The sequence below is a fragment of the Lynx canadensis genome, chromosome A2, assembly GCF_007474595.2.
Source record: "Lynx canadensis isolate LIC74 chromosome A2, mLynCan4.pri.v2, whole genome shotgun sequence".
Lineage (NCBI taxonomy): Eukaryota > Metazoa > Chordata > Mammalia > Carnivora > Felidae > Lynx > Lynx canadensis.
The window spans coordinates 8447656-8518290 of NC_044304.2; the positions used below are offsets into that span (position 1 = coordinate 8447656).

At 47.5% G+C, this 70635-nt stretch overlaps 2 protein-coding genes across 4 annotated transcripts in view; both read right to left on the reverse strand.

The window, feature by feature from the left end:
- Positions 1–1071: 1071 nt before the first annotated feature.
- Positions 1072–5199, reverse strand: ACP5 (acid phosphatase 5, tartrate resistant). 2 transcript variants are annotated; one of them, XM_030301013.1, is made up of 6 exons: positions 4627–5199; positions 3396–3483; positions 2906–3166; positions 2569–2696; positions 2086–2431; positions 1072–1684 (listed from the first exon to the last, which is right to left on the reverse strand). In XM_030301013.1, the coding sequence occupies exons 3-6, from the start codon at positions 3164–3166 to the stop codon at positions 1412–1414; spliced, it is 1008 nt and encodes a 335-aa protein (XP_030156873.1). In that variant the 5' UTR covers positions 3396–3483; positions 4627–5199; the 3' UTR covers positions 1072–1411. The 2 variants fall into 2 exon arrangements, with proteins under 2 accessions (XP_030156873.1, XP_030156882.1); XM_030301022.1 differs by lacking the exon at positions 4627–5199 and adding an exon at positions 4402–4556.
- Positions 5200–59270: 54071 nt separating this feature from the next.
- LOC115504251 (zinc finger protein 709-like) overlaps positions 59271–70635 on the reverse strand; it is a 14682-nt gene continuing 3317 nt past the window's right edge. Inside the window, exons 2-6 of one of the 2 annotated variants that reach the window (XM_030301102.1) lie at positions 64522–64647; positions 63799–63925; positions 63313–63373; positions 60695–62274; positions 59271–59882 (exon numbers count right to left, since the gene is read on the reverse strand). In XM_030301102.1, the coding sequence (XP_030156962.1) occupies positions 60708–62274; positions 63313–63373; positions 63799–63925; positions 64522–64524 (1758 nt within the window). In that variant the 5' untranslated portion in view covers positions 64525–64647 and the 3' untranslated portion in view covers positions 59271–59882; positions 60695–60707. Of the gene's footprint in view, positions 62275–63312; positions 63374–63798; positions 63926–64521; positions 64648–70635 lie in introns of both variants that reach the window. The other variant, XM_030301095.1, reaches the window with a different exon arrangement.

The window sequence follows — 70635 nt, forward strand, 5'->3', positions numbered from 1 at the left end:
CGGTCGACGGCTGGTTCGGAGACAGCGGGTAGGCATACGGCAGGACCTCTGTAGCTGTGGCAAGAGCCAGAAATTCCCCTGAGATCTGATGGGCAGATCTCCAGGTACAACAGACAGAAACAGCAGTGCGAAGTGAACCCACGGGCTATGTGAAATGCTTCAGTCTCGATTGTGGGGGTGGGTTTGTGGCTATGTGCCTTTGTCCACAGTTGACAGATTGCACACTCGCAATGTGTCCATCACACGTCCATAGAGCTGGTTTGAAAACAACAAAAAAAGCCGGGTGCAGATCAGTGGGCGAGGGGAGAACAAAACTTCACGTTTGCTTTTTATTTGAGTAGAGGAATCCTGGAAGGCAACAAAGCATTTATAAGAAAGTTGTTTCCTTCTGGAGAGGGAGACCGAAGTACAGGGAGGGAGAGAGATGTTTGACTTTTCCATAGACTTTAGATTTTTGATGTATGTGACTGCATTACCAGTTCCACATCGGGGTGAACAAAAAGGAATCTTCTGTCACGAACAGCCGAGTTGTGGTTAGCAGAAAGAGCGTGCGCAGAACTGTGTGTGTATCGTGTTGTTTTGTATAAAAGAAAAAGGGGGGGGGATGTTTTTATTACAGAGGTATCCATTTTGGCCGGAAAGAAACAGTGATGGGGGGCTGCCTGGGGAGGTGGGCGCAGAGGAGGAAGCCTTGATTCGTCTGGTAACCCTTTTGGTTTGGTCTGTTTGTTTATTTATTTACTTATCTGGAGAGAGAGAGAGAGAGAGTGAGCAAGCAGGGGAAGGGAAAGAGAATTCTAAGCAGGTTCCGCGCTGCCAGTGCTGAGCCTGATGCGGGGCTCGAACCCACGAACCGTGAGATCGTGACCTGAGCCGAAATCAAGAGTCTGGGATGCTCAACCGACCGAGCCACCCGGCCGCCCCCTTTCGGTTCGGTCTTTACTTCAAATTGCCTCCACGCGTGAGGCCCGCTGAGCGACGAAGGGGCAGCACGGCCCCGACACGCTCAGACCCACGGGTGATGTAACACGCCAGCGAGGGGAGGAGAGAGACGCCCGTGGCACGCGTGCAGCCTCTGCAACTATTTTTTTTATTGAATATTCGGCAGTGACAGGTGCTTGGTTCAGGAGAAAGCTTTCCCTCCCTGCCCCCCCCCCCCCCCACCGCCTGGAGCTCAGGTTGGACGAGCTCGGCCACGGGGCGCGGCACGCCGGCTGGTCCACGTGCCCACGTTGCTTTCACAGGCGCGGGCCTCCTTGCCACAAGGGCCACCTGGCGCCACCGCTCCTCGTCTGTGGTTCTCCTTCTGCTCCGCCGCAGCTCCACGGGCCCGTGAGGAAGCCTGCCCACGGGCACGCGGCCCAGCGGGGCCCAGCCACCCGCCGGCAGGGAGGCCCCCCCCCCCCCCGCCTCAGGCCCTGGAGTGGCGCACGCGTGGGTGCTCGGGCCTGGCTCGCCTCGGCAGTCTGGTCTTGAAGAGGGACTTGCCCGAGGCTTCGATGTAAGTGACGCTCATCTCTTTGGGGCTGATCTCCACGTAGGCAAAGCCCCCCAGCGAGTCCTCGGCCCCATAGTGGAAGCGCAGGTAGCCGTTGGGGACCTTGCGCATATGCTTCCTCGAGGGGTCCATGAAGTTTCCGGCCCCGCTCAGCACGTAGCCCACGCCGTTCTCGTCCTGGAGGTACTGTGCACGGAGGGCGCAGGGTCAGGGTCAGCGGCCCCAGCCCCTCGATGAGGCTGACCGCGGGCTTTGTGCCCCCCCCCCCCCCCGTCTCGAATCCAGGGTCGGGTCTGTCCCCGACCACAGTGTCACCTCGGGCGAGGAGCAGAAACCCTCTGGGCCTCAGTTTCCTCCCCTGTAGCAATGGACCGATCCTGCTTCACAGCTAGAGAAGCGAATGAGCAGCTAGGAGCTGGTAGCTGGTATGACGGCTTTGGGGAAACTTTGGGCTCTTTTCTGGTTAGACAGCATACAGCTTGAGGGACGTTCGGGAGACCGCCGGGCGGCAGGCCGATCCCGGTGCGCCGTGTGGCCCGCCGGCCGGGCCGGGGGCCCCTTCCTCACCTCCCCCGCAGACCCCTCACCTGCAGGTTGTGGTCATGGCCGCACAGGTAGGCGGTGACCTTGTGTGTGGCCAGCAGCGGCATCAGCTGCTTGACCAGGCAGCGGGTGGGCCCGTGCTCGGCGATGGACCACACGGGGTAGTGGCCGGCCACCAGCACATAGTCCTCCTTGGCCGCCGCCAGCTGCTTCTTGAGCCACGACAGCTGCGTGCGGGCCAGCGCCACGTCACGGGGCCTCTCGGGCTGCTGGCTGAGGAAGTCGTCCGAGTTGCCGCACAGCGTCACCGTGTCCAGCATGAAGATGGCCACGGACACATTGGACCGTGGGACTCTGAAGCGCAGCCGGTAGTAAGGGCTGGGGAAGTTCCTGCGGAGGAGACAGAGGCACGGGGCGCCACCTCTTGAGCAGACGAGGCCCGGGTTCGAGCCCCGGCTTCGGCTCTCGGTCCCCCTGGGCGAGGCGGGGGCGGGGGGGGGGTGCGGCATGGCTGGGGGCCGGCTCACCAGCGCTGAGAGATCCTGGAGTAGGCGATCTGCGCGGAGACGTTCCCCAGGTGGTCGTGGTTGCCAGCCAGCACGTACCAGGGCACGTTGCGGAGGGAGGAGGCCGAGAACACATCCTCGAAGGTCTCCTGTGGCACACAGAAGGGACGCCCCACCCCCACCCCCAGGGTCAAGCAGCTACCCCGAGGCTCCCGCCAAGCGAGGGGCCGAGGCCGAGGGAGACACGGAGCGCCCCAGGTGCGCGCAAGCGTCAGCTTCCCTCTGCCCTCCCCAGAGTCCCAAAGGTCGAGCGGCTTTTCCACGTGGGGCCCCCCACCCCCACTCCGGGGTCACACACCCGAAACCTCTTGTCGTTGGCATCCTGCACGCCAGTGAAGTAGAAATTGTCCCCCAGGGACAGGATGAAGTCTGTGCCTAGGATCTGCACGGTCCTGGCAATCTCCTTGGCAGTGGCCATTTCCCGGGCTGTGTAGAACGGGGCGTTGGGGACTCCTCCCCAGTCACCCACAGCCACAAAGCGCAGGACTGGGTTGGCCCCGTCAGCCAGGGGGAGCACCAGCGAGGCTTGCAAGATGAGCAATATAGTCTGTGTGTCCATCTGGGAGGGAGAGACGGCGCCTGAGGGCCGGGGGCTGAGGCCTGGGCAGCAGGCCCGGGAGACCCCTGCAGGGCTGGCCCCGGGGAAAGCCTTGGGTGGGGCCCTAGTTCCCAGGACCTCAGGGCAGCAGGGCTGGGAGGGTCAGAGGGTAGGCGGGGCCCGGCCTGGGCCGGGGAAGGGTGGCCGTGCGGGCCCATTCGGCCTCCCTCGTCCCACACCCCGCACTCACCCTGGGGGAGGCACAAGCCAGTCAGCCGGGGGCTCAGAGAGGCAGGTGAGCTCCTGGGCAGAACTGGCGGTCACTGAGCCTTTATTCCCTGGGGCGGACGGAAATGGATCATTAGTGAGGATGATGCAGTTTCTCCGCAGACTGTTCCAGAAGCCCTCCCCTTGGGTCATGTGAGCTTTGGAGTTCCCCAGTGCTGGACACGGGATTCGGGGTCGGGGGCTGGCCCCCGTGCAGCCGCGCCTGCCCTCACGGCCTCTGAGCGTGCCCACACGAGCTCGCTTGTGTCGTGGGCCCCGGGGCACCCGGTGAGGTGCGTGAGCTGGGTCTGGGGCTGAATGTGTGCGTCCGACACCTCCTGTGCGTCCCTGTGCTCCAGGGACGCGCTTGCTGCCTGTGCACGGGTGTGTCTGAGCTGTTTCCTGTGTGTAGCCAAGCGTGCCTGCCTGGGTCACATGTCTGCTGTGTGCCTGGGAGTCCTTTGTCCCCGTAGATGTGCGCACTGAGCCTGCAAGGCCCCGGGTGGCGTGTCTGTGACATTCGCCCGGGCTCTAAAGTGGAACTTCGCGGGACGCCCATCTGTGTCCCCGTTCTGGGCCTGAGTCAGGTTGCGTGTGTTTGGGTTGCGTGTCTCACGTGAGGTGTGTGCCTGGTGGGTGATGTGTGTTTGACAACCTATGGGTTTGAGTCCCAGGGTCACCTCCCTCCCCCAAACGCCAGGGTCTCCCTTTTCCAGGAAGTCCTGCCCACACCTTCCCCTCCTCCCCACCCCCATTCCCCACAGGAGGAACCCAGGCGGGGAGGCAGCTGGTGACACACCTTGTGACCGCTGATTTTTGACCCTCACACCCTCAGCGGCTGCCCGCAGCCCCCCCCCCCCGGGTGGCCGCTGCCCCTGAGAGCAGGCAGGCGCTCGGCCAGTGGGACCCTTGCCCTTGGGGCCCGTCTGACCTGCCCCTCACCTCCCTGCCTTCCTCCACCCGCCCTGATTCGTCCCCTGCGCACTCACGACGGGTCCCTCCAGTCAGTTGCGAGGGCGCACGGGGGGGGGGGGGGCTCATCCAGCGCGGAGGTCACCTGCTCAGCGAGGTGAGGTGACCTGCCCCCGGTCACCCAGTGCGGGCTAGCCGGTTGTGCCTCCCGCCCCCGCAGTTCGGACAAACAGGAAGTGGGTCACCGGGGCAAGCGGAGCCCCCTCCCGCGGGGCCGTGGCGGAGGTCGCGGCCGGTCTCACCTGCCGGCAGCGGGGCAGGCGGCGTCGCGGGGCCCGGACGGCTGGAGTGCGGGGCGCTCGCGGGCTGCCGGGCTTTGAGGAGGCGGCGGCCCTCTCCGCCCGGCCCGCGGGCCCCGGGCCGGCCCAGGTGATCCCCGGCGGGGAGGGCGGGCGCCTCGGCCTCCTGGGCTCGGGTGTCCTCCCGGGCCTGGCCCGCCGCCCCCGGAATCCTGCTGGGCCACCGAGCGCCGCCACGCCTCCTCCGGGGCGCAGGCAGCACGTCTGTAAAATGGGTTAGAGCACCCCGGGGGACGGCCCAGGCCCGCCGATTGGGCTGCAGCCCAGGCCGCCGGGGCCGGGGCCGGGGCTCAGAGACCGAAGTTCCTCCCTCTGCCTCCCCGCCGCGCGGGCCGAGTCGCCCCCTTCCTCCCCACCTGGGGCGCCCACGGCCCCCGATCACTGGGTCGGGCCTCACCCTGGGCTGGGCCACCCTCTAGTGAGGAAGTTTGTCGTCTTCAGCGAGGAGGGCAGGGGCCCCGGGGTGGCTCACTGGGTTAAGCATCCCGCTCTTGATTTCCGCCCAGGTCAGGATCCCAGGGTCCTTCCGTGGAGCCCCGCTTGGGCTCCACGCTGAGCGTGGGGGGCCTGCTTAAGATGCCCTCTCTCTCCCCCCTCTCTCTCTCTCTCTGCCCCCCTCCCCCGCTCTCTTTTTCAGAATAAATAAAATGGGCGTGAGGGCGGTAAAGTCAAATCTTCCCTTAAAGATTAATTCCAAATAGGGTAAATTGAAATGCTCGGTCCCGCAGCTAGAACTCAACCCTTCCCGCTTCCTTTTCCACGTGGGTTGTACTCAGAAGAGGTAGTGACTTTCCTTCAAAGAATAAAGTGTGGCAAAGCGAAAGACAGGAACCTTACCGCGGAGACACCTGACAGACACCATCTTAACCGAATGGTCCAAGCTCACTAAAAAAGTGTGCTTTGAAAATGGGCATGATCAGGGGCGCCTGGGTAGGGCTCAGTCGGTTAAGCGTCTGACATGATCGCACTGTTTGTGAGTTGGAGCCCTGCATCAGGTTCTGTGCTGATGGCTCAGAGTCCGGAGCCTGCTTCGGATTCTGTGTCTCCCTCTCTCTCTGCCCCTCCCCTCCTTGTGCTCTCTCTCTCAAAAATAAACATTAAAAACATTTTTTTTTAAATGAAAATGGGCATAATCCAAGGAAGGTAAAGTTTGATTGAACGGGCATTGAACACCCACTGTAATGCCCAGGACTGGCTGACTCAGCAGCAGTGAACAGGACAGACCGGAATTCCTGCCCTGTTGGGGCTGACATGCTAGGGAAATTCATACTCTAGCTGTTTGTTAATTGCTTTCCTTTCTTTGGGGGTGGGGTGGGGTGTTCTCTTTCCATTTTATATTCCATGTATTGTTTGGATTTTTGTTTGAGAAGTCTTGTTAATAGGAGCACCGAGGTGGCTCAGTCAATTAAGCATCCAACTTTGGCTCAGGTCATGATCTCGTGGTTTGTGAGTTCAAGCCCCCCATTGGGCTCTGTGCTGACAGCTCAGAGCCGGGAGCCTGCTTGGGATTCTGTGTCTCCCTCTCTCTCTGTCCCTCCCCTGCTTGCACTCATGCACGTGCATGCACACGCTCTCTCTCTCAAAGAAATAAACATTAAAAAAATTTTTAAGAAAAGTGTTGTCAGTGAAGAAAGAAAGGAAGAAAGAAAGAAAAAAGTCTTGTTATTTTACCAGCAGAAATCAATGCAGACTTCCTCTCACCATCCCTGTATGTTAAAATGTAAACTCAGGGGGCACCTGGGTGGCTCAGTTGGTTAAGCATCTGACTTCGGCTCGGGTCATGATCTCACAGCTCATGGGTTTGAGCCCACGTGTGGCTCTGTGCTGACAGCTCAGAGCCTGGAGCCTGGAACCTGCTTTGGATTCTGTGTCTCCCTCTCTCTCTGCTCCTCCCCTGCTCTCAAAAGTAAATAAACATTAAAAATTAAAAAAAAAAAAAGTAAATTCAGGAAACAAAGACCTCACTCCAGATTCAGGGCAATGGGTGTTTTCTGGGGAGACCACAAGACAATGCAGTTGGGGCTGGGGACGAGGGGGATTGGGGAGGTAGGTTCCGTTTTATCCCTACTGTTTTCTTTTACCAAAAAAGGGGGGGAAATTACCCAAAGCATTTAGGACTAAGTGTTAACATTTGCTTTTTTTTTAAGTTGATTTATTTATTTTGAGAGAGAGGGAGAGACAGATCCCAAGCAGGCTCTGCTCTGTCAGTGCAGAGCCCGACTCAGGATTCGAACTCACGAACTGTGAGATCATGACATGAACCGAAACCAAGAGTCTGTCACTTAACCGACTGAGCCACCCAGGCGCCCCAACGTTTGTTTCTTTATGTGGAGGGCACAGGGGTTTTAGGAGCTATCTTCTCTGCTTTCTGTGTATGTGTATTTTTTTTAAGTTTATTTATTTTGAGAGAGAGAGAGAGAAAAATGAGTGCAGTGGGGAAGGGGCAGAGATAGAGGGAGAGAGAATCTGAAGCAGGCTCTGCATTGTCAACACAGAGCCCGATGTGGGGCTTGAACTCAGGCACCGGGAGATCATGACCTGAGCCAAAGTAGGATGCTTAACCGACTGAGCCACCCCGGCGCCTCTGTTCATGTATTTAGTGTGAGATCACACAACATTATCGTTATTATCTTTTTGTAACGCGTGGTCTTTATAAAAAAGTTACAAAATATTGAACAATAGAAAGAAAATATGACACTCGCCAGTGACACTCTTGCCCAGAGAGTTACTACCCATTAATTTTTTTTCTGTCAATTTTTCTTTTTTTTTTTTCAACGTTTATTTATTTTGGGGACAGAGAGAGACAGAGCATGAATGGGGGAGGGGCAGAGAGAGGGGGAGACACAGAATCGGAAACAGGTTCCAGGCTCTGAGCCATCAGCCCAGAGCCCGACGCGGGGCTCGAACTCACGGACCGCGAGATCGTGACCTGGCTGAAGTCGGACGCTTGACCGACTGCGCCACCCAGGCGCCCCTCTGTCAATTTTTCTATGCCCACGTTTGTCTTCAGAAAAATGAGATACTAGTGAGACTTACCATTCTATAGCTTTTTCAAGTGTTAACATTTCCTATATTTTTTTAAATGAGAAAAATGCAAAAGCTTGGGCACACGATGAACTAAACCAGACTCAGGGGCGCCTGGGTGGCTCAGTCGGTTAAGCGTCCGACTCTTCGTTTCAGCTCAGGTCGTGATCTCACAGTCGGTGAGATCGTTCGCGAGATCGAGCCCTGCATGGGGTCTGCGCTGACAGCGTGGAGCCTGCTTGGGATTCTCTCCCCTGCCCCTGCCCCTCCCCCGCTCGCATGCACACGCTCCCGCTCTCTCTCTCTCTCAAAAATAAATCAGTTGGGGCGCCTGGGTGGCTCAGTCGGTTGAGCGTCCGACTTCGGATCAGGTCATGGTCTCGCTGTTCGTGGGTTCAAGCCCCGTGTCGGGGCTCGTTGCTGACATCTCAGAGCCCGGAGCCTGCTTCGGATTCTGTGTCTCCCTCTCTCTCTGCCCCTCCCCTGCTCATGCCCTCTCTCTCTCTCTCTCTCTCTCTCTCGGGAATAAATAAAGATAAAAAAAAGTTTAAAATAAATAATGAATGAATAAACTTAAAAAAATTACACAAAATAAACCAGGCTTTGTGCTGAGCATGTAACGAGACCTCACGCATTCCTGGCTTTATGTCTCTGGTCACCTCCTGCGCTCTCAATGAGCTCTTATCCTTCCATCGGCCCCGCCGAGCCCTGTTCTGCAGATTTTCTGTGGCGGTGGATGGGGACTTGGCTCACTCCCGCCTTGCTTCCCAACACCAACGTCAATCCCATGGTTGAGTTCCTCCTTTGACTTCTGGAAGCCCTGCCCCCCCCCCCTCTCCTTGCAGCCACACTCCTGCGGCCTCTCACCCTTCCTGGAACAGAAGCTCACTCCGACCTCAGGGCCTTGGCTCTGGCCATCCCGCCTGCTACAAGGCTCTTCCTTCCCCAGATATGCCGGGTGGGGGCTCCCCCCCACCCCCCCCCCCCCCCGTCGTGTTCAAGTTCCTGTAACTTCACTAAAACGCACCCCGCCCCCACCTGACTCCTCTCACCCTCCCTAGCCCTTATCACTCTGCCTGCCTGACACGCCACACACCTGTTTATCTTGTTTTCTGTCTGTCTCCCTCCCAGAACGAGCTCTTCGGGGACAAGAACTTCCTTGGTCTTGATCACGGCTACGTCTTTGGCATCTAGAATCTGGAACACACAAGGGCTGTTTCCGGGGAATTATTTGGGGAATGGTGGAATGAAGGAATGCCCTTTTAGGACACACCCTTCCCTCCTGTCTGCGCGCAGCCTCCCCCCCTGCTCTCCTGGCCTCATCTCTCCAGTGGGTTCCACCAGATCTCTTACAGCTGGCTTCAGGTCTAACCTTGTTGTTGTTTATAATCCACCCGGGACACAACTCTTGGAGATATTTCATTGACCCCCGATTACATTCTGCATCCCGCGCCTGTCTAGGTAGTGCTCAAGTCACTCTAAGGACAACTAATTCCCACCACAGGGCCTTTGCACTTGCCTTTCCCTCCACCGGGCCACTCTCCCTCATCTTGTTATTGAGCACTTGGCTTAAATGCCACCTCCTCAGACTATCCTGACCTCTTGGCTCGGTTAGCAGCCCCATCACCCACTCCCCTAATCTCTACTGTTGCCAACCACCCCTCCCCACCTCCCCACTGGGCGTTCCCATGAAAGCAGATCTGAATGGCCAACGGGACATTCGGTGGGGGCAGATGGGGGCACGGTGTTAGCATTCCTTCTGACAAGAGCAGGTCAGCGAAGGGAGGTGTGCACCAGACCGCCATGGGTAAAGGGGACACAGGAACAAGATCCTGGAGCCATGGAGTGTGGACCTGCTCCGGAGGTGACAGGTTTGGAGGGTGGGTCCTGAGCTGCGTTTTTACAAGATCAGTCTGGAAACAAGCAAGACAAAGACAGATCTGTGTGTGTATCATCTATTTGTTTATATCGATTTATGTCTAATTTAGCAGTCTATGCATCCATTTGTCTATTTCTCTATCTCGACTTTATCTATCTATCTATCTACCCATCCATCTGTCACACTATATCATGAATCAGAACTACAAGTGCTGGTGGCTGTACCCCAAGAAGAGATTCTGATGCCAACAGGAACCCAATTAAAAATGGCACCCCGACGTCCGACTTCGGCTCAGGTCACGATCTCGCGGTCCGTGAGTTCGAGCCCCGCATCGGGCTCTGGGCTGATGGCTCAGAGCCTGGTGCCTGCTTCCGATTCTGTGTCTCCCTCTCTCTCTGCCCCTCCCCCGTTCATGCTCTGTCTCTCTCTGTCTCAAAAATAAATAAAACGTTAAAAAAATTTAAAAAAAAAATGGCACCCCGGGATTGCCCGGGTGGCTCAGTCGGTTGAGCGTCTGACTTCAGCTCAGGTCATTATCTCATGGTGCGTGAGTCTGAGCCCCGCATTGGCTCTCTGCTATTGGCTCAGAGCCCGCTTCGGATCCTCTGTCCCCCCGAACCCGCCCCCTCTTCTGCTCATTCTCTCTCTCTCAAAATAAATAAGCTTAAAAAAAAAAAAAGGTATCACTAGAGGGGATTGCTATGGGAAATTATTACTTTCTACTTTATTCGTTTCTGTATTGAGTTTGTCTTTAGAAACTGTAAGCTGGTGACGTGTCTGTGGCCAGGAAAACCATGGTCACCTGAATAATCATTCTGATGAGAGCACAGGTGGTTGTTGGTCGAGGGTGAGCCCAGAGCGAGGGGGCTGGCATCTTGGCATCGGTGCTCCAGGATGGCTGTTCAAAGGTGGTCAAGCCCGGGGGCTCTGTGGCCATCTGCCCGGGTTCAGATGCCAGCACGTCGGCTGTTATTTAGCTGTGTGACTGGGGGCTAGAGACTTTACCTCTCTGTGTCTTATTTCTTCATCTTTAACACAGATGGTGTTACAGTTGTTCAACACAGGGTGTTGTGTCGATCAAAAGACCCGCCGCGGATGGAATGTGCGGGACGGTACCTTGTACCTAACGAGGACTAGCTACAAGCAGTTACCAGAGTTTATTGTCATCGCTATTATGTGTGTTATTGGCATAGACTAGGGCAGTGGCAATTTGGATAAACTGAACGTGTTCAAGAGGCAGGAATGATCAGTTGGGGGACCAACCTCTCATCTCAGTTTGGCTGGGACTTCCCTGACTTTAGCCCCAAAGGCCCCACCGCCCGAGAACCCTCAGTCTTGGGTGAGAACGGGAGGACAGTTGGTCACCCTAAGCTAAATCTTGGGTCCCAGTGGTGAGGAGGAGAAATCTCTGGCAACTCCTTAGCTCTTGAGCCGGGGGAGTGAGAAGCACCCCGAGGAAGAGACAGACTGAGGGTCAGGATCGGTGTTTGAGGAAGTAGGCAAATCCCAGTGTGCACGTACTGAGTTTGAGGGGGCCTCTTGGCCGTCTGGGTGAGAGAAGAGATGTTTTCCTGTGGGCAGCTCAGGACAGAGGTCCCCGCATTTTGTTCTGAAATATTTCCAACGTACAGCCCAGTTCAAAGGATTGTGCAATCGCACGGCGAATGCCCTCACGCTCCTAGATACGGTAATTAACACTCACGCTCCTAGATACGGTAATTAACATTTGAATGTATTTGCTCTGATCCCTGCCCGTCCGGCCATCTTACGTTTTACTCATTTTAATACGTCACGGACACCGGCACTCTTCCCTCCCCAAGCTTCAGTTCTTCTTCTATGAACTGGAGTTCAATGTTTGTTGACCGTTCTTTTCTTCGATGTGAAATTTACATACAATGATGTGGACAAATCCCAAGTGTACCTTGCCCCGCGTGTCTCGTAAACCTCGGCTAGAGCCATTAAAGGAATAGCTTATTCACCCCCAGTGAGAGTCAAAGCAAACACTTCAGAATAACCAGAGGCAGCTAGGGCTTCGCCGCTTGCAGAGCCTTTGTCTATGACCTGGAGCAAGTGACTTAACCTTTCTGGGCCTCGGCTTCTCGTCTCTGAAATGGGACTAGGAAGGGTACCCACCTGAGGTCAGATGTCATTGTTGCGGATATGAAACGAATTGATCTATGTAGAGACATCGAGGAGGGCCTGGGCCCCAGGAGGTGCCGTGGAAACACTTTTAACATTACCCAGCTGCAACAAAGGAAACAGTTTGGGGAAGAAGAAATAACAGAGTAAACATGTTTCTGAAAAATTTCAAAGATGGCCAGCGCCTGTCGATGTGGGATCTGCATGGGTGTGGGGAGACAGGTGGAGAGAGAAGGAGGCTGTTTAGAAAATCAGCAGGTGGGGGCTCCATTCACCTATGGGTGGAAGAGGGAGACTTCCCGTTCAGAATGGTCGGTGGAAATGACCAGAGAGAGAAAGCGAGGATTCCGCAGGTGTTTGCCATTCACTACATGCTCTGCAAAAGGGCTCATCTGTTTTAATCATGTGCGCTTGCTTTTGTATTTTTTTAAGTGTTTATTTTTGAGAGAGAGCGCGTGCGTGAGTGTGGGGAGGGGCAGAGAGAAAGGGAGAGAAAGAACCCCAAGCAGGTTCGGAGCCGACAGCACAGAGCCGGAAGCGGGGCTCAAACCCCTTAAACCGAGATCATGACCCAAGCCGAGACCAAAGAGTCGGATGCCCACCGGACTGAGCCATGTTTTTGCATTTGTAATTTAAATTTAATTTGAAAAACACGGACACGATGTCTGCACCCGCTACAACACGGATGAACCCTGAGGACGTTATGCTGAGTGAAATAAGCCAGTTACAAAAGGTCTGTATGATTCCACTTATAGGAGGTTCCTAGGGTGGCCAAATCCGTACAGACCTAAAGTAGAAGGGTGGGTGCCTGGGGCTGGGGGAGGGGGATGGGGAGTTAATGTTTCATAGGGACAGAGTCTCAGTTCTGCAAGATGAAAAAAGTCCCGAAGGACAGAGGTGGTGATGTTGGCACGGCAACGTGAAATGTACTTAATGCCACTGAACTGTGCACTTAATAAGGTAAAGATGGGGGCACCTGGGTGGCTCAGTTAAGCGTCCGACTCTTGGTTTCGGCTCAGGTCGCGATCTCACGGTTCATGAGAGTCTGGCTCTGCGCTAACAGCAAGGACCCTGCTGGGGTTTCTCCCTCTCTCTCTGCCCCTCCCCTGCTTGCGTGTGCGCCTCTCTCTCTCTCAAAATAAAATTTAAAAAAAAATGGTAAAGATGGCAAATTTTATGTTACTTGTATTTTTACTAAAATTAAAAGCTGACACACAGAAAAGCACAGAAGGTCATCCCCCACACACCCCTGTACCTCCACATGAAGAAGCAAAAGTCAACATCTCGTTGTAATTGCTTCAGATACACATTTTCCTTTTATGAAAGAAAAAAACAGGGATGAAGTTGAACCGTTCCCCCCAACACCCATAATTTCGATTCAGAAAGTCCCTAAATAGTTGCACCCCCATGTTGATAGCAGCGCTATCGACAATAGCCAAAGTATGGCAAGAGCCCAAATGGCCATCGGTGGATGAAAGGATAAAGAAGATGTGGTTTATATATATATATATACAATGGAGTATTACTCGGCAATCAAAAAGAATGAAGTCTTGCCATTCGCAACTACATGGATGGAACTGGAGGGTATTATGCTAAGTGAAATTAGTCAGAGAAAGACAAGTATCATATGACTTCACTCATGAGGACTTTAAGATACAAAACAGACGAACATAAGGGAAGGGAAGCAAAAACAATATAAAAACAGGGAGGGGGACAAAACATAAGAGACTTTAAAAAAAATTTTTTTTAAACATTTATTTATTGAGAGACAGAGAGAGACAGAGCATGAGCAGGGGAGGGGCAGAGAGAGAGGGAGACACAGAATCCGAAGCAGGCCCCAGGCCCCCAGCTGTCAGCCCAGAGCCCGACGCGGGGCTCGAACCCACGAACTGTGAGATCGTGACCTGAGCCAAAGTCGGACGCTTAACTGACTGAGACACCCAGGCGCCCCTGCCATCTATAATATTTAAGCGATTTCAACCTACTACCTTTTTTTTTTTTTTTTTTTAAAGAGAGATCAGGGAGGAGCAGAGGGGGAGGGAGAAAGATTCTTAAGCAGGCTCCACGTTCAGCGGAGTCTGACACAAGACTCGATCCCACAACCCTGGGATCTTAATAAAATTAAGAGTCGGATACTCAGTCAATTGACTGAGCCACCCAGGTGCCTGAACCCATCATGTTTCAAAACAAAGGCCTATCCAAAGGCCTATCCAGTGGCCTCCTCGCAAGTGGTGGTCCACTTACCCAGGTGTATAAGTAACATAATCGCTGTAATTTGAACCAAAGGCTTCAGGGAAACTGTTTCTAAAAGTATAATTTAAATGGACTACGGGGCTCGTGGGTGGCTCAGTCGGTTAAGTAAGTATCTGACTTCGGCTCAGGTCATGATCTTGCGGTGGGTGAGTTCGAGCCTGCGTGGGGCTCTGTGCTGACAGCTCAGAGCCTGGAGCCTGTTTCGGATTCTGGGCCTCCCTCTCCCTCTCTCTCTCCCCCCTCCCCCGCTCATGCCGTCTCTTGCTCTCTCAAAAATAAATAAACATCAAAGAAAGAAAGAAAGAAAGAAACTATAGATTTACAAAGTAATCACAATGATGGTTTTTTCTAGGCACCAAAGCTGTCCCAGACCCAGACACTGCCCTGAATTTGTTTGCTTTGAGGAACCGGTAAGCCGGTGTGGCTGGAGTAGAGCGAGTGAGGGGTTAAGTGGGAGGAGATGAAGACTGAGAGGTGAAGGGGGGTGGGGGTGGGGGACAGACAGTCTGCGCCTTGGGGGCTGCAAGGATGGGGGCTTTATCCACAGTGAGGTGGGTGCCGGGGAGAATTCTGAGCAGGGGGGCTGATCTAATTTAGGTTTTGCATAATTTCTACTAGCTTGGATTTGGGCCTCGGCTACTGGGTGGGATATACTGGGTCGTAGGGGTTTCCCCTTTACCCATTTAAAAAAAAAGGTGTGTGTGTGTGTGTGTGTGTGTGTGTGTGTGTGTGTGTGTGTGTGTGTGTGTGTGTGTGTGTGTGTGTGTGTGTGTGTAAGCAAGCGCGCGCGCGGGGAGGTTTCCGCCTGGGGAGCTCAGGGGACACCGGGCAGGGACCTGAACGCCGAGGTGCCTTTCTCAGACCCTTGATCTGTGTGCTGCTGCCCCCGCGTGGTCACAGCCTGAACTGCAGCCTCGTCCTGCCGACAGCGTTTCCGTTTTGGTGCGCAAAGGCTTCATCCCGCCCCCCACTCCTGCCCCCCTGTGCCCCGCCTGGAGCGTCCTGCGATGGATCCGTCCTAGGACTGCTGCAGAGAAACTCCGAATGAGATACCCGGGGTTTCAGATGCTTTCAGAATAACCTGAGGGGCTGTAGGCTTCTTGGGAAATTGCACACTGTTATCTGCTCCGGAGAGACTCTCAGACGAGGTGCCTATGGCAGCATCTTCAAGACCCAAGGGGAGTTTTCAGGAAGGCACAAGAAGCAAGGACATCCTAGGCAGAGGGAAGGGCATGTGCAAAGCAAGGTCAAAGCTGAACTCCTGAAACATTCCCCGCTCTCACTTGCCTTAACCGCTCCTCTCAGCTTGGGTCATGGGGTCACCATCGGAACCCACACCTAATACCTGTCCTAACTCCCCTCTTGCTCTCACCCTGACACCCTCCATGGCTACCACCCAGGGCCAGGCACCCATCACTTGGGTGGCTGTCCCGGCCTGTAATTCCTGATCATCTACTGCTGTCCTGAAGAGGGAGCATTAGGCAAGCTGACCCCCCAAACCCCCCCCACCCCCCCCCACCCCAGGTGGGATTTGTGTGACATTCCTCAGGCACTCCTGGCTCCCCAAGAGCAAAGGAAAGGAGAAAATAAATGGTAAACTGATAGAGATCACAGTCATGCAGGACAGGAGTCTCCATCAGTTTACAAACGTCTCGGTAAATTACAAGAAAAAGATAATCCTATCAATAGCCTAATCTCCAGAAACCTATGGGCTCAGTTTCCTGGAGCCCCAACGTCACCCTCCCCTCCACAGCGATGTGGGGAACAAAGGCAAGAAGAAACTGGTGGGTGAAATTAAATTTCTTTATAACCCGCAGCCCACTGGCAAATACTTGAGGCAAATACAGAGTATAACGGTTCTCCAGCAACTTCCTACTGTCTTTTTTTTTTTTTTTTTTTTTTTTTTTTGAGAGAGCGTATAGGCAGGGGATGATATAGGTATAGGACGATACTGAGGCCTCCAGTATTTTAGGAGTCCTCTTTAGCACATGAAAGTCCTTCAGGAGGCCCCCATTTTGCCTTTACCCCCCCTCCCCAACTCCACAATCCCAGGGCAGCTCTTTCTGCCCATGGGTCCTGTCCCCGTGCTTTAATAAAGCCACCATTTTGCACCGAAGACATCTTGAGAATTCTTGGCCATTGGCTTTGAAGCCCGACACTTCAAACCACACCAGTAATAACAGCAGCTACCTGGGGCGCCTGGGCGGCTCAGTCGGTTGAGCGTCCGGCTTCGGCTCAGGTCATGATCTCGCGGTTGGTGGGTTCGAGCCCCGCGTCGGGCTCTGTGCTGACGGCTCAGAGCCTGGAGCGTGCTTCTGATTCTGTGTCTCCCTCTCTCTCTGCCCCTCCCCTGCTCATGCTCTGTCTCTCTCTCTCTCTCTCTCTCAGAAATAAACATTAAAAAATTAAAAAAGAAAATAACAGCAGCTACCTCTATTTACATAATACCAAAGCATGTCTCATGCAGTTTAAAGGTGGCTTCAGAATGGCTTCATCACCTCCACTTTGCCAAAGGGCACGCTGAGGTTCAGAGAGCTCAGGGGACTTGTCTGAGGTCACCAGCCTGGGTAAGAAGGCAATTCTTCCCGACTCCAAACCTCAGGCTTAACCCCAACACTCTATGCCCTCCGTGACCCATCTCTGGTGTGAGGGGTTAACTTCTTTGCTATTCCTCTGGCTTAGTCACTCAGCCTGCGATAACAGAACACCGTAAGCTGGGTGGCCTCAACAGCAGGCATTTATGTCTCACAGCTTCGGAGGCTGGGAAGTCCAAGATCAAGGTGTCAGCCGATTCAATTCTGGATGAGGGCGTTCTTCCTGACTTGCAAATGGTCACCTTCTTTCTGGGTCCTCACAGGGTAGAGGTGAACAGAGAAAGAGAAAGAGAGAGAGAGAGAGAGAGAGGGCTCTCTGGTATCTCTCTCTCTTTCTCTCTCTCTCTTTTTTTTTTAGTGAGACATCCACCATGATCTCCACTGTGATCATGTGATGCATGATTTTAGATATGATTCTTTTTTTTTTAAGTTTATTTATTTATTTTGAGGGGAGGGAGGGGCAGAGAGAGAGAGAGGGAGGGAGAGAGAGAATCCCAAGCAGGCTCCACACTGTCAGGACAGAGCCCTACATGGGGCTCAAGCTCAGGAACTGTGAGATCATGACTGGGGCCGAAATCGAGTCTGACGCTTAATCAGACGGAGCCACCCAGATGCCCACCTCATTTTTTGAAGGGCAGTGTCACTGGATATAGAATTCTCAATTGGCAGTCTTTTTAAAAAAAATTTTTTTCCCCTTTCAGTTTAAATAGAACAGCCCACTACCTTCTGGCCTCCAAGATTTCCAGTGAGAAATCTGCGGGGGATCTTACTGTGACCCCTTGTATGTGACAAGTCGCTTTCCCTTTGCTGCTTTCCAGATTCTGTCTTTGTCTTTTGACAATTTCAATATAATGTGCTTTGCTGTGGGTCTCTGAGTTTATCCTACTTGGGGTTAGCTGAGCTTCCTGGATTCAGAAAGTCATTTATTTGATCAAATTTGGGAAGTTTTCAGGTATTATTTCTTCAAAGATTCTTTCTGGCCTTTCTCTCTCTTTTCTCCTGGGACTCCCAGGTATGTGTGTAGGTCTACTTAGCGTTGCCCAACAGATCCCTTAGGCTCTGCTCACTTTTCTTCATTCTATTTGCTTTCTACTGGGGAGAGGCAGAGAGAGAGGGAGGCACAGAATCCAAAGCAGGCTCCAGGCTCTGTGCTGACAGCTGGAACCCATGAACTGCGAGATCATGACCTGAGCCGAAGTCAGACGCTTAACTGACTGAGCCACCCAGGCACCCCTATAATCCTTTGTTCAATCAAACAGCGAGTACGAGGAGGAAGGGGCAGAGGGAGAGGGAGAGAGAGAATCAGAAGCACGCTCCATGCACTGTCCACATGGAACCTGATGTGGGGCTCGATCTCATGAACTGAGATCATGACCTGAGCTGAAAGCAAGAGTCTGCCGCTTCACCGACTCAGCCACTCAGGCGCCTCTGTAATTTCTCTTTATTGATATTCTCATTTTGTTTATACGTCATTTCCCCATATTGCCCATGTTTTCCTTTTACTCTGTGGGCATATTTAAGATAGTTGTTTTATAGTGTTTCTCTAGTAAGTACAACATGTGAGTTTCCTCAGGAACGGTTTTTGCTCACTTTGTTTCTACGAATGGACCATAGTGTCCTGTTTCTTTGTCTGCCTTGTATTTTGTTGAAACCTGAAAATGGCACCTTATAATGTGATAACTCTGGGAATTTGATTCTCACCAGGGCTTGTGTTTTGTTTTTTTTTTTTTTTTGTTTTTTTTTTTGTTTTTTAAAGTTGCTGTAGGGTCTCTGTTCTGTAGATCAGCCTGAGGTGGAAACTTTAGAACTTCACAGTCTTTCCCGAACCCATGCTTTTTCCTTGAGCATTGTGCATTGGCTTTCTGAAGTCCCCCACGTATTTGGTTGCTTACGAGTATCATAATCCTCCAAAAGGAGAAAAGGAGGGGAAGAAACCCCAACAAATGCTATTCCCTGAGATCTCCTGGAATCCATTTTCACTGATGGTGACTGAAACAACGGCAGTCAGCCTCGGTGTCTGTACTTCAGTGATCAAAAGCAGTAAGCAGCAATCAGAACACAGAACCCATGTAATTAGAAGACAAGGTCCTTTGGTTCCCCCTTGGTTCCCCCAAGACACGCCTAGAATATAGGCCACTTTCTCCAAAGCTGTCTGCCAGGGGGGTGGTGGTGAGCAATGGGTAGTCACTCTCCTGCTGCACTAGAGGCTGAAATTGACTGCAATTAACTGCAATCTACCAGCCACAAGTTCAAAGCCTGGAAAGTTAAAAAAAAAAAAACACTGGAATTGGAAGCCACAAGTTCAAAATGACTCCATCGTTTCAAAATAGTTAACTGTAGACAACTTGTGTCAGTATAATTGTCCAGGTGGAAAAAATAAAAGAAAAAAGATTTCTGCCTCCTTTGACTCCGCCGTCTTCTCTGACATCACTTCCCACACAGCTGCTTTTAGATGTCTTAAAATCTCAAAGAATCTCACTCTGGTCTCTCCAGAATTTAGGCAGTCTATGGTATGTCTAAATCTCCTCATCGCTTGCCCCCGGTATTTGTGGGTCTTTAGAGTGCCAGGCAGCTTTTGGGAACAGTGCCTGCTGCTTTTGCCACTTGAGTTAGAGACGTGAGCACCTGGCACCAGTCTTTCTCGCATCAGCCAAACAGGTTAGGACAGTCTCACGCACAAATTCATGAATAAGGTCTGCTCTGTTCCTGCAGTTCAAGGCCAGGCTCCCCAAATTGGGACACGAGCTACTGATGCCGCCCAAAGGGAAGAGAGGCAGAGTATAAGAGCCAGGAGAGGCAGATGCTACAATAGAGAGGGAAGAGGCTTCTGAGAGACAGTCTTGGCCTACACGAAGGATCAAAGTCCCCTGTCATGAGATTGGCTTGGTAAAGGCAGGGTCTGTCTACTGAGCTCAAACCTCCCTGGCACCTGGGGCTGCTAAGGAAGGCATAAGCTTTAGTGAGTTGGAGGCGAGACGATATAAAGACCATCCACACTCCAGTCAGAAGCTACAGTAATAAGGAGAACTGAGTGTAAAAATCATTGACCTGTTACTGAAGAACTGAAATACAGAGAGAAAACCCAAAGGTAGAGAGGAAGTAGCAACTCTAGGAATCATTTGCTTCTCTCTTGGGCTGGGGGATCAAGTGGAAGAAGATGAGGAAGGCTTATAAACTTGGAAGGGGTGTCCCGTGGGGCTGGAACCTAGAGTCCTGAGAAAGCCGTGTGGATGGACTTGTGCTAGTTTCTCTAAGTGCCTGCCTGGGAGCCTCTGGAAAACGGAAACAGGGGTTGCTGGGGCCCCGTTCCATCAACACACCAAACGGCCTAGAAGGATGGGACCGAAGCTGAGAGACAGTAGTTTAGTGAGTAACATGGTCGCCCACCCTCCTTGAAGGATACAGTCCCCTGCCTTGGTGGCAGAGCATGGATTAGGTGCTGGTGAAAGTTTGTGTTACAAAGAAATTGTTCAGGGGAGGGTATTATGCTGAGTGAAGTAAGTCAGGCAGAGAAATACAGTTACCATATGTTTTCACTCATATGTGGATCCTGAGAAACTTAACAGAAGACCAGGGGGGAGGGGAAGAGAAAAAAAAAAGTAACAGAGAGGGAGGGAGGCAAACCACAAGAGACTTAAATACTGAGAACAAACTGAGGGTGGATGGGGGGTGGGGGAGAGGGGAAACTGGGTGATGGGCATTGAGGAGGGCGCCTGTTGGGATGAGTACTGGGTGTTGTATGGAAACCAATCTGACAATAAATTATATTTAATATTAAAAAAAAACCCAAAGCCCCCAAAACAAATAAATCGTTCAGTAAAAACTCACATGTGTGTTGTCTTTTATGAGAAGAACATTCATCTGATTTTTCTAGCCCCTTTTATTCCCCTGGTTAAAAGGTCCCTTCTCCTAAACCCTCAGGGCTACCCCCCAACTTAGCCCCAGGATACCCCATGAGAGATGAGAGAAGGAGGTAGGAGTTGAGGCAAAGGGCTCAGAAGTGTTCGTGAGTCCTGTGCCCCTGGGGCCAGTGCTTGCCATGTTCATCCCAGGTGGACACTCTGAAGACATGAGTCGCACCCTCACAGACCTAGACGGAGCCAAACCCAGGGCAGAGATCTGCCCAAGGATGGAGACCAGCTCAGGAAGCTCAGGAGGTAAAGGGGTCATGGGAATGAGAGTGAAGAGGTATAATGTTGGAGCAGAGAGTGGGTTTCCAGAGAGAGGAAGAACGGAGATCCAGAAGGAGAAATAGCAAGATCCTGAGGTATGAGGGAAGAGGAGACCAAAGTGGGAGGAATTATGGAGGACGGAAGAGCAGGATCCCAGCTGGGGAGAGTAGTAGAGGTGAGGAGAGTCACTGGGTTTCAGAGATAAACAGGATCTGGAATAGGAAGAAGGTAACTGGAGGACATTTCAAAACATACTATAAAGCTATAGTAGGGCATCTGGGTGGATTAGTCGGTTGGGTGTCTGACTTTGGCTCAGGTCATGATCTCACAGTTTGTGAGTTTGAGCCCCACATCAGGCTCCATGCTGACAGTGTGGAGCCTGCTTGGAATTCTCTCTCTTTCCTTCTCTCTCTGCCCCTCCCACCTCTCTCTCTCTCTCTCTCTCTCTAAAAATAAATACATAATTTTTTTTTAATTTTTTTTTCAACGTTTATTTATTTTTGGGACAGAGAGAGACAGAGCATGAACGGGGGAGGGGCAGAGAGAGAGGGAGACACAGAATCGGAAACAGGCTCCAGGCTCTGAGCCATCAGCCCAGAGCCCGACGCGGGGCTCGAACTCACGGACCGCGAGATCGTGACCTGGCTGAAGTCGGACGCTTAACCGACTGAGCCACCCAGGCGCCCCCATAATTTTTTTAAAAAAAGCTACAGTAGCCAAGACAGTGTGGGACTGGCACAAGATTAGACATGCATCAGTGAGGAAGAATTGAGAGTCTGTACATTTTTGGTTAATTGATTTTACACCTATGGCCCAAGGCAATTCAATGGGAAAGTCTACTCAACATGGTACTTACATATCTTCCTGCAAAAAGATGGACTGAGACACCCCTACCTCACATCATATAGTAAAATTAACTCACACTGAGATGGTGAAAAGTAAAAATATAAAGTTAGCAGCAGATGCTGAAGAATGTTTTTGAGGCTGAGCGGTAGGAAGATTTTGTTTTTGTTTTGTTTTGTTTTTAAAGGAAGACTAACAGGAAACCTCCTAATCCAAAAAGCACATGGTGATATGTGTTTTCCAGTCCCCAAACTCCCCACCAAAATGTGGTCTCTCTCAGGACTCCCCTCTAGTTCTCACCTACAAGTGTCCTGGATTTGTTATATAGTTTTTCATAAGAATAATTATTCCTGACTTTTTCCGCCATGATGGTAACAGGAAAGTTTATTTTTCCTGAAAGCTTCCATAAATATTTAAATCAAATGTTAATCAATTATTTAATTGCAGCAATCTTTAAAAACATACAAAAGCCATAAATAAACACCTCCTACCACTTAGCTGGATACACTGCCCTTTCTCTAAATTCCTCTCTGGGAACAAGTATACATGACATTATCCCCGGGGCAATTAATGTGAGGAGTGAGGGGAGGAGCATCTCATAGCATGGTATTTTATCCTTCAGGGATACAGTGTCTTCTGATATTAGATTGTGTGTGTGTGTGTGTGTGTGTGTGTGTGTGTGTGTGTGTGTAATTTTCTAAGGGAATAGGATCATTTATTCATTCATTATATTCAGTCATCTTGTCTTCCCTTCCAAACATGCCCATCTGACCTGGCAGAAAATGCTACAGCTATTACACATGGATTAAAGATGTTATTTTAACTAATGACCATGTGATGTTTTGACTCCTTTATTTTCCCCATGGATCCCAGCATCTAATTCATAATACTTTTATGTCTGGTACTTAATGATTCATAAAAACATGGGGAAACCCTAATCCAATCTCTGTCTTTTGGTTAAAGTATTTAACCCATTTACATGTAAAATAAATACTCATGAGGGACTTCTGTCAGTTTGCTATTTGTTTTCTATATGCCTCATATCTTTTTTTCTCATTCACTTTTGAAGATAGTTTTGCTGGATATAGGATTCTTGGTTGGCAGTTTTGTTTTATCATTTTGAACGTATCAGCCCACCTCCTGGCCTCCAAAGTTTCTGATGAGATATCTGCTAATAAATTTTTTTAAAGATCCTTTGATTCACTTCTTTCTTGCTACTTTCAAAATTCTTTGTGTCATTGACTTTGACAGTTTGATTAGAATGTGTCATGGTGCGAGTCTCTTTGAGTTCACCTTACTTGGAGTCCATTAAGCTTCTTGTATGTTTCTTATACTCATTTCTTTCATCAAATTTGGGAAGTTTTTGGCCATTATTTCTTCAAACATTCTTTCTTCCCCTTTTCTCTCTCTTTCTTCTTTGGGGCCTCCCACAATGCATATGTTGGTCCATTTGATGGTGCCCACAGTTCCCTTAGGTTCTTCACTTTTTTCAATCTTATTTCTTTATGTCCCTCAGAATCAATAATTTCCATTTTCTTATCTTCAAGTTTGCTGATTCTTTATTCTGTCTGCTCAAATGGGCCTTTGAATCCCTCTAGTGAAATTTCGTTTCAGTTATTGTACTTTCCAGAATATCCATTCCCCATTAGGTTTATTTTTTCCCATTTTTATTGACATATAATTGACAAATACACATTGAAACCAGACTTTTTTTTAATGTTTTCTATTTCTTATTGACATATTCACTTAGTTCATACATTTTCTTTATCCATTTAAAGTTCTTTATCCATTCTTCAGTTCTCTGAGGGAGAACAATTTAAACAAAACAATTGTTTTAAAGTCTTTGTCTAGTAGATCCGCCCTAGGAGCAGTTTTTGTTGGTTTATTTTTTCCTTTTAAATGGCCATACTTTCTTGTTTCTTTGTATAACTTATGAAGTCTTTGTTGAAATATGGACAATTGAATCTAAAAATGTAACTCTGAAAATCAGATTCTCCCCCTTCTCCAGGGTTTGCTTTTAAAAATATTTCTGTAATTTTAGGGGTGCCCAGATGGCTTAGTTGGTAGAGCACGCAAATCTTGATCTTGGGGTCATGAGTTCAAGCCCCACATTGGGCATTGAGCTTACTTAATAAAAAAATTAAACTTTTTCTGTTATTTTTGGGCACCAGTTGGTTAAGTGTCCAACTTTGGCTCAGGTCATGATATCACGGCTTGTGGGTTTGAGCCCTGAATTGGGCTCCGTGCTGACAGCTCAGAGCCTGGAGCCTGCTTTGGATTCTGTGTCTCCCTCTCTCTCTGCCCCTCCCCTGCTCATGCTCTGCCTCTCTCTCAAAAATAAATAAACATTAAAAATTAAAAGAAATTTTTTGGGTTGTTTTATTATTGTAGGCTGTCCCTGTGCCAAGACATGCAAACTTAAGATATTTTCTGAGCGTGTCCCTTTCCTCGGGCATGCACAGTGACTTTCTAATCTTCCCTGTATACATGGTTGATTTTTAATATTCTAGTCTGGTTTCCAAAAGAAGGAAAAAATGAAGGGGGACAAAAAGGCACCAACCTACTTTATTTTTTTTTCAATTTTTTTTAATGTTTATTTACTTTTGAGACAGAAAGAGACAGAGCATGAACAGGGGAGGGTCAGAGAGAGAGAGAGAGAGAGACACAGAATCTGAAACAGGCTCCAGGCTCCAAGCTGTCAGCACAGAGCCCGACGCGGGGCTCGAACTCACGGATCGCGAGATCGTGACCTGAGCCGAAGTCGGCCGCTTAACCGACTGAGCCACCCAGGCGCCCCACCAACCTACTTTAAATGGAAATTATTTCACATGTAGAGGGAAGGGCTTACACAAATGCAAGGAATTAGAACAACAGTGGCCACTATCTCTGTGTCTGTACCTCTGTTATCAGAAGCAGCAATCAGCCATCAGAGCACAGATCCCTGATACTTGGGGAACAAGGTCCTTTTTGGCCACCCTTTCTCCCACTAGTTGTGTGCAAGCTGTTCTAGGGACCCATGCACAAACTACCGGCACCAGGCTATGGGGCGGGGGGGAGGGGGGAGGGATGGGTGGCTGCTACTGTACTAAGAGCTGAAATTAGCTGTAGTTTACTTCAATTTACCTTCCAACCTTCCTCTGGAAGTTGCAAGCCTTCTATAGACTCCGGAGTTCAAATACTTTCATCAGACAGATTTTGCCAGTGCAATGGTTGTCTAGGTAGGGAGACAGATTCCTGGTGCTTCCTAGTCTACCGTCTTCCCAGCATCCTCTGCTTTTTGTATACTCATCAATTATACCAGGTCTCTTCCCTAACGTGAACTCCTCTGAGAGTGGCCTTCCTCCCACCTCAGTTCCTCCTACTGCTTTCCAAGTGTGGAATTTTTTTTCATCACACTTTTTAGAATCAGGGAAATCAAGGTTCACAGAGTTTATTGCTTTGTTTGTTTGTTTTTAATATATATATATATATATATATACACACACACACATATATATATATATATATGTATATATATATTTTTTTCCTTTGAGTAATCTTGTGGGATTCAAACTTACAACCCTGAGATCAAGAGTCACATGCTCTATCAACTGAGCCAGCCAAGCACCCCAGGGTTATTGCTGTTTTTTTAAGAAACCTCTTTTATTTTAATTTTTAAATGTTTATTTTTGAGAGAGAGAGAGACAGAGACAGAGACAGAGAGACAGAGCACGAGCAGGGGAAGGGCTGAAAGAGAGGGAGACACAGAATCCGAAGCAGGCTCCAGGCTCTGAGCCATCAGCACAGAGCCCGATGCGGGGCTTGAACTCACCAACCGCAAGATCATGACCTGAGCCGAAGTCGGACGCTTAACCAACTGAGCCACCCAGATGTCCCTATTGCTTTTTAAAGAACTTATGAAAAATTAAATCGTGTAGATGAAACTAAGTTGAGCAGTGTTACTTTTACTTCTATTGACTGTATGCCCTCCATAAAAGTCCTCCAGGAAACTGCTTAAACTATCTTCCAGAAATGGAAAGGCAGCGATGCTCCCTCTTGTGATGAGGGCAGCATTAATATCCACACACTCTTATAGCAGATGATGGTCAGTTTACAATATTCTCCGTGTGCCCTCAATGAGCAGGTGGTATTATAGGTTAGGGAAAACAGAAACAAATAAAATGGATGTGGTACTTACCCAAGATATCACAGTTTATCTTGGAAGACAATTTCAAGTTAATAATCTAAATTGAGGGAGGGGTGCTTGGCTGGCTCAAATTGGTAAAGCATGCGACTCTTGATCTCAGGGTCATGAGTTCAAGCCCCATATTGGGTGTATAGCTTACTTAAAAAAAATGAAATGAAATGAAATGAAATGAAATGAAATGAAATGAAATGAAATGAAAGGAGGGAAATTAAAGAACCATACTGGATTTAATCTGGAGCCAGTTAGATTGCTTGAAAGAGAAAGCTAATTATGCAATGCTTAGGATTTAGCTACAGAAATGATTGGATCGATTAGTGGGGGTGAGAGTCGAGTTTAGAGACATTTTCAAATTGGACATGCGCTTCCTCAAGCACAGAACCTGGTGACAACCATGAACTGACGGAGGTCAGAGAGCTCTGAAGCAGAGGGAAAAGTTCAAACTCAATTAGTTTTGTATAGCGAGTTGCTAATGTGAAAAGGATAGTTTGTGGACACCTTTGTGGTCTCAAAGAAATAACTATTTGCCAGTGTTTTTATCCATCAGCAGTACCTTAGAATTTTCCTTCTCTACCACGTGCAAAAACATAGGAGGCAAAGAGCGACTCTGCTGGTTTCTTACCAAACAATGAGATTGAGGACTCCTGTCCCACTGAAATGATCAGTTGGTATGAGGCAGTGAATGACTCCAGCAGGCTGTAACTGTGGTTGCCTTGGGGTCATTTTCTGGATAGTGTTTTGGTTTGGGCATGCGTAGAATTGCTGGAGTCAGACTGTGATTTGTATATATTAAGAAATGATGGGGGGGGGGGTTGCACCTGGGTGGCTCAATCGGTTAAGCATCTGACTTTGGCTCAGGTCATGATCTCACGGTTCGTGGCTTCAGGCCCCGCATCGGGCTCTGTGCTGATGGCTCAGAGCCTGGAGCCTGCTTCGGATTCTGTGTCTCCCTCTCTCTCTGCCCCTCCCCGGCTCATGCTCGGTCTCTCTCTTTCTCTCAAAAATAAACAACAACAACAAAAAGAAATGATAGGGGCCCCTGAGTGGCTCAGTCGGTTACGCGACCGACTACTCTTGATTTCCACTCAGGCCATGATCTCACAGTCCGTGAAATAAAGCCCCAGGTCAAGTTCTGTGCTGACAGAGTGGAGCCAGCTTGGGATTATCTCTCTCCTCCCTCTCTCTGCCCCTTCCCTGCTCGCACTCTGTTTCTCTCTTGCTCTCAAATAAGTAAGTAAAGTTAAAAAAAATTCTATGGGTGGCTCAGTTGCTTGGGCATCCGACTCTTGATTTTGGCTCAGGCTGTGGTCCCAGGGTCGTGAGAATCAAGCCCTGCATCGGGCTCTGCACTGAGAGTTGAGCCTGCTTAAGTGTCTTTCTCTCTCTCTCTCTGTCTCTCTCTTTCTCCTTCTCCTCCTCCTCCTCCTCCTCCTCCTCCTCCTCCCCTGCTCACATACACTTGCACATGTGTGCACACTGTCTCTCAAATAAAAAAAATAGAGTGTCTGGGTGGCTCTGACTTCAGAGGCATCTGACTTCAGCTCAGGTCATGATCTTATGGTTTGTGGGTTCGAGCCCTGCATCGGGCTCTGTGCTGATAGCTCAGAGCCTGGAGCCTGCTTCAGATTTTGTGTCTCTCTCAATCTCTGCCTCTCCCTCACTTGCACTCTGTTTCTCTCTCTCTCTCTCTCTCTCTCTCTCAAGAATAAACATTAAAAAAAAACTTAGAAAAATTCTGTTAAGGTGAGACCGAGAGAAAGACTGGTTTGGATTATTCTGCCCCTCCCCTGCTTGCACTCTGTCTCGCTCTCTCTCAAAAATGAATAAACATTAAAAAAAGAAAAAAGAAACAAAAGAAAGCCCTGCGTAACCAAGATAACTGATGGCTGGAATGATCCCTTCCCACGCCCTCATTCCCACTCTTATATTTTCACTTCTCCAAAAAGGAGTGAACTCGAGAAATCCTCACCTCCCTACCCTCAACACCCACCAAAGCAGAACCCCAGATCTGTTCTCTCTCTTTGTCTCTGAAACTTCCCCGCACGGCCCTTGGCAGGCTGTATACCCTCTAGCACTTGTCAGGAATAGTAAGGCTTGTGTTTTCAAAAGTCTCTGACGGTTGCATTTTGCGATCGTCATAAGAACCTCATGGGCTGGTAGTTTGGGAAATGGCTGTTGCTCCGGGAGTGGGGTCGGGTTCCTGCCAGGGGTACAGGCCCGGGTGAGGGCCGCGTCCATAGGCCCAGGCTGACCCGCTCCGGGACTGCATTTCAGCAGTCTCACTCCCAAGCTTGGCAACGCGTTTCACCCTCTGAATGTGCCTTTTCCTTGCGCGCTGTGGGCCAAGCAGGGCGCGTATCTGAGCCAGTTCAGATGTTTGCTTTTCTGCCCTTTTGATTCCTTTAGAGAATATTGCTGCCGACCAGGACTCTTTCTTCCCCCTACTTCCACTGAGGTGCAAATGAGAAACGAAATGGTATATATTTAAGGCGTACAACAGGTTTTCATATAGGTACACGTTGTAAAAGGGTGACCACAATCAAGCTAATTAGCACACACATCACCTCACCTGGTTACCTGTGGGTGTGTGTGATGAGAACACTTGAGATCTTCTCGCTTTGCAAATTTTAAGTATACAACACGATATTATTTTCTTTATGTATTTTGAGGGGGGGGGCAGAAAGAGGGAGAGACAGAATCCCAGGCAGGCTCCACGCGGTCAGGGCAGAGCCCAGCTCAGGGCTCGATCTCACGAACCCGTGAGATCATGACCTGAGCCAAGATCAAGACTCGGTCGCTGAACCGACTGAGCCACCCAGGCGCCCCTATGATTAAAAATAGTAACTGGGGCGCCTGGGTGGCGCAGTCGGTTAAGCGTCCGACTTCAGCCAGGTCACGATCTCGCGGTCCGTGAGTTCGAGCCCCGCGTCAGGCTCTGGGCTGATGGCTCGGAGCCTGGAGCCTGTTTCCGATTCTGTGTCTCCCTCTCTCTCTGCCCCTCCCCCGTTCATGCTCTGTCTCTCTGTCCCAAATATAAAATAAAAAACGTTGAAAAAAAAAAAAGTAACTGTATCCTGTCTATATATACTATTTCCTCCATTCCGACTTCAGCCAGGTCACGATCTCGCGCGCGGTCCGCGAGTTCGAGCCCCGCGTCGGGCTCTGGGCTGACGGCTCGGAGCCTGGAGCCTGCTTCCGATTCTGTGTCTCCCTCTCTCTCTGCCCCTCCCCCGCTCATGCTCTGTCTCTCTCTGTCTCAAAAATAAATAAACGTTAAAAAAAAAAAATAAAAAAAAATAAACATAAAAAAAAAAGAATAGAATTTCCATATGGCCTATCAATTTCACTCCCAGGCATATACCCCCGTGTAATAAAAACACATATCCAAACAAAAACTTGTACGTGAGTGTTTACAGCGATAGCACTCATAATATTCAAAAGGTAGGAACAAACCAAATGTCCATTAATGGATGAAATGCAAAGCACGCTCTATCCTGTGAAAATTAATAAAACGATACCTCGTTTAAAATAGATTCAAGAGGCCAGCAGGGGGAGCTCTCAGGCCTGACCACTCCCGATCATTAGCAAACCCCAACAAGAGGTGTGCCTTGCCTGTTTCAACATCTGTAGCTACTTTACTACCTCAGCGGGAGGAAGGAAGTTTTTTCTCCTTCCCTGAGAATAGCCGATGAGAGACTGTCACAACTCGGCCAATGAAAAGCCACTATACTTTGAACTCTCAGTTTATTGCAATAGAATTTTTGTTTATAAAAGCCCTCCCACTCCCCGCCCCCTTTCTTCCAGAAAAGAGCCTTTCACTCCTTTGTTCGCCAGCCTCGCCTATAGTTTTGCTGTAGCCTGCTTGTTCCAGATTGCAATTCTCTGTTACTCTTGAATAATCCCATTTTTGCTGGTGAAATAACTGAAGGTTTTATTTTTAAGGTTAAGAATCCACACAATGGAATATTACTCAGCTGCAAACATAATGGAAGTGTGGATACATGCTACAACGTGGAGATTCTTTGGGATGCCTGGGTTAAACGTGGGGCTCGGGTCATGATCTCGCGCTTGGTGAAATCGAGCCCCACGTGGGGCTCTGCCGCTGACAGCATGGACCCTGCTTGGGATTCTCTCTCATTCTCTCTGCCCCTCCCCCGCCCTCTCCCTCTCCCTCCCAAAATAAATAAATATTTTTAAAATGGATATAAAAAATGAGGCTAATGTAAATGAATGCAACGGAGAAAATGACATGAACTGCAAAGATCACGTATGGTATTAACTTCATTCATAAGAAAGTCAATGAATATTAAAATCTGTAGAAATAGAAAGTAGTTGAGTGGTTGCCTAGGGCTGGGCGCTGGAGGAGGGAATGGTACTAGCTTAAGGGTTAGAGGGTTTTCTTTTTGAAATGATGAAAATGTTCTAAAACTGGGATTATTGCACGTACTGTGAATACACGGTACCGAAAACCATCGCATTGTACACCCACAAGGGGTCGGTCCATCTAGAAACTGAGTCTTGAAATCCCCCGGCACACGTGTGTCCCACGGGGGCGCGGCTAAAGGCAAGTATCCTCTGAGCGGCCAAGTACGGGCCCAAGAGCGGAAGCAGGTGCTGCTTGGCCACGTAACCTCCAGCTGCGCCGACTCTGTCCAATCAGGGCCGCGGCAGGGGCGGGTGGGTGTGGTGACGCTCGGCAGCCGCGTGCGCACTCTTGGCCTTGCCCGCGATCGCTTCTCACCTGCGCTTAACGGCCTCGGGTGGCTCTGCAGCCGCGTGGATCGCGCAGGGACCTGCCCCGGCCGCGGGAGCCGTAGCGTCGACGCCCGGGGACCCGAGAAGCCGGGAGATGGTGAGTGTGCGGGGCCGGGTGTGCCAGGACGGGACGGAGGGGCTGATCGGAACCGGCCGTGGCGGGAGCTTCCGAGTCTGCGGACCCGAGTCCCCGGTGGCGCCTCTCGGACCTCAGTCCCCTCGGGAGCGCGGCCGGACTGGCAGGCGGGACCCGGGCGTCCGGTCCCGTCACTGCGCGTGGCCGCGTCTCCCCAGGTCCGTTCGGTGACCACGGGGAGGGTCGTCAGGGGACAGTCGTGATTCCGTCCCCGGGATTCGTACGCGGGAGGAGGGATGGTCTGTGGGGTCCCCAGTCCCTCCTGTCTCCCCAGGACCATCCGTTTTCTCCTGAATGTTCCAGATGTTTGGGGAGCAGAGTCTCAAATCTAGGACCCTTTCCCCCAGCCTAGCTCTTCCTAGGGCTCAAAATAAATCCCTGACTTTCCAGACTCTACCCCGCCTCCCCAAAGGCCACCTTGCCCTCTCCAGTTCACAGCATTATCAACCTTTTGTCCTCCTTGGTGTTTTTCAAACTGAGGCAGTGTTTTAATTGTTTCCCACGGTGTTTTAATCAGTTTCCCACAGTCAGTAGCTGCCTGTTCTCAAAAAGCTACCCGTTTTTAAAAGGTTTATTTTTGTTTGTTTGTGGATATCTTACATGAGAGGAAGCAGAGATTTCACCACCTGGAGCTACGTTGTATGAAATCCTATACCCCTCCTCCCCAGGATCTTTCCTGGGCGCAAACATTCAAAGGGAAGTCGTTCTGGTGGAGGTAACTCTTTGGAAACTTTTCCGGATGATCTGCCCTGTCCTCACTGCCCCTGCCTAGACTTGTCAGCTTGAAAAGATTTATTTCAGTTTCTCAGTAAAGTTACAAAGAATCAATAAATCTTGAAAGTGTAAAATATTTCCAAAGAGGCAAGAAAGAGCTAAATCGCACAACTAAAAAATGAAATGACAGATCGCAGTATTATTTACATTTGTTAAAAATTCTTGTATCCCCCCCCCCACACTTTTTTTTTTTTAATTCCCCTGGGAGTGGTTAGTCGTGGTCTGAGGTCCTTTTCGTTTGGGTGATTTTTAAAATTATTATTATTTTAATGTTTATTTTTGAGAGAGACAGAGACAGAACCCGAGTCGGGGACAGACAGAGAGGGAGGGAGACCCAGAATCCGAAGCAGGCTCCAGGCTCCGAGCTGACAGCACAGAGCCCCACGTGGGGCTCGAACCCACGAACCGTGAGATCATGACCTGGGCTGAAATCAAGAGTGGGCCACTTAACTGAACCTCCCAGCCTCCCTCGTTTGGGTGATTTTAAATGGAATATTGGGGCTTAGACTTGCAACCCTACAAGGGCTCACATGTGATTGTTTTCCAAGCAGTTTCTTGCCATGGAAATAACAATTAATTGACATCTTTATTTTCTGAAAGGAATAGATATTTATGAGTTTTCTGGTTGAACTAGAAAAGTGCCTTACAATTTTCTTCCTTACTTTTACATGGAAACGCCTTTTTTTTTTTTTTTAACAAATTTTCGCTTATTTCGAGAAAGGGGTTGCACCCATGGCAACGTGAGCCTCGGAGGGGCAGAGCCTAAGCACGGGGCTCAGTCTCACTAACCACGACATCGTGACCTGAACCGAAATCAAGAGTGGGAAGCTTCACCGGCTGGGTGGCGATCCTGGAAACGCTGGGTTTGAGTCATTTTACTGGGTTCTTCAAACACCAGGGTTTTCACTTTTAAAATATCAGACGTAGGGGGCGCCTGGGTGGCTCGGTCGGTTAAGCCTCTGACTCTTGACTTTGGCCCGGGGCCATGATCTCACAGGTCAGGGCTTTGAGCCCCGCATCGGGCTCTGCGCTGACCGTGCGGAGCCTACTTGGGATTCTTGCTCCCTCTCTCTCTCGAAATAAATAAATAAACTTAAAAAAAAAAATTACCAACAGTGGTCCAAAGCATCTTGACTGGGGGCAGAGGCCGAGGTTAGTGTCTCTAAGCTAAGCACCCCCTCCCCATGAGATGGGGAAAAGAAGTACCGCTTGGTTCTTCCTGGGATGGCGCCCCCCCCACCCCCATTGATGTCTTACCTGCTCACCTCTGTATGAGGAACCCTTTCTACTGAGGGAAGCGAGCTACAGACCCCTGGAAAGCTGGGCGCGCGCGTACCACGGTGGATGGGGTGATGAGTCAGTGATGGCTTTCTGCGGTTGTAACCGTGGTTCCTACAGACCTGTTTCTAGACCTGTAGTGTGGGTGCACTCAGAGTGTAGACTGTGTACATTGAGAAAGTCTGCGGAGGTCAGGAGTCCTGTCTTCTGACAAAGGGTCTGTGACTACGGGAGTTCTTTGGCTCAGAATCTCAAATTGAATCCTGCCGAGAGCTTCCGCACCTGGGAGAACGGACTCTGGAGGGAGGGAGCATTCCATTAGGCCCTGGGGAGGGTGTTGCGGGGAAGGTCAGTCCTGTGGTTGCTCAGGTGTCCCTCCCCGCCCTCCCCAGGGACTAACCCCCTCCGGGGCTTCTGCCTCCACCTGGAGAGTCTGGGTCCAAAGCTTGGGAAGGTCCTCAGCCTTCAGAATATGGCTTTTCCTTTTCAATTATAGGGAAGCAGGCCGCTCGTCTCCGCCGATTGAAACATTTGCATTTTCTGTTGAACATGGGGGCCCCAGTGGAACTCTGATTTTCCTTAACATTTTGTCATTTTATTTCCTATGTGTAGGATTTTTGATTTGGGGGCATTTGAAAATGTAAGTTGATTGAGAACTACGGTGTGAGTTAGGCAAGAATATTCTGGAGCCAGAGTATTTGTTCCGTTTAGGAGAGAGAACCTCCAGAGGTGAGATGCGTGAATTTAAGTTCTCGGATGCATTTTCAATTAAAAAGAAATTTAAGGGGCACCTGGGTGGCTCAGGTGGTTAAGCATCTGACTCTTGATTTCGGCTCAGGTCATGATCTCCCAGTCCGAGAGTTTGAGCCTTGAGTCGGGCTCTGTGCTGACAGTGCTGAGCCTGCTTGGGATTCTCTCTCTCTCCCTCTCTCTGCCCCTCCCTTGCTCATGTGCTGGCCCACGCTCTCTCTCTTTCTCAAAATAAATGTGCGGAACCCGATGCAGGGCTCGAACCATGCAATCGTGACCTGAGCTGAGGCCAAGAGTCTGACACTTAACCGACTGAGCCACCCAGGCACCACCCACCACCACCACCCCCCCCCCCCCGCCCACCAGTCACTCTTTATTTTAAATCATGCATGTGAATGTTAAGAAAAAATGTAAGAAAGTCAAACTTAAGAAGACTCCTTGCTGGCATATCCTTTTCCTCTCCAATGTCCTTGCTCCTGCACCCCCAGTGCCGCCTGCCCCAAGGTGACCGTTCCTTGAACCTTCTGTTACTGTCAATTTTCTTCTTTTCTTTAAACTGAAGCGTAGTCGACATACAGTAGCATTAGTTTCATAGCAGTTTGATATTTGTATACGTTAGGAAACAGTCACAGTACGTCTAGTTACCATCTGTCACTGTACACGGCGGTTACTACGATTTTATTACATTCCCTGTGCTGTATATTACATTCCTGTGACTTATTTATTTTACAACTGGAAGTTTGTACCTCTTAATCCCCATCCCTCCCAGTGTCGAATCTCTGGTATCCAAAGATCTTTTTGTGATCTCCTAGTTTTGTCTTTTCCAAAATGTCCTACCCTCGGAAGCCTACCATACGTACGTAGCCTTGTCAAATTGGCTTCTTCACTTAGCAATATGGTTTAAAGGTTCTTCTTGCCTTTTCCTGGCTTCATACCTCATTGCTTCTTATCACTGAATAATATTCCATTATATGGATGTTTTGGCCGCTAATTGTTTAGCCATTTGCTTATTGAAGGATACTGTAGTTACCTCTGAGCCTTGGCAAAGGCAAAGCCCCTGTAAACGTTCGTGTGCAGGCCTCTGTGAGAACCTAAGTTTTTAGCTTCTTTGGGTAAATACCAAGGAGTGTGATTACTGGATTGTATATTCGGGGTCTATTAAGTTTTGAAAGAGACTGCCTGTCTTCCATTGTACACATACCGTTTTCCATTCTTGGCATTCTCCCAGTCTGTGACTGTCATTTCCTTCTTTTTTTTTAGCACTGCCTTTAACAGAGCAGTTTTTAATTTCAGTGAAGGTAGACTTACCATTTTTCTCTCTTATGGAGCCTTTCGTGTTGGAAATGAAAATTCATCGCCAAACCCAAGGTCATTGAGGTTTTCTCCTAGGTTATCCTGTTGGCATTTCATCGTTTTGTATTTCATGTTTAGATCTCTTGTCCATTTTGAATTCGTTTTTGTGAAAGATGTAAGGCATAGGCCTAGATTTTTTTTGCACGTAGTTATCCAGTGTTCCAGTACCATTTGCTGAAAAGACTATGTTTTCTCTGTTGAATTGCCATCGGTTCCTGCGCCAAAGATCGGTAGACTCCATTTGTCTGGGTCTATAGGAAAGCAATTGACATTTGTGTATTAACCTTCTACCCTTCAAACTTGGTATGTGTGTGTTTTTATTGGTTCCGGGAATTTTTTTTGTTATGGTGGATTAATATTTTTTGCATACATGGTATATACAACAAAAAGTTTTATATCTTCCTTCTCAATCTGTATACCTTTTATTTCCTTTTCTCGTCATATTGCATTAGTTAGGATTTCCAGTACAATGTCGGCTAGAAGTGGTGAAAAGATATTTTTGTTCCTGATCTTCTTGGGGGGCGGGCATCGGGTTTCTTGCCATTAAATATGATGTTAGCTGCAGGTTTATTGTAGATGCTCTCTTTCAAGAAGAGAAAGTTCCCCTCCGTTCCTAGTTTGTCATCATAAGTGGATGTTGGATTTTGTTAAATGCTCTTTTATTTTCCTTGCTTTCATTCTTTTTTCTTTTCTTTTCTTTTTGAAGTGGGGGGGGCCTCAGGCGAGGGAGGGGCAGAGAGAGAGAGAGAGGGACAGAATCCCCAGCAGGCTCTGTGCTCAGCATGGAGCCCAACATGGGGCTCGATCTCACGACTGTGAGATCATGACCTGAGCTGAAATCAAAAGTCAGATGCTCAACGGATTGAGCCACCCAAGTGCCCCATCCCTGCTTTCATTCTTGAAATTAATTTGTCTTTCCTCTTTTATTGCCTTTTTGAAAGAACCAGCTTTTCATTTTCTTGATTATTCTTTATTGTCCACAATTTTATCTTTAATTTTTATTGTGCTTCTTCTGGGGTTAATTTGTTTTTTTAGTTTTCTAAAGTAGAGGCTTAGATTGTTGCTTCTGGCTGTTCCTTTTTAGTGTATGCATTCAATGCTAAACATTGCCTTGTGGATACTGTTTTGCTGCATCGCTCAAATTTTGATGTTTTATTTTCATTTTCCTTTAATATAATTTTTAATCGTTCTTGAGACTTCTCTTCTTTTATCCACGTGTAGTATATCGTTTATTCTCCAAGTACGGGCTGGGGGTGGTTTCAAAGTACCTATTACTTATTTCTAGATTAATCCTGGACTCAGGCGATACTTTATCTGATTTCTAGCCTTTCAAAAATTTTAAGGTGTGGGGGCGCCTGGGTGGCGCAGTCGGTTAAGTGTCCGACTTCAGCCAGGTCACGATCTCGCGGTCCGGGAGTTCGAGCCCCGCGTCGGGCTCTGGGCTGATGGCTCAGAGCCTGGAGCCTGTTTCCGATTCTGTGTCTCCCTCTCTCTCTGCCCCTCCCCCATTCATGCTCTGTCTCTCTCTGTCCAAAAAATAAATAAACGTTGAAAAAAAAAATTAAAAAAAAAAAAAATTTTAAGGTGTGTCTTATGTCCCAGACCGTGACCTGTGTTGGTAAGTATTCCATGCGAGCTTGGAGAATGTTTATTTTGCTGTTGTTGGTGAAGAATTCAATATAGTTCAGTCAAATCCAGTTGACTGATGGTGGTGTTCAGTTCAACTCTGCCCATCCTGAGCTTCTGCCTGCTGGAACTCCTACTTACTGATAGAAGGCTGCTGAACTCTCCAGTGGGTTCATTTACTTCTCTTTGCGATTCTGCCAATTTTTGCCTAACATGTTTTGCCCCTCTGTTGTTATGCACGTACATACAGAGGGTTGCTGTGTCTTTTTTTTTTTTTTAAAGAGAGAGCGTGTGGGCACCCAAGTGGAAGAGAGGGGCAGAGGGGGAGAGAGAATCTTCAAGCAGGCTCCATGCTTGGAGCTGAGCCCAACACCCCCAGGATCCCACAACGCTGGGATCATGACCTGAGCCAAAATCAAGAGCCGGACGGTCAACCGACCGAGCCACCCGAGTGCTCTAACTGTGGGTTGTTTGTATAGGGCCTTTATTATGTTGAGACAGGTTCCCTCTAAACCTCCTTTGTTGAGGTTTTTTTTTTTTTTATCATGAATGGTTGTTGTACTTTGTCAAATGGTTTTTATGCATCTGTCGAAATGATCATATGGTTCTTATCCTTTCTTTTATTTTAGTTTTTTTAAAAATTATTTTTTGAGAGAGAGCATGAGCAGGGGAGAGGCAGAGAGAAAGGGACTGAGAGAATCCCAAGCAGGCACCACACTTTCAGTGCAGAGCCCAACGAGGGGCTTGATCCCATGAAGTGTGAGATCGTGACCTGAGCCAAAACAAGAATTGGATGTTTAACTGAGACACCCAGGCACCCCTCTTTTCTTTTTAGAACGTGTTTGTTTATTTATTTTGAGAGAGAGAGAGGAGGAAGGGCAGAGAGGGAGGGAGAGAGAATCCCAAGCAGCAGCCACACTGTCAGCCCAGAGCCTGATGTGGGGCTTGATCCCACAAACTGTGAGATCATGACCTGAGCTGAAATCAAGAGTCAGATGCTTAACCGACTGAGCCACCCAGTCGCCCTTCTTTCCTTTCTTTTATTAATGTGGTGTATCATGTTGATTGATTTGCAAATATTGAACCACCTTGCAACCCAGGAGTAAATCCCACTTGATCATGTTGAATGATTCTTTTTATAATTATTTTTTTAAATCACTAATCTCTATACCTAACCCAGGGCTTGAGCTTACAACCCTGAGGTCAAGAGTCACATGCTCTACCAACTGAGCCAGCTGGGTGCCCCATGAATGATTCTTTTATTATTGTTGGATTTTTGTTTGCCACTATTTTATTGAGAATTTGTGCATCCATGTTCATCAGGGATGTTCACCTGTAGTTCTCTTTTTTAGTGGAGCCTTTATCTGATTTTGGTATCAGGGTAATGTTGGCCTCACAGAATGAATTTGGAAGTTTTTCTTCCTTTTCTATTTTTTTGGAATAGCTTGAGAAGAATAGGTATTAACTCTTCTTTAAATGTTTGGTAGAATTTGCCTGCGAAGCCATCTGACACTGGACTTCTGTTGGGAATTTTGTGATTACTGGTTCAATTTCTTTGCTAGTTATTGGTCTGTTCAAGTTTTCTAGTTCGCCCTGTTTCAGTTTAGGTAGTTTCCATGTTTCTAGGAATTTATCCGTTTCTTCCAGGTTGTCCAATTTGCTGGCATATAATTTTTTATGGTCTCTTATAATTGCATTTCTGTGGTGTTGGTTGTTTGGTTGTCATTTCTCTTCTCTCATTTGTGGTTTTATTTATTTGTGTCCTTTCTCTTTTATTTTTTATTAAATTTTTTTAACGTTTATTTATTTTTGATACAGAGAGAGACAGAGCATGAACAGGGGAGTGACAGAGAGAGAGGGAGACACAGAATCGGAAGCAGGCTCCAAGCTCTGAGCCATCAGCCCAGAGCCCGACGCAGGGCTCGAACTCATGGACCGCGAGATCGTGACCTGAGCTGAAGTCGGACGCTTAACCGACTGAGCCACCCAGGCGCCCCTCTCTTTTCTTTTTGATAAGTCTGGCTAGAGGTTTATTAATTCTATTGATTTTTTTCAAAGAACCAGCCTTTGGTTTCATGGATGTGTTCTATTGTTTTTTTGTTTTTGTTTTGTTTTGTTTTGTTTTTAGTTTCCGTATCCTTTATTTCTGCTCTAGCTTTTATTATTTCCTTCCTTCTGCTGGCATTAGGCTTCATTTGTTCTTTTTCTAGCTCTTTTGGTGTAAAGTTAGGTTATTGGAGATTTTTCTTGCTTCTTAAGGTAGGCCTGTATTGCTATATATTTCCCTCTTAGGACTGCTTTTGCTGCATCCCAAAGGTTTTGGAACCTTGTATTTTCGTGTATTTTTTTTTTCTTCTTTGATTTCCTGGTTGACCCATTCGTTGTTTAGTAGCGTGTTGTTTAACCTCCATGTATTTGTGCTCTTTCCAGATTTTATCTTGTGGTTGATTTCTAGTTTCATAGCATGGTCAGAAAAGGTGTGTGGTATGATTTCAGTCTTCTTGTATTTGTTGAGGCCTGATTTGTCACCTAATAATGTGATGTATTCTGGAGAATGTCCCATGTGCACTTGAGGAGAATGTGTATTCTGCTGTTTTAGGATGGAATGTTCTCAATATGTCTGCTAAGACAATCTGGTCCAGTGTGTCATTCAAAGCCACTGTTACCTTGTTTACTTTCTGTTTAGGTAATCAGTCCATTGATATAAGTGGGGTGTTAAAGTCCCCTAGTATTTTTATAATCAGTTGTTTCCTTTCTGTTATTAATTGTTTCATATATTTGGGTGCTTTCATGTTGGGTGCAGTGATATTTACAGTTGCTGTATCTTCTTGTTGGACTGTCCCCTCTATTATGATACGATGCCCTTCTTTGTCTCTAGTTACAGTCTTTGTATTAAAGTCTAGTTTGTTTGGGGCTCCTAGGTGGCTCAGTTGGTTAAGCGTCTGACTCTTGATTTTGGCTCAAGTCAGGGTCTTACAGTTGTGAGATTGAGCCCTGCATCGGGCATGGAGCCTGCTTAAGATTCTTTCTCTCTCTCTACACACCCCCCCCTCAAAAAAAGTCTAGTTTGTTTGATATAAGTATTGCTCTTCCAGCTTGCCTCTGACACCCATTTACACGTAGCAATAAATTCAGCGTGAACCAACTTTAGGCTCCTTCCACCGTTATCCTCCATATTTGATATCCATGCCCACACATATACTCTAGATTTGTTTCTCTGTAAGTTAGAAAAAACAAGTAGTTCTTTTGGTGTACTGTGCACCTCTTCATGGGTCATACTTTGTGCCTTGCCTCAGGGGCCTGTTATCTCTAAATATAATCATATTAGCCAATTCCAGAGACTCCAGAATCAGTTGAGAAAACTCATCTTTGAGATTTTATTCCTTTGTTTAATTTTATTTTAACGTTTTATTTATTTTTAAGAGAGACGGAGACAGAGTGCGAGCAGGGGAGGGGCAGAGAGAGAGGGAGACACAGAATCCGAAGTAGGCTCCAGGCTCGGAGCTGTCAGCACAGAGCCCGATGCGGGGCTCGAACTCACAAACCATGAGATCATGACCTGAGCCGAAGTTGGATGCTTAACCAACAGAGCCACCCAGGTGCCCCTAATTTAATTTTATTTCAGAGAGAGAGAGCATGTGAGCAGGGGAGAGGGGTAGAGGGAGAGACAGAATCTTTTTTTTTTTTTTAATAACAATTTTTTTAACGTTTATTCATTTTTGAGAGGCAGAGTGTGAGTCAGGGAGGAGTAGAGAGAGAGGGAGACACAGAATCCAAAGTAGGCTCCAGGCTCTGAGCCATCAGCACAGAGCCCGATGTGGGGCTTGAACTCACCCCGAAATCATGACCTGAGCTGAAGTCGGACGCTCTACGACTGAGCCACCCAGGCACCCCAGGAGAGACAGAATCTTAAGCAGGCTCCACACTTAGCGTGGAGCCTGATGTAGGGCTTGATCTCATGACCCGGGACTATAACCTGAGCCAAAATCAATAGTCAGACCCTCAACTGACTGAGCCACCCAGGTGTCCTAAGATTTTATTCCTTTAAAACCACTCTTGGTAGCAGTATGTTCTTTTTTTTTTTTTAATGTTGATTTATTTATTTTGGGAGAATGAGACAGTGAGCAGGGGAGGGGCAGAGACAGAGAGAAAGAGAAACCCAAGCAGGCTCTGTGCTCTCAACACAGAGCCCAACACAGGGCTCAACCTCATGACTGATCATGGCCTGGGCTGAAATCAAGAGTCAGATATTTAACTGAGCCAGCCAGGCGCCCCATTAGCCCATGTTCTTTAGAGAAACGGAATCAATAGCATGTGTATGTGTATGAGGAGGCCAGAGAGAGAGAGAAATTGAGATTGAGATTAATTAATTTATTAATCTTAAGGAATGAGATCACATGACTCTCAAGTGTTAAAGTCCAGAACCTGCAGGGCGGGCTGGCGGGCAGGAGACCCATTGGAAGATCTCCACTTCAGCTGCAAAGGCTGCCTGCTGCTGGGACTCCTTCCCGCTCGGGATGTGTCCCTCTTTTTCTTATTATTGGTGCCTTCACCTTACTGGATGAGGTGCATCCACTCTGTGGAGGGTAATCTGCTTTACTCCAGGTCACCCGATTTAAATGTTAATCTCAAAACACGTTGATCTCCTTCAAAAAGCACCTTTATAGAGATACACTCACAACGTTTGGACCAAACACCTGAGCACCATGGCCCAGCTAACTTTACTTGTAAAATTAAACATCCTGTATGGTTAATACCAATATTTATTTACTTATTTATTTATTTATTTATTTATTTATTTATTTATTTTTCAAGTTTACATCCAAGTTAGCGCAACAACGATTTCAGGAGTAGTTTCCTTAGTGCCCCTTCCCCATTTAGCCCATCCCCCCTCCCACACCTGCTCCAGCAACCCTCAGTTTGTTCTCTATATTTGAGTCTCTTATGTTTTGTCCCCCTCCCTGTTTTTATATTGTTTTTGCTTCCCTTCCCCTATGTTCATCTGTTTTGTATCTTAAATTCCTCATAAGAGTGAAGTCCTATGATATTTGTCTTTCTCTGACTAATTTCGCCTCCAGTTCCATCCACATAGTTGCAAATGGCAAGATTTCATTCTTTTTGATGGCCGAGTAATATTCCATTGTATATATACCACATCTTCTTTATCCATTCATCCATCGATGGACATTTGGGCTCTTTCCATACTTTGGCTATTGTCAACAGTGCTGCTATAAACATGGGGGTGCATGTGCCCCTTCAAAACAGCACGCCTGTATTCTGTGGATAAATGCCTAGTAGTGCAATGGCTGGGTCGTAGGGTAGTTCTAGTTTTAATTTTTTGAGGAACCTCCATGCTGTTTTCCAAGAGTGGCTGCACCAGTTTGCATTCCCATCAGCAGGGCAAAAGAGATACTCTTTCTCTGCATCCTCATCAACATCTGTTGTTGCCGGAGTTGTTAATGTTAGCTATTCTGACAGGTGTGAGGTGGTATCTCATTGTGGTTTTGATTTGTATCTCCCTGATGGTGAGTGACGTTGAGCATTTTTTCACATGTCGGTTGGCCATCTGGATGTCTTCTTTGAAAAGTGTTCATGTGTTTTGGCCATTTCTTCACTGGATTATTTGTGTTTTGGGTGTTGAGTTTGAGGAAGTTCTTTATAGATTTTGGATACTAACCTTTTATCTGATATGTCATCTGCAAATATCTTCTCCCATTCTGTCGGTTGCCTTTTAGTTTTGCTGATTGTTTCCTTCACTGTGCAGAAGCTTTTTATTTTGATGAGGTCCCAGTAGTTCATTTTTGCTTTTGTTTCCCTTGCCTCCAGAGACGTGTTGAGTAAGAAATTGCTGCGGGCAAGATCAAAGAGGTTTTTGCCTGCTTTCTCCTCGAGGATTTTGATGGCTTCCTGTCTTACATTGAGGTCTTTCATTCATTTTGAGTTTGTTTTTGTGTCTGGTGTAAGAAAGTGGTCCAGGTTCATTCTTCTGCATGTCGCTGTCCAGTTTTCCCAGCACCGTTCACTGGAGAGACTGTCTTTATTCCTTGGATATTCTTTCCTGCTTTGTCAAAGATTAGTTGGCCGTACGTTTGTGGGTCCATTTCTGGGTTCTCTATTCTGTTCCATTGATCTGAGTGTTCTTGTGCCAGTACCATACTGTCTTGATGGTTATAGCTTTGTAATACAGCTTGAAGTCCGAATACAAATTTTTGTTCATTATGAGTTAATATTGAATGTCAAGTTTCAAACAGGCTGACATTTAAGTCTACCTGAAGACTTGCTCTTAGCATGTCAACTCAGTTTTATTTCTTTGCCCCAAAGTGCCTAGATGATTTATTAGCTTCTTGTATAAAAAATCATCAACAGGGGCACCTAGGTGGCTCAGTCGGTTAAGCATTGACTTTAGATCAGGTCATGATCTCGTGGTTCGTGAGTTCGAGCCTTGCGTTGGGCTCTGTGCTGACAGCTCGGAGCCTGGAGCCTGCTTCGGATTCTGTGTCTCCCCCTCTCTCTGCCCCTCTCCCACTTACGCTCTCTCTCAAAGATAAATAATAGTCAACAGTGAAAAAAAATGGTCAACAGTGAAGCAGTGTTTTAAACAAGACTTGACATAAGTGTGAACCGAGGATTATACATGCTTTCTTGTAAATGTCAAGGCTGCATAAAACAGTTTGCAGTACATCAGGACATAGGATGTTCAGCACCATCGACTAGAGGATGAATATCATCCAACCAAGCGACAGTCAACAGTTGGGAAACTACGGCCAAAGGAATGATGGCGAGCACTTGAAGTATGTAAATATACATAGAAGACTGAGGCAGGAATGGGGATCAGGGTGGGAGACAAGTGTCCACGCGAATGGCGCACATGCCGACAAGGTAGAAATAACGCAACTTATAAATGAGAGGAAATGAAATAAGCTCACTGAGGTATGGGCAATTGGAGGGCATGAGAAGACCTAAAAATAAACCCCATAATGAACCAGGTAGTGACCTGTTGGATGAGGAGACAGAGAGGTACCAGAAAGGGATAAGTACAGAGATAACAACTAGAACAAATACGTGAGCCTGAAGTTCTAAAAATAACGCAGAATACATATCTCATGAGAACACAGCCTACAAAACAATCTGTGTAATCGTAAAACCTTATGATGCCTAGAAAAAAAGGATCTCCTAGGAGAAAAATTATCCTAGTATCCACACGTCGGTTTCTAAGACTCTGATGTAATAAAAATCGCCAAGGTTTCTTGGAGAGATGACTGATTTTAGGGCGCTGGGAGGGGGAGGGGGAATCCAGGCGCACCTCCTCCTGTTACATTTCATTTGATCGTGCTTTGCACACACTGCACACATTGTAAACTCGGGCCCTGTGGCAACCCAGCACCAAGCAAGTCCTTTGGCACCATTTTTCCAACAGCATTTGCTCGCCTCATGTCTCTGTGTCACACTTGGGCAATTCTCATATTTCAAACTTCATTTTTAAAAATTTTATTTTAACGTTTGTTTTTGAGAGAGAGAGCGCGCGAGACAGAGCACGAGCAGTGGAGGGGCGGCGGGGGCGGGGGGGAGACACAGAATCTGAAGTAGGCTCCAGGCTCTGAGCTCTCAGCCCAGAGCCCAATGCGGGGCTCGAACCCATGAACTGCGAGATCGTGACCTGAGTTGAAGTCTGATGCTTAACCAACTGAACCGTCTGGTCACCCCTAAAATTTTATTTTAGAAAGAGCACATGAGTAGGGGAGAGTGGCAGAGGGCATTTTCTTTTTAATTCATTAAAATTTATTATTATTATTTTTTTTTTTGAGAGAGAGAGAACATGAGCAGGGGAGGGGCAGAGAGAGAGAGACACGGAATCCGAAGCTGGCTCCAGGCTCCGAGCCGTCAGGACAGAGCCCTACCTGGGGCTCGAACTCATGAACGGTGAGATCATGACCTGAGCCGAAGTCAGATGCCTAACTGACTGAGCCACCCAGGCGCCCCCAAAGGAAATGTTTTTGAAGGAAATTAAAAGTGTTAACTCCAGTGAACAGATGAATGATAGGAAGCGAAACAGCCTGTTGGTGATTCGGGAGAAAGTTTGGTCTGGATAGAAGATCAAACCAGCCACAGCATTAGCTTAAGCCTAAGCCCAACCCAGAGCAAGGCCCTCACCCTTTTCAGTTCCAGGAAGGCTCAGAGAGGCGAGGGAGCTGCAGAAGACGAGTTCGACGCTAGCACAAGTTAGTGCATGAGGTTACATCTCCAGCCCATCACAGTGGAAGTTGAAGCAGGTGCTGATGTAGAAGCTGCAGAAAGTCATCCAGAGAGATCTAGTGAAGCCGATCGATGAAGGTGGTGACACCAAACGACGCATTTTCATGTAGACAAAGCAGCCTTCCATTGGAAGATGCCATGTAGGACTTCCATAGCTAGAGAGGAGAAGTCAACGCCTGGCTTCAAAGCTCCAAAGGACAAGCTGACTTGTTAGGGACTAACGCAGCTGCTGACTTGCATTTGAGGCTGATGCTTATTTACCATTCTGAAAATCCAAGGGCCCTTAAGAATTGTGCTAAATCTGTTCCATCCGTGCTCTGTAAATGGAACAAGCGAGACTTGTTGACAGCACGTGTGTTTCCAGTACAGCTTACTGACTATTTTAAGCCCACTGTTGAGACCCACCGGTCAGAAAAAGAAAGGTTCCTGGTCACCTGAGACAGAGATGCGCGGTGAGGTTAATGTTCTTTTCGTGACCGTTAACACCACATCCATTCCGCAGCCGACGGATCAAGAAATAATTTCAACTTTCGAGTCTCGTCAATTACGAAATGCATTTCATTAAGGCTGCCGTAGATCGATTCCTCTGATGGATCTGGGCGAAGCAAATTGAGAATCCCTCAGAAAGGATTCGCCATGTAGGTGCCATTACATTACGAATCACATCGTGGGAAGAGGTCAGAATATCAACATGAGCAGGAATTTGGAAGAAGTGATTCCAAACTTTGTGGATGGTTTTTGAGGGGTTCAAGACTGGGGTGGAGGACGTTAACTGCAGGTGTGGTGGGAACAGCAAGAGAACTCGAATCAGAAGTGGAGCCTGAACGTGGGACTGAATTGCTGGGATCTCATGATAAAACTCGGAAGGATGAGCAGCTGCCTCTTCTGGGTGAGCAAAGAACATGGTTTCCTTAGATGGAACCCACCTTTGGTGAGGAGGCTGTGAAGACCTGGAGACCACTGAAACGACAACAGGGGATTTCGAATGTGACATAGACTTCAAACGTGGTTGATAAAGCTGCGGCAGGATCCGGGAACACGGACTCCAGTTTTGGGAGCAGTAGTTCTGCTGTGGGTAAAATGCTGCCGAACAGCATCGGCACGAAAGGAAGAGTCAGTCGATGGCAGGAAACTTCACTGGTGTCTTACTTCGAGAAAGTTCCACAGCCCCCTTCAACAAACACCACCCTGACGAGTCCGTAGCCGTCCACACACCAAGGCAAGGCCCCGCACCAGCGAAGAGATGACAGCTCGTCGAAAGCTCAGACGGTGGTTAGCATTTTTTAGCCATTCATTTTTTCAGCAGTTTTTTTTTGTTTGTTTTTATTTTTTATTTTTTAATTTATTTTTATTTTTTTATTTTTTATTTATTTTATTTATTTTATTTATTTTATTTATTTTATTTTTTATTTTATTATTTTATTTTTTTAATTTTTTATTTTTTTTAACGTTTTATTTATTTTTGAGACAGAGAGAGACAAAGCATGAACGGGGGAGGGGCAGAGAGAGAGGGAGACACAGAATCGGAAGCAGGCTCCAGGCTCTGAGCTGTCAGCCCAGAGCCCGACGCGGGGCTCGAACTCACGGACCGTGAGATCGTGACCTGAGCTGAAGTCGGATGCTTAACCGACTGAGCCACCCAGGTACCTCTTCAGTAGTTTTAAACTAAGGTACGTATGTTGTTTTCGATCCTCACTTTACCGAATCTCTCTGAGGTATGCCTGTATAACCGATGTTCCCCGGGGGCATCTTCGGATGCCAGCACGTATGACGGAGGGACACGGAGCCAACTTAAAGAGCTCCCCGTGGCCAGCGCTGGATCAGGTTGAGCAACAGAGTGAATGGCGTAATACGGGGATGTAACCCAAAGTACAAAATACGTGTCCGTGATCCATAGGGTTGTAAATGCATCATTCGATAAATAAGTAGACATAAATAAATGCATGCAGGAGAAAAGTAAATCTCCCATGTAGAAGAATTCCAAATGGAATATTACTTGGCAACCAAAAAGAGTGAAATCTTGCCATTTGCAACTACGTGGATGGAACTGGAGGGGATTATGCCAAGTGAAATTAGAGAAAGACAAGTAGCATATTTGTCACTCCTATGTGGAATTTAAGAGACAAAACAGATGAACCTAAGGGAAGGGAAGCAAAAATAATATAAAAACAGGGAGGGGGACAAAACAGAAGAGACTCAGAAACATGGAGAACAAACTGAGGGTTGCGGGAGGGGTTGTGGGAGGGGGGATGGGCCAAATGGGGAAGGGGCACTGAGGAATCTCCTCCTGAAATCATTGCTGCACCATGTGCTAACTAACTTGGGTATAAATTAGAAAATTTAATTAAATTCATTCACGGGGGGTGAGGCGTAAGTGCCACTCCTTACGTGTAACGAAGAAGACTTGGCAAAGAGTATAGTATGAAGGGGGGAGGTGAGAATAACTTTACGACCTAGCTAGAAGGACGACCTGTGTCTGGTGACCAAGGTCAACATGGCCGGTGATAAGTCATGTCGAGAGTACGTACCCTTGACACGACATGATGAAAACGGCACTTGGCCTGTGCGGTCTCCCCCCCCCCCCCCCCCCGCCTCCCCAAACCCACGATCCTAGTCTAATGATGAGAAAGCACTTCAGAGACATCCCTGTGGGGCACTTTGCAAAATCCCCGAGCAGTACTCGTCAAAACTCTCCAGTTAGGCAACAAGGAGACCCGCACAGCGAGGAACCTGAGCAGATGGAGGCCGAAGGTAATGTGACATCCTGAATCTGCTCCTGGGACAGACAAGCGGCCCCACGGAAAAACTAAGGGCAATTGAATAAGGTGTGGACGTTGTTCGTAACTATCAGTACCAGTCCATTAAGTGTAACGCATTCCCCATACTAATTAATGTAAGATGGGCTCACATATAGGGGGTTCTGGGTGGCTCAATCCGTTAAGCGTTCAACTTCGGCTCAGGTCATGATCTCGTGGCTTGTGGGTTCGAGCCCCGCGTCGGGCTCAGTGCTGACAGCTCAGAGCCTGGAGCCTGCTTCGGATTCTGTGTCTCCCTCTCACTCTCTGCCCTTCCCCAGCTTGCGCTCTGTCTCTCTCTCTCTCTCAAAAGTAAACATTAAAAAAAAAAAAAAGAAAAAAAGATGGGTACACGTATGTGACCACTCCCTGTACTATCTTTGAAAATTTTCTCTGAATCAAAAATAATTAGAAAAGTAAGTGAATAAAATCATTAGAAAACAGCAAGTTTTGGGACACCTGGGTGGCTCAGTCAGCTAAGTGTCTGACTCTTGATTTCGGTTCAGGTCATGATCTCACGGTTCGTGGGATGAAACCCTGCCTCAGGCTCTGTGCTGACAGCGACAGTGTGGAGCCTGCTTGGGATTGTCTCCCTCCCTCTGTCTCTCTCTCTCTGCCCCTCTCCTGCTTACGCCCACACACTCTCTCCAAAAAAAAAGAAAGAAAATAGCAAGTTTTATGAAAATTATGACAGGGTTGAGACCAAACATACCATTTGTATGTGAATGGGTTTAACAAACCTATGAAAAGAAAGATAGTTTTAATTTGGTTCACAAAACAATATCCAAATACATACTGTATACGGCAGACATGTCTACAATTAGAAGTTAGTAAGGCAAAAAATAAGGGACTGCACAAAGTATACCAGGGAAATATTTTTAAAAAGGGCAGGGATAGTGTTTCTGATATAAGACAAAGTAGAAGTGAAGCCTAAGACATTTTAATGTGATAATGATGGACACTCTTTTTTGCTTCTAAATTTTTTTTAATGTTTGTTTATTTCTGAGAGCGAGACAGAGAATGTGAGCAGAGGGAGGGAGAAACAGAATCCGAAGCGAGCTCCAGGCTCCTAGCCGTTAGCACAGGGCCCGATGCGGGGCTCGAACTCACGGACTGCGAGATCATGACCTGAGCTGGGGCCGGCCGCTTAACCGACTGAGCCACCCAGGCGCTCCCCGCCCCGCCTGGAACTGTTTAAAATTACCGTTCAACAGCCTTGGGTGCAAGAGGGAAATCTACATGCAAATGACAAGTACCCAACCGAGGACTGGCAGGAGAGCAGAGATGTGGGCTAAGGAAGAAGATGCTAGGATACTACAGGCGCAGGTAGAAAGGGAGGCTGAACCATTTAATGAAAAGCCTCAGCTCCTCGAAACAGAGTAGGACGGTGGTTACCAGGGGACAGAGGCATTAGGGGGATGTAGTTTAAGGGTCCAGACTTGGAGCTGGAAGGCGAATGCTCTGGCGGTCCGCCGCACAGCACAGTGATTATGACCTGTATTCCAGACTTCAAAATTGAGAGGCTAGACCTTACGTGTAAAGGAATGATAGCTGTGTGACGTAAAAAGGAATGACAGCTGTGTGACGTCGTAGTGTTAACAAATGCTGAGGTGAAAGTTCTGCATGTTAATAAACGTATCAGATCAACGTGTCGTACCCCTTCAACTTACACAATGTTGTGTGTCAGATCTCAATTTTTTTAAAAAAAAAGTTCTTGTGTTCTGAAACCTACTCAGGCCATATCCTATATATACCTTTCCCATTTTCCAATGTAATGCTGCTGGGTTTTTTTTTTTTTTAATGTTTATTTTTGAGAGGGGGGCGAGGCAGAGAGAGGGGGAGACAGAATCCAAAGCAGGCTCCAGGCTCTGAGCTGTCGGCACAGAGCCCCAGGCGGGGGGCTCGAACTCACGGACTGCGAGATCGTGACCTGAGCTGAAGTCGGACGCTCTGAGCCACCCAGGCGCCCCAGAATCCTGCTGCTGTTACACAGTTTTATGGCTCAGTGGTATAGATAACAGTGATGGGCATTAGGGGTCATTACTATACGGTGTCTTCTGGTCAGAAATTTAGTCTCTACCAGGGTTCGGTAGGAAGCCAAGGCCATTTTTCAAATGGAAGAAAGTTCAGAAGTGAGTATTGTGAAATTTTAGGGGTCTGCCCTGTGATTCTCCTCTTTGGGGTTTCCCTAAGCTCCATACGGCATACTCTGGTACATCATCAGACCTATGTAATAAGACCCGAATGGAAGGGCATTGCCCTGCAACGTGGACACGATGCAGAACTTTTTCTCTTCTGGTTCACACACAAAACTGGCATTCTTCTGTGTCTCCCAGTGAACAAGTCTGAGTGGCAGGCTCAGGTTTTTGTTTTTTTTTTTTTAACGTTTGAGAGAGAAAGAACGAGCAGGGGAGGGGCAGAGAGAGAGAGAAAGAGAATTCCAAGTGGGCTCCGTGCCTGGCACAGAGCCCGATGCGGGGCTTGATCCCACGACCGTGAGATCGTGACCCGAGCCATTATCAAGAGTTGGACGCTCAACTGACTGAGCCACCCAGGCGACCCCAGGATCAGATGTTGGAGGGCAGTGCAGAGTGCAGCAACTTGTCCCCCATGCTGCAAGTGGTACATCATCCTGTTCTCAACCGAGACTGTAGAAAATCCACAAACGTGCACGACCCGTACACGCAGCATTTACACCCCAACATCTGATATGCGTGTGTCTGCGCTCTGTTTTGACATAGATAACGTCTTATGACCTAGCCCTAAGACAGGACGGTAAATGGACGTTGTTGTGACTTCCAAGTAAAGGAAAATGGGTTCCGATGAACTCTCCTGGCAGAGATGAGCAAAGAGCAGGTGCCATACCAAATGCCAGGGGCCGCCTTCGTACGCCCCAGTAACGACACCACATTTGGAAACCAGCGGTTATTAACATCCCAAACTATTTAAGTGTGTGATGTTCCAAGCTCGTTCCATAGTTTTGTTAACAAGCAAACATGTGAATTGAACAAGGAAGTGGTAAGGGGCGCCTGGGTGGCTCAGTGGGTTAAGTGTCTGACTCTCGCGATCAGCTCAGGTCACGATCTCATGGTTTGTGGGATGGAACATTGCTCTCGGATGTGCGCTGGGTGTGGAGCCTGCTTGAGATGCTCTCTCACCCTCTTCCTCCGCCCCTCTCCTCACGTGTGTGCGTGCTCTCTCTCTCAAAATAAATAAATACTAAAAAAAAAAAAAAAATGGTTAAAAAAACCCCTGTATCAGGTAGGTCTCTGATAGAACTTATCCCTGTTCATTCCTCCCTGGATGCAGTTACCTCTGGGTTATTATCTTGGTTGGGCAAACAGATCAAGAAGCATCCGTTTAGCCTTTCCCACCGGAATGTGCCTCAACAAGTGTGTTAGGAAACCAGCGTAGGTATTTTGCCAGTTAACAAGTACATCTGTATTTTATTTATTTATTTATTTATTTATTTATTTATTTATTTTAATTATTTACTTGAAAAAATTTTAATGTTTATTTTTGAGAGAGAAAGAGAAAGAGAGAGCGCGCGCACGAGTGGGGCAGGGGCAGCGAAAGACACACACACACACAGACACACCCAGAATCCGAAGCAGGCTCCGGGCTCCGAGCTGTCAGCACAGAGCCCAACGTGGGGCTTGAACTCACAGACCACGGGACCATGACCTGAGCTGAATGAAGTCGGACACTCAACTGAGCCACCCAGGTGTTCCAAGAAACACGCCCAGATACAGGCACAGAAGTTTTACTCACATACACCAGAAACTGGAAGCAACCGGGAGGCCCCTCAGAAGGTGAATGGATAAACAACTTGTGATACATTCAAATAACGGACTGTTATTCAGTGATGAAATGAGCTCTCAGAGAAGATATGGGAGGGGCGCCTGGGTGGCCCAGTCGGTTAAGCGTCCGACTCCGGCTGGGGTTCATGGGTTCGAGCCCTGCGTCGGGTTCTTTGCTGTCATCGCGGAGCCTGCTCTGCATCCTCTGTCTCCCTCTCCTTCTCTCTGCTCCTCCCCTGCTCGCCCCCTCTTTCTCTGTCTCAAAAATAAACATTAAAAAAAAAACAAACAGACACAGGGAACCTTAAAAACATACTAAGTGAAAAAAAAATCCCATCCCAAAAGGCTACATTCTGTATAATTCCAACTGTTTTGTATTCTGGAGCAGGGAAAACTATGCCACAGATTTGAAAAACGGGAGTAGGGGATTGGTGGGTAAGTAGGTGGAACAGAGATTTTTTGGACAGTGAATGGTATTTAGAAAATGTGGTGATTGTGTATATATGACACCACGCATTTGTGAAGATTCACGGAAATATACAGCACAAAGAATGAACTATAACGGAAACTCGAGACTTCAGTTCATAATGACGTACCAGTATCGGTTCATGAATTAGAACAAATGCACCGCACTAACGCAAAATGTTAAAAATGGAGGAAACTATGCCGAGGGGAAGGGAGAAGGGGTAGGCTTCCTCTTCTTGTCCATGATATTCAGTGTGATGTTCATTATCAAGTTGAGGAATTTCCGTTCTATTTCTAGAATGTCAGTAGTTTTTAAAATTTTTTAAATGTTTATTTTGAGAGAGAGAGAGCGTGAGTTGGGGAGAGGGACAGAGAGGGCGAGAGAAAGAGAGAGAGAGAGGAAATCCTAAGCAGACTCCATGCTCAGAACAGAGCCAGATGTGGGGCTTGATCCCACAACCCTAGGATCATGACCTGAGCTGAAATCAAGAGTTGGGACACTCAACCAACTGAGCCACCCAGGTGCCCCAGTAGTTTGTTTTTTTTTTTAATCAGCAGTGGAGGGTTGGATTTGTCAAATGCTTTTTCTGCATCTGTTGATATGATCCTATGCTTTTTTTCTTCTTTAGCCTGTTGGTGTGAATTACTTTGATTTTCATATGTTGATCTACCCTTGCATACCTGGAATAAACTGCATTTGGTCATGGTGTATGGTTCTTTTTATACATTGTTAGATTCAACTTGCTAATATATTATTTTTTTATTTTTTTGAAATAATTTCTTAACATTTATTCATTTTTGAGAGACAGCGTGAGCAGGGGAGGAGCAGAGAGAGACAGAGACAGAGACAGAGACAGAATCCGAAGCAAGCTCCAGGTTCCCAACTGTCAGCACAGAGCCTGATGCAGAGCTTGAACCCACAAATTGTGAGATCATGACCTGAGCCGAAGTCACGCAACCAATTAAGCCACCCAGGCACCCTAAATTATTTTTATTTTATTTATTTATTTTTTTAATTTTTTTTTTCAACGTTTATTTATTTTTGGGACAGAGAGAGACAGAACATGAACGGGGGAGGGGCAGAGAGAGAGGGAGACACAGAATCGGAACCAGGCTCCAGGCTCTGAGCCATCGGCCCAGAGCCCGACGCGGGGCTCGAACTCACGGACCGCGAGATCGTGACCTGGCTGAAGTCGGACGCTTAACCGACTGCGCCACCCAGGCGCCCCATAAATTATTTTATTTTAGAGCAAACATGCACTAGGGGGACGGTGGAGAGGGAGAGAGAGAGAGATGGAGGGAGGAGAGACAGCCTTAAGCAGGCTTCATGTTCAGTGTGGAGCCCTACATGGTGCTCAACCCCATGACCCTGGGATGGCCCCAAATCAAGAGTTGGACGCTCAACTGACTAAGCCACAATTTGCTAATATATTATTATTTTTGCATTTATGTTCATGAGAATGTTAATCTGAATTTCTCCTTTCTTAAAATGTCTTTATCTGGTTTTGGTATTAAAGTAATTGTGGCCTCTCTAACTTAGGGAGTGTTCCCTCTGTTTCTAGTTTGTGGAAAAGAATGAAGACAATTGAGATAATTCTTCCTTAAGTGTTTATTAGGATTCACCAGTGAATTCACCTGGGTGTGGTGCTTTCTTTTTTTGGAAAGTAGTTATTGGTTCAATTACTTTAATAGCTACAGGTCGTGTGTGTGTGTGTGTGTGTGTGTGTGTGGTTTGGGTCAAATGTGTTTTTCAAGAACTTGGTCCAATTGATTTAGGTTACCAGATTTGTGGGCATGGAGTTATTCATAATGTTCCTTTGTCATCCTTTTAATTCTCATGAAATGAGCTGTGATGGCCTCTCCTTCATTTATGATATTAACAGTTTGTTTTCTCTTTTTTTATTGACTATCCTGCTTAGAGCTTTATCAATTTCATTGATTTTTTTTTTTTCAAATAAACATCTTTGATGAGGTGCCTGGGTGGCTCAGGTGGTTAAGCATCCGACTTTGGCTCAGGTCATGATTTCATGGTTTGTGGGTTCAAGCCCTGCGTCAGGCTCTGGGCAGCCTGGATCCTGCTTCAGATTCTGTCTCCCCCTCTGTCTCTGACCCCCCTTTGCTTGTGCTCTCGCTCTCTCTAAACAAAACAAAACCCTTAAAAAAAATCTGTTTTACTGATTTTTTTCTACTGATTTCCTGTTTTTAATTACACTGGTTTGGGTTTTATTTTTTCTGACTCCTCTTTCTCTAGTTCCCAAAAGTTGAGGATTATTTTCTTTTCTAATGTGTGCATTCAAGTGCTATCAGTTTCTCCCCCAAGCACTGCTATTAACTGCATCCCACATGTAAGTGTGGGATAGATTTCCATTTTCCATCAGCTGCAATTTTTTAAAGTTTTTTTTTTAATTTCTGCACCCAACACGGGGCTCAAATGACCCTGAGATCAAAGTCACATTCTCTTCCGACTGAGCTAGCCAGGTGCCCCAGATGAAATATTTAAAATTTTCTCTTAAGAAGTGTGTGGCTCAGGGGTGCCTGGGTGGCTCGGTCGGTTGAGCGTCCAACTTTGGCTCAGGCCATGATCTCGCATTTTAGGAGTTCAAGCCCCGTGTCGGGCTCTGTACTGACAGCTCAGGGCCTGAGACCTGCTTCAGACTCTGTGTCTCTCCTTCTCTCTGCCCCTCCCTTGTTCATGCTCTGTTTGTCAGTAATAAATAAACGTTTAAAAAATATTAAAAAGAAGCGTGTGGCTCAGTCTTCAACATTTGGTGGTTTTCCAGCTATCTTTTCTGCTTTCTGATTTCTAGTTTAAATCTGTCGTGTTCTGACAGCATCCTTTGTAGGGCTTCTGGTCTTAATTTTTTTACAGGTGTGTTTTAGGGCCCAGAATGTAGCTGGTACTTGTTCCATTGTTAGTTTGAGATGAATGTCTATCCTGCTGCTGTTGGATGAAATCATCTATCAATATCACATAAGACCAGTTGATTGATGGTCCTTCTCTCTTCAACAATGTATTTACCAATTTTCTGCCCGCTGGATCTGCCAATTACTGACAGTGAGGTTATAGTTGTGGATTCGTCTATCTTACTGTGCAGTTCTGTGTATTTTGCATCAGTTACTTTGACAATGTTGTTTGGCATATGGCATATTAAGGTTTATTGGGTCTTCCTGGAGAATCGGCAGATTCCCTAGTATGTAATGCCCTTCTTTCTCCCAGATAATCTTCCTTGTTCTGAAGTTGGCTTTGTGTGAAACTAACAGTTTTTTTAAAATTCATAGCCCGGTCATTCAGAGTCTCTCCTGTACCGGAGTCTTGTATTGATGACTGTTTTCTCTCTTCAGAATGTGTTGTCTCTTCCCTTTCAGGATGCCTTCCAATTTTTGCTTGAAAGCCAGACATGATGTATCAGTTAATAAGATTTGGGGAAAATTGGCCTTTAATGGGAGGTTTTATGTGTTGTTGAATAGGAGCTAGACTATGTTGAATGTTCACTGTTAACTGTAGGTATCCGGGGCTACAGTACCTTCCGGTGTCCTTGTATTTTTCTCCCCAGGGGGTTTGGGTATCCCAGCAACTCAATCTTAAGTAGAGTCCGTGTCTTGCAGCTTTCTGTGTTAATCACACTGGGGCCCTGCTGATGCGATGGTAAGGTATTTGGGAGGGAAAATGTTGTGTTCTGTTATGATGATGAAGCCTGTGATGTTTTGATGGCACAGAATCCCTGGACTATGAAAATTTCCTCCCCGTTAGTCAAAGAGGAAAGGTGCAGCGGGCTCGAGTTGTCTGGTTGTTCTTGCCCCAATCAGATAATGTGTTGGCAAATTCGTTTTCTTTTTTTTATTTTATTTTATTTTATTTTTTTTAATTTTTTTTTTCCAACGTTTATTTATTTTTGGGACAGAGAGAGACAGAGCATGAACGGGGGAGGGGCAGAGAGAGAGGGAGACACAGAATCGGAAACAGGCTCCAGGCTCTGAGCCATCAGCCCAGAGCCCGACGCGGGGCTCGAACTCACGGACCGCGAGATCGTGACCTGGCTGAAGTCGGACGCTTAACCGACTGCGCCACCCAGGCGCCCCCAAATTCGTTTTCTTTGAAGGGCGGTTTAAGTTACAGAAAACAGACTGCATTGTGTACGTATCAAAACATTTCTTCCTGTTTCCTGCACAAAACACGAAGCAATTTAAAAAAAAAATTTTTTTTTTAATATTTATTTTTGAGAGAGAGAGAGACAGCACAAGTGGGAGAAGGGCAGAGATAGAGACACACGGAATCCAAAGCAGGCTCCAGGCTCTGAGCTGTCAGCACAGAGCCTGACACGGGGCTTGAACTCATGAACCGTGAGATCATGACCTGAGTGCAAGTCAGACGCCCAGCCGAGTGAGCCACCCAGGCGCCCTGAGGTATTTTTTTCTGATCTTCACGGTGAGAAACCAGTTTGGCTCCTGCAGGAAGAATTTATGAATTGTGGGGAGCCCTCCAAGACCGGGTTCCCCAAACCATTTGGTTCTCAAGGTAGGCTATACTCAAGCAACTCCTCTCTTGGAGTTTGTGTTCCTACAGGTTAGCGGCTGAAGTGGTTTCTGCTTCCAGTTTATCAGTCAGGCACTTGGGAAAGCAGGGCAAGTGTAAGTGGGTTCAGGTGGCTGGAGTAAAGGGGGAAAAGCAGGTAGAGCCTTTAATGTGTCAAGGAGTTGGGGCTGTGGGTTTTCAAGGCTTGACCCTCCTACCATGGGCCCAGAGAGAAAAGGGGCATATGTGAACCGTCTTAGTTTCGTTGCCTATTGTGGGCTAGGCAGGGTGAGGGGGCACCTAAAGCCAGTAGTCAGACATCAAAAACATAGTGTCTTTAGTAAAGTTCACTCCCTGGTGGCTGTTCACTGAATTGTGCCCCATCACATTTACGCAAAGTTGAATTTGAACATGAATTTTAAAAGCCATGTGACAAACACAAGCAACATGTTCTTACCAAGATGAGGAAACCTTGGGGCACCTGGGTGGCTCAGTCGGTTAGGCGTCCGACTCTTGGTTCTGGCTCAGGTCATGATCTCCTGGTTCATGAGATCAAGCCCTGCTCTGGGCTCTGTGCTGACAGCTCTCGCTCTCTCTCTCTCCCTCTCCCCCTCCCCTGCTTGCGCTCTCTCCCTCTCAAAACATTAAAAAAAAAAAGCGCCTAGGCGGCTCAGTCGGTTAAGCATCCAGCTTCGGCCCAGGTCATGATCCTGGGCTTTGTGGGTTTGAGCCCCACGTCGGGCTCTGTGCTGACAGCTCAGAGCCTGGAGCCTGCTTCAGAGTCCGTGTCTCCCTCTCTCTCTGCCCCTCCCCTGCTTCCAGTCTGTCTCCCCAAAATAAACATTTTAAAAAATAACAGAAAAAAAAAGATGAGGGATCTTTGAAAAAGCATTGGAATCTAGTCATCCCAAGGTTTTGGGAGAGATTCGGGTATATCAATAGGCTTCTGGAGCTCTGGTTATTTTAGTAGTGTTGTTGGTTATCATCATCTGTTGTCTCCTTTGTTGTTATTGGTGGCACTTTGCCGGTGTTGTGTACCCACATGCAGCAAGCAGCCCCTTCAAGGGAACAGAACTCTCCCTGCCTGGGCAGTAAACCGCCCAAAGCCAAGTAGTCGGCTGCCACAGCTACCAGTTTTCCTCCACCCGAAGCCTCTAAAGCATTAGCTGTCCGCGGTAGGTGCTTAGAGCGTTTGGACACTTTTTCATTGGGACCCGTGATGAGAGTCTGTTGAATGACACCATACGTGCCCCAGACATGGACAGTGACTTCCCTGACAATGACTGCACGAGTGCAGTTGGTACAAAGACATCCCGTCTGTGTTGCGGTGGCCCTGAGGTCATTGTGGAAAAGGGAGCCCAAAATGTTGACACGCGGGGTACAGAGTGCGGGTGATGCTAGGAGGAAGGTCCAGGGGTGGGATGTGAGAGTGGGTACTATTGTAACTGCACAGGCCCGTGAAAATGACCATTTTCACATGAAGGTCATGTACAGAAAGGCCTCTAGTCACAAGGTGCCGACAAACATGATGACAAAAACGAGATCATGGGCCCCAAAACCGAGGGTGGAGTCTAAGGCCTTGAGCAGCAGGAAGACCCATTTAGAAGACATCAAGGTTTGTCTAAATGAGCCTTTCTGGCTTCCGTGAGGGCTGTGGCCTGAGCTTATAGGAGGCAAGCCCCACACCTGATGGCTGGAGGGGAGGTGGGCAGGGGGATGGGCAAATAAATAAATAGGCAAGCCCCAATGAGTGCCTTTTGCAAGGGTCCGGTGGTCCGGGGTTTTTTCCTTCCTCCCCTTTTTTTTGAGAAAGGAGTTGATCACATCAGTGTCTGGAGTGAATGAGTCCTTGCGTTTTGGTGTCATCAGTGGCATGTGTGTTAGGGTGAGTGAGTCATGTCTCAGTACCTAACACGGTCTGGTCATAGGAAGCAGCCCTGCGTAGGAGATAAGGGGCCGCATACAGTCTATTTTCCACTGGCTATAACCCCCTCCTTGGCCTGGGAATTACGTCCACTGTTTATATTACCAGTGGTGTGATTTTTTTCACAATAGGTGCTCCAGTCGGTCACTGTTTTAGCCATGTCAGAGGAAGTCCTGTGCCTTCTGCCTAGAGCTTTAGGGTAGAGTGGGGGGGGGGGGTCTCCGTGGTTTCATATTTCATGGGCACACAGGGCCAAGTTTAATATTAGTATGTCTGAGATGTTAGCAGGAGTCTCAGAAACTGGAGTTAATTTATTGCCCTGAGTATCGAAAAAGCCTCTGTAGTTTGAAGTTTATGTATGTACGGAGTTAGCAGGGACCCTGACTTGTACTTGCATCGTTGTGATTCAGGATATTCCTAGCGTTCTTTATCCCAAAGGGGGCAACCTTGGATAAGGAGTGGTTTCTGGTAGTGGGACCAGACAGAAGGTCACTGGCGACGGTCAAAGGATGTATAAAAATGGGCAGGTGAGTCGCACTCCTGGCCAGCGCGTCCTGTAGCGCTAGCGTGACCGCCTGGAATCCATCTGCGCAGTCTTTGATCAGGGACAGCCTCTCTGATCTGGGGACAAAGTATTTCTGCAGTTGACTTCCTTCATCAGGTGTGATGGCAGCACAGGGTCCATCAAGTACACAAACTCTCCCGGTCATTCACGTGGTCCCAGGGGCCTCCCCAAATGGCCAGTGAGTCTAGAAAAGGGGTGGCCTCCTCGAGAACGATTACATCATTTGGAGCACAGGGGAACACACCTTCTCCCGGAGGTGGGATATGCGAGAAGGCCCGTTTCTTCCTGTCCCATAGGTACCGAGATCTTTTCAACGAGGAGGTCTCTGTGGGAAAGCAGGCCTGGACTCGGGCCCCAAGGCAAAATGAAAGCCTGGCTGCGTGGGACCGTCAGCTCAGGGCCTGCGAGAGCCTCCGTGTCCAGGAAGACTGTGTACTGCCCGCAGGGGCTGTTCTATTCTGTTAGCATACAGACTGTATTAAAACAGTTAATAAAATGTTTTCAGAAACAACATTTCGACAGATGCACTGCTTTTAATCACATACGCTCGAACATACTCGAAACCGTACCGAGGAATTATGCACAGCTGCGCGCAAAGGGAACCCTCCTCCATAACCTGCCTGACGGGAGGAAGGCGCCAGTCCTCCAGGGAAGGGCAGGGTCAGGGCAGGTGCAGGAGCAGCGTCACCTTGGTTCTATGGACTGCGTCACCGTAGTGGAGTCAGGAATACACGGTCACTCGTGGTATTAGGACAAGGTGTTCACTGTGCAAATAAGAGCTTGTATGACTATAATCTGGAGAGGAGAGGAGAGGAGAGTCTGAGCATCAGAGAATACTCCCAACCACGAAAGTTCAAATTAGTTGCCCGGTGGGCACATCCCCACAGTCCCCTAGACTGTGACGGACCTTTTATGTGGAGCGTGGGGAGGTATCTGTGGAAACCTATACCTCTGGGAAGATGGAAGTCAAGCAGTGAACTGGCTCTGAGGGCACTCTTGATTGGCAGGGCAGGGAATCGGGAACACAGGCTGCAAGCGGGTAGCCTCAAAGCTCCTGCGCATCCGTCCGTCTCTCTGTGTGGTGGCTCTGAAACCTGACGCCTCCTGTACCACCTTCCAGATCTCCTACAAGTGAGGCGACAGGTGAATTCTGACATGGAATCACAGAGGACACCGATTGTAGAAAATGTCTCATTCCCCAGGTGACAAAACAGAACGGGAGAGAGCCATCTCCCAATTCTGCATTTTATTATCCAGTGATAGGTCTGTCTTAATGCAAAGTGGATTATTCAGATTCCAGCCAGAAGGAATGACAAAGGGAACAGACATCGGGCTACAAGATAAACTCTGCATGTTTACAAACTTATGCCGTCTTTTTACTAACAGGGAAAACGGGATAAGGCTCTTTTGGCCAAAACAAGAATTGGTTTTCTCGTAAGAATGATGGAATGCATGATGGGTAAGGGATATCTGGCGGCTGACACAGGTGGCCAGCAGGAAAATCCCAACAAATGCCTCAGTGTCATTGATCCATGATTCAATTGAAACATCGTATAACAATTAACCCTGTTTAGAAACCACTTCACTTCACCCTTGGATCAAACGAGCTCAAGAATGGAAAGAGGTAAGTGTTACCGAGTTATGGAGAAAACAATCATCTATTGCTTAAAGAGTATTTGCAGAATTCTCTCACCTCAGTGTTCATCGCTGGAAGCAAGCAGTAAATACCCCGAGTCCAGAGATCCGCCGTAAGAATGAGGCGCTGATCAAGACAATATATTTATAGCTTTTATAATGATTCTTTCATGTTGCAGTTTTCTGGAACACTATACACGGACTGATTTGTGTCAGGCCTTCTTAGATTTATCGTGTTTCTTTCCAGCGGGGGTTTTCACACGTAAGGATGAAGAGCAAACGTTTCTCCCCGCACGGCTTACCTTCAGGAGGTTTCTACTCGGTGTGAGATCTTTCATGCCTTCGGAAGGAATTGGGACGACTGAAGGCTTTCCCGCATTCTTTACATTTGTAGGGTTTCTCTCCCGTGTGCATTCTCACGTGTCCTCGAAAGGTAGTGCGATAAATGAAGGCTTTCCCGCATTCCTTACACTCGTAGGGTTTCTCTCCAGTGTGAGTTTTTTCATGTGTCCGGAAGGACGTGTAACAACTGAAGGCTCTTCCACACTGTTTACACTCGTAGGGCTTCTCTCCCGTGTGAGTCCTTTCATGGATGCGAAAGGAACTGGGGAAATTGAAGGCTTTCCCACACTCCTTACACTTATAAGGTCCATCTCCCGTGTGCATGATCATGTGCGTTCGAACGCCCGAGGGAGAAATGAAGGCTTTCCCACACTCTTTACACTTATAGGGTTTCTCTCCAGTGTGCTTTCTCACGTGTCCCTGAAAGGTGGTGCGATAAATGAAGGTTTTCCCGCACTCCTTACATGCGTAGGGTTTCTCCCCTGTGTGAGTCCTCTCGTGGATTCGAAAGGAACTGGGCCAACTGAAGGTTTTCCCACACTGTTTACACTCATAGGGCTTCTCTCCGGTGTGTGTCCTTTCGTGGGAGCGAAAGGAACTGGGGCAAATGAAGGCCTTCCCGCATTCCTTGCATTTGTAAGGCCCGTCGCCGGTGTGCGTGATCATGTGCGTTCGAATGCTTGACAGAGAGACGAAGGCTTTCCCGCATTCCTTACATTCATACGGTTTCTCCCCGGTGTGAATTCTTTCATGTATTCGCAAACCCAGAGGAGAAGTGAAGGTTTTCTCACACTGCTTACATGCGTACTGTTTCTCGGCGGCGTGAGTCCTTTCGTGTCTTCGAAAGGAGCTGGGGCAACTGAGGGCTTTTCCGCACTGCTGACACTCATAGGGCTTCTCCCCGCTGTGATTCCTTTCGTGTATTCGCAAACCTAGCGGGGACCTGAGGGATTTCCCACACTGTTTACACTGATAGGGTTTCTCTCCAGTGTGCGTCCTTTCATGTGTCCGCAGTGACGTGGAGCAACTGAAGGCCTTCCCGCAGTCCTTACACTTAAAAGGTCCATCTCCCGTGTGAGTTATCATGTGTCTTCGAAAAGTTGTGAGCCACGTGAAAGCCTTCCCACATTCCTGACACCCGTAGGGTTTCTCTCCAGTGTGAGTCCTTTCGTGTCTGTGAACAGATTTGCGGTAACTGAAGGCTTTCCCACATTCCTTGCACTTATATGGCTTCTCTTTGTACTCATGGTACTCATATGGCCTGTGTCCACTGTGCGATCTGACGTGCCTAGTAAGGGATGAGTGAGTCACAAAGACTTTTCCACACACGCCACAGTCACAGGGTTTTACTCCAGAAGGAGTTTTCGTGCTCAGATTAAGATCTGGAGTCTGGCCGGTGGTTTCTCCACACTGACGACCTTCGGGTGCTTTTACCCCAGACGGAGTTTTCTTGTTCAGATTAACATCTGGAATCTGGCTGATGGTTTCTTCCCACTGACGACCCTCTTTGCTTTCACAAGGTTTTCCTACCGTGGGACTTCTGCAAAAATCGAGAAGCATATTATTAACGATGTCTTTGTTAATAACTCAGTAGGGTATTGGAATTATTTTTTTTTTTTAATTTTTTTTTTCAACGTTTTTATTTATTTTTGGGACAGAGAGAAACAGAGCATGAACGGGGGAGGGGCAGAGAGAGAGGGAGACACAGGATCGGAAACAGGCTCCAGGCTCTGAGCCGTCAGCCCAGAGCCTGACGCGGGGCTCGAACTCCCGGACCGCGAGATCGTGACCTGGCTGAAGTTGGAGGCTTAACCGACTGCGCCACCCAGGCGCCCCTGGAATTATTTTTAAAAAACGTTTATTTCTGAGTGGGAGTGGGAGCAGGGGAGGGGTAAGGAGATGGGGGGACAAGGGTTCTGAAGTGGGCTCTGTGCTGACAGCAGAGAGCCTGACGTGGGGCTCGAACTCACGAAATTTAAGATCATGACCTGAGCTGAAGTCAGACACTTAACCAACTGAGCCACCCAGGGGTCCCTATCGGAATTACATTTTTATAATTGACAGCAAAATGAAGGTTTCCTGCCCTTTCTGAAAAGACTGAGAAGTTGATATACTGAATGCTTTGTAAAGAGGACTTGACCACAGCTATTATGTAAACAGTGATTATTAACATACAGGGTTTCTTTATGCTGTTTCCAAGTGCACCATTCTGCAAACACTGAACCCCTATGTCACATTTAAGTAAATGTTTTCAGTGAAACAAATTTAAGGATAAATTTGAAGCTGAATAATTTGGTTTTTAAAAAATCATGACAGGGGCGCCTGAGTGGCTCAGTAGGTTAAGCATATGACTTTGGCTCAGGTCATGATCTCGCGGTTCATGAGTTCGAGCCCCACGTCGGGCTGTGTGCTAATAGCTCGGAGCCTGGAATCTGCTTTGGATACTGTGTCTCCCTCTCTATCTTCCCCTCCTCCGCTCATACTCTGTCTCTGTCTCAAAACTAAATAAACATTAAAAAAAAAATCATGACATAGCAGGATTCTCATGTGGGACACTGCTGTCTATTGTGCGACTCACCCTGTTTTCCTCCCCTGGGTTTTGCACCTGTATTCAGTGTCATGATCCTTCCATTTTTTCTCTAAAATGCAGACAGAAAAAAAAAATCCAAATTATTAGAAGTTATATAAAAATTACCAGATTTTATATCTATGGTGAGCTTAGCCTGACCAATGTACTCTTTTTCCACGTGTCAGAACAAGATTGATGAGCAAGAAATACTTGTTCTCTAATGCCAAAGTTAAGTAAGAAAAAATATCATCAGGGTGCCTGGGTGGCTCAGTCGGTTGGGCGTCCGACTTCGGCTCAGGTCATGATCTCATGGTGAGTTCAAGCCCCGCTTCGGGCTCTGTGCTGACAGCTCGGAGCCTGGAGCCTACTTCAAATTCTGTGTCTCCCTTTCTGTCTGCCCCTCCCCCACTCATGCTCTGTCTCTCTCTCTCTCTCTCTCTCTGTCAAAAATAAACAAACATTAAAAAAAAGAAAAAAAAATATCATCATCTTTACCTACTGAGGCCACGTTTCTGAAGGTTTCCCGCATCACATCTCTATAAAGTTTCTTCTGTGAAGAATCCAGTAAAGCCCACTCTTCCAGGGTGAAGTTCACAGCCACATCCTCAAAGGTCACTGAGTCCTAAAACATCACAAATATGTTTACAGCAGTATGCGTGGAGTCTGACAGCACTGGGGATCTATACTCAATTTACAGGAAGGTTATGTACGATTCTGCGATCTCCAAACATTTATGTCTTGCTCATGAGACACTTATTCTCTGTTCACACTTCCTCAGGAATTTAACAACGTCATGAACACATGCAAATTACTTACGCATTTTTACTGTGATCACTTTATTTTTTTTTTTTAGTTTTTTTTAACCTTTATTTATTTTTTTGAGACAGAGAGAGACAGAGCATGAATGGGGGAGGGTCAGAGAGAGAGGGAGACACAGAATCCAAAACAGGCTCCAGGCTCTGAGCTGTCGGCACAGAGCCCGACGCGGGGCTTGAACTCACAGACCCTGAGATCATGACCTGAGCCAAAGTCGGACGCTCAACCGACTGAGCCACCCAGGTGCCCCTACTGTGATCACTTTAAATGTTACTGTTCTCTAATGGCAGGGTCTAGAAGCACCTTGGAGAAATGAGAGAAAGGCTATACACATGAAACAAGTATTATTTTAAGCACACCAATTCCTTTTGAGAAAAACTCCTCTCCTTCCTTATTACCTACCATTTAACTCAGCACTCCATGATGCACGGGGTCAGATCTGCAGGAGGGTTTTAATGAATAAAACACAGTGAAGAACCGGAAGCTGTTTCTTCTAGTCCCATCGCCAAACCTGACAGTCCAGGAGGCCTGTGGAAATCCAACGTGTAACAAGGATCAGTTTGTCACATCGGCCTGAGGCACTCCAGGCCATCAGAAGGAGCCAGAGGTAGCTGGATAAATGAACATACTCTCATCAAGAAGCAGCACTTTTAACTTGTGTGATATTTATCACACTCGGTTTTTCCATTCTCTCCCTGACCCACTTCCCGGAGCCGGTGCGTTACTCAGAAGTTAGGGGCTAGATAACCCAGCACGACAGGACATGCTCAAAAGGCATGACCATTTAGATCTCCCCGAAGACCCTATACACATGAGCCTCGGGGCTGCCTCTCAATTTTTAGGACACATCCTGAGATGAGAAGGTGTCAGAAGAGCTCTTTCTGGCCAAACCGTAACCGTGTACTCTGGCCCACGCTGACCTCGAGGAACAGGCTAAGAACTACAGGTCGCGAGGGAGTCCATGGGCGTCCACGATGGTTTGACTGTGAATCTGCTGATGATTATCAAGTAGGTAAAGGATTCTGCGGTGCTTTCCTCCGAAAGAACATAAAATCTCCATTGTCCCAACTTCGGGAGGAAGTTTCCCGACTGGCCACACGAGAGGCAGCGCCCGCGGCTTCTCTCGTTTATGCGCGGAATGTGATGCGCGGGGGCGGAACAGCCCGGACCCAAGCAGAGGAGTCCCTAAGCTGATGGCAGTACATCCTGCCAATAGGGTGTGAAAGAGTCGATTTCATAATTGGCGTCTGCGGGGAGGAAGGCAGGCCTCTCAAGCAGGATGAAGCGGCTTGAGGGCGCAAGGAAAGCACGTGGACTTTTTTTTTTTTTTTAATCAGGTTACGGGGGGACTAAAAGTTCACACACAAGGGTAGGGGCTCCTGTGGACTGAATCTCTTGCCATTGCCAAAGCAGGAAGCACTAAGGCTTTCTTACTGCCTCGGACAGATGTGGACCACAAGAGGAAGAAGGAGGGATGAGCTTCCAAGTTGGGAGCAAGCATCAAAAACGAGTCAGAATGCAGAAAAATGAACCTGGACCACTTCCTTACACCAGACACAAAAATAAACTCAAAATGGATGAAAGATCTAAATGTAAGACAGGAAGCCATCAAAATCCTCGAGGAGAAAGCAAGCAAAAACGTCTCTGACCTCGGCCGCAGCAACTTTTTACTTAACACGTCTCTCGGAGGCAAGGGAAACCAAAGCAAAAATGAACTACTGGGACCTCATCAAAATAAAAATCTGCACGGCAAAGGAAACAATCAGCAAAACTAAAAGGCAACCGACGGAATGGGAGAAGATATCTGCAAATGACATATCAGATAAAGGGTGAGTATCCAAAATCTATAAAGAACTTCTCAGACTCGGCACCCCCCAAAAAACAACTAATCTAGTGAAGAAATGGGCAAACGACATGAATAGACACTTTTCCAAAGAAGACATCCAGATGGCTAACAGACCCATGAAAAACTGTTCAACATCACTATCAGGGAAATACAAATCAAAAGCACAATGACATACCACCTCATGCCTGTGAGAATGGCTAACGTTAACAACGCAGGCCACAACAGATGTTGGCAAAGATGCGGAGAAAGAGGGTCTCTTTTGCCCTGCTGCTGGGAATGCAAGCTGGTGCGGCCACTCTGGAAAACAGCATGGAGGTTCCTCAAAAAGTTAAAAATAGAACTACCCTCGACCCAGCAATTCCACTTCCAGGTATTTATCCAAAGGGATACAGTTGTGCTGTTTTGAAGGGGTACATGTACCCCCATGTTTAGTAGCAGCACTATCGACAACAGCCAAAGTATGGAAAGAGCCCAAATGTCCAGCAACAGGCGAATGGATTAAGAAGATGCGGTGTGTATATATACAATGAAGTATTACTGGGCAATCAAAAAGAATGAAATCTTGCCATTTGCAACTATGTGGATGGAACTAGAAGGTGTTATGCTAAAGGAAATTAGAGGAAGACAAATATATGACTTCACACATATGAGGACTTTAAGACACAGAACAGATGAACATAAGGGAAGGGGAGCAAAAATAATACAAAAACAGGGAGGGGGACAAGAACATAAGAGACTCTTAAACATGGAGAACAAACAGAGGGTTGCTGGAAGGGTTGTGGGTAGGGGGATGGGCTAAATGAAATGGGGAAGGGGTATTAAGGAAGACACTTGTTGCGATGAGCACTGGGTGTTATACATAGAGGATGAATCACTGGAATCTACTCCTGAAATCATTATTGCATTATGTGCTAACTAACTTGGATGTAAATTTAAAAATTTTTTAAAAATTGGAGTGATGGGGCGCCTGGGTGGCTCAGTCGGTTGAGCGTCCGACTTCGGCTCAGGTCATGATCTTGCAGTGTGTGAGTTCGAGCCCCGTGTGGGGCTTTGTGCTGACAGCTCGGAGCCTGGAGCCTGTTTCGGATTCTGTGTCTCCCTCTCTCTCTGACCCTCCCCCATTCATGCTCTGTCTCTCTCTGTCTCAAAAATAAATAAACGTTAAAAAAATTTTTTTTAAATTGGAGTCAGACTTTTTTTTCATTTTTGGTCATATATGACGAACTAAGAAGCAGTAACTCCCTCACAAGTAAAAAGCAAAAAACTTAAAATGAACAACTCTTCTTAAATCCGTTACAGAACTGAGGACACAGGGCAAACCACTGTCTTCAAAATTGGAGACAGAAAAGAAGCTATTTTCAAATATGCCCAGGATATTCTATTTTTTTTTTAAGTTTATCTATTTACTTCGAGAGCGAGTGAGTCCGATGTGGTGCTCAAACTCCCGAACCGCGAGACCACGACCTGAGCCGAAATCAAGGGTTGGAGGCTTAACCGACTGAGCCACCCAGGTGCTCCCAGAATGTTCTTAATAAGGCCTGTCCTCAAAAGAATCTGTTTCACTGGGGCAGAAAAAAGAACAGAAAAAAATAACACAACATCCCAGAACTTTGGGACGACAGGTGTAAAACACACACAATGGAAATAACTGACGGAAAAGAAAGGCAGAAAGGAACAGAAGAAAATCAGTGAAGCGAGAATCACCGGATCTTCCTAACATCCGTGACAGCAAACTGCACACCCAGGAAGCTAAAAGAACACAAGACATCAAGGTGGGGGGGACCCCACAACAAAAATGCACGTTCAAGCATCCTATCCAAACTGGAGAAAAATCAAAGAGAATAGTGAAAGAAGCCAGAGGGAAAAACAAACATCAGTTACACGGAAAAGGGTTAAGAATTAAACTGGACTTCTTTCCAAAACTATCTAAGCAAGAGACTGGAGTGACAAACTGCTGGCAGCAAAACGCCACTGTCCGACAAATGCCGTGTTAGACAAAATTCTTCTTCTTCTTTTTTTTTTTTTTGTTTTCAACGTTTATTTGTTTTTGGAACAGAGAGAGACAGAGTATGAACGGGGGAGGGGCAGAGAGAGAGGGAGACACAGAATCGGAAACAGGCTCCAGGCCATCAGCCCAGAGCCTGACGCGGGGCTCGAACTCACGGACCGCGAGATCGTGACCTGGCTGAAGTCAGACGCTTAACCGACTGCGCCACTCAGGCGCCCCAGACAAAATTCTTCTTCAAAAACGAGGGAGACATAAAGACTCTTGAGATAAAAATGGAGGAATCTGACAGGAGTACACCTGTTCGGCAAGAAACGTCACAAGAAATTCATCTAGGGGGTGCTTGGGTGGCTCGGTCGGGTGCCCGACTTCGGCTCAGGTCACGATCTCCCAGTCCGTGAGTTCGAGCCCCGCATCAGGCTCTGTGCTGACAGTTTGGAGCCTGGAGCTGCTTCAGATCCTCTATCCCCCTCTCCCTGCCCCTCCCCCGCTTGCACATTCTCTCTCTCTCTCAAAAATAAACATTAAAAAAATTATTTAAAGAAAAGGGGAGGGGCGCCAGTTAAGCGTTCGACTTCAGCTCAGGTCATGATCTCACAGTCTGTGAGTTCGAGCCCCGCGTCAGGCTCTGTGCTGACAGCTCAGAGCCTGGAGCTGCTTCGGATTCGGTCTCTCCCTCGCTCGCTCTCTCAAAAATAACAAAACACTAAAAAAAAAAAAAAAGGTATTTGTGAAAGATTGGTGTGTTGGAGGGAAAGCTGAATAAAGAAATAGGTGGATATTTTTAGAAAAGGAAGACTATTCTCTATGATACAGAAAATGATGGACACAGGTCATCATACCTTTAATTGTATAATTAAATTGTATAACTGTATAACCCATTAATTAATTGTATACCCATTAACTGTATAACACAAAATATCTATGTTCATATAAAGAACGGACTTCAGTTTCTCACTATTGGTCTATCAATTGTAACAAATAGATCACAATAATCGGAGACGTTAAAAATAGTGCAGACTGTGGATGTAGAAGGGTCAAGTGGGAACTCTGCACTTTGTGATCAATTTTTCTGTAAACATAAAATGCTCTAAAAAAAAAAAACAAACAGGGGCGCCTGGGTGGCGCAGTCGGTTAAGCGTCCGACTTCAGCCAGGTCACGATCTCGCGGTCCGTGAGTTCGAGCCCCGCGTCGGGCTCTGGGCTGATGGCTCGGAGCCTGGAGCCTGTTTCCGATTCTGTGTCTCCCTCTCTCTCTGCCCCTCCCCGTTCATGCTCTGTCTCTCTCTGTCCCAAAAATAAATAAACGTTGAAAAACAAACAAACAAACAAACAAACAAACCCTGAACTCTCATCATTTTATCTGAAATTTTTTTTTTCTGGGGGCACCTGGGTAGCTCAGTTGGTTGAGTCTCACTCTTGGTTTTGGCTCAGGTCATGATCTCACAGTTCATGAGATTGAGCCCCATGTCAGGCTCTGTGCTCTCTCTCTCTCTCTCTCTCTCTCTCTCTCAGCCCCTCCCCCACTCACGCTTTCTCCCTCTCTCTCTGCCTCCGTCTCAAAATAAATAAACCTAATTTTTTTCTCTCTCTGCCTCCGTCTCAAAATAAATAAACCTAATTTTTTTCTCTCTCTGCCTCCGTCTCAAAATAAATAAACCTAATTTTTTTCTGAAGTCTACTAGTTTATTGAATTTTTATCCTTAGCATGCAATTAATATAAAATAAACTTTTATACACTATATTTCATTACATAGTAGTGTTTTTAACTTTTGCTACTTTATTTTATTTATTTATTTTTTTAAAGTTTATTTATTTTTGGGACAGAGAGAGACAGAGCATGAAAGGGGGAGGGGCAGAGAGAGAGGGAGACACAGAATCGGAAACAGGCTCCAGGCTCTGAGCCATCAGCCCAGAGCCCCACGCGGGGCTCGAACTCACGGACCGCGAGATCGTGACCTGGCTGAAGTCGGATGCTTAACCGACTGCGCCACCCAGGCGCCCCATTTATTTTTGAGACAGAGAGAGACAGAGCATGAACAGGGGAGGGGCAGAGAGAGAGGGAGACACAGAATCTGAAACAGGCTCCAGGCTCCGAGCTGTCAGCACAGAGCCCCACACGGGGCTCGAACTCACATACCGCGAGATCGTGACCTGAGCCGAAGTCGGACGCTTAATCGACCCAGCCACCCAGGCACCCCAACTTTTGCTACTTTAATTTTAAATTAATTTAAACTTTTCTACATAGGAAATCATTTTAAGATTTCTTTTTTTTTTTTAAGGTTTATTTATTCTGAGAGAGCAAGCGAGCAACCGAGCAAGAGTGAATGCACAAGCTGGGGAGGGGCAGAGAGAAGGAGAGACAGGATCCCAAGCAGGCTCCACACCATCAGCGCAGAGCCCGATGTGGGGCTCAAACTCACAAACCGTGAGATCCGGACCTGAGCCAAGATCAAGAGTCCGACGCTTAACGGACCGTGCCACCCAGGCACCCCAAGATTTAACTCTTTAACCACTAATGGATATAAAACCGCAACCCATAAAAAGTGGAAAATTTCATATCTCTAACTAAAAGGGAAAGGGATATCAGAGTTTGTCCCTCCACTATGTTTCACACCGGGGATACTGTCAGGAATGAGTTATGCATGTTGCACTGCATTAGGGG

Bases quoted from the DNA above. Each gene is read 5' to 3' on its own strand.
- ACP5 (XM_030301013.1), bottom strand. From the start codon at position 3,166: ATGGACACACAGACTATATTGCTCATCTTGCAAGCCTCGCTGGTGCTC. The intron at 2,697-2,905 runs GTGTGTGACCCC...TGTGTGCCACAG, and splicing joins CCAACGACAAGAGGTTTCGG to GAGACCTTCGAGGATGTGTT. The intron at 1,685-2,085 runs GTGAGGGGTCTG...CTCCGTGCACAG, and splicing joins GCCATGACCACAACCTGCAG to TACCTCCAGGACGAGAACGG.